This window comes from Triturus cristatus, chromosome 2_2, assembly GCF_964204655.1.
Source record: "Triturus cristatus chromosome 2_2, aTriCri1.1, whole genome shotgun sequence".
NCBI lineage: Eukaryota > Metazoa > Chordata > Amphibia > Caudata > Salamandridae > Triturus > Triturus cristatus.
In genome coordinates this window covers 167567485-167639573 of record NC_140582.1, presented here as the reverse complement: position 1 = coordinate 167639573, position 72089 = coordinate 167567485, and positions in this window count along the sequence as shown.

Below are 72089 nucleotides of genomic sequence, written 5' to 3'. Positions count from 1 at the left end.
TGTGTAAGCGTGGGTGTGGTGCTTTGGCGACTTTTTTGCATATTTTGTGGGAATGCCCGAAGGTGGAGCGATTCTGGCGTGGTGTGCATGAGGTCCTGCGAGTGGTTACGCATGTCGCGCTGCTGCCTGAAGCGAGGAGATGCCTGCTGAATGTGTGGGAACCAACTGACTACTCGGTTCCGCAGACGCGATGGGTGACTCTGGGATATATGATAGCTAAGCGTGACATTGCTCAACTGTGGGGATCCCAGAGGCCCCCGGCGGTGTCGGCCTGGAAAGAACACATGGATTGGTGCATGTTCCGAGAAAAGGTGGTGTATGTGGCGAGGGGTAAGCCTGGGGCATGGGTGAAGGTATGGGGCCCCTGGAACGCCTACCGCGGAGGTATCTGCACGCCACCATTGCTGCCTGCGGCCTCACCAGCCCCGTCCCCTTAGTTGACTCCTTTCCTAGCCCCGAGCACGGAATTCCCCCAGTCCTCGATCTGTTCCCCTTCCCCTCTTTAGACTCCTGTGGATGGCTGGGGTCCCCCATTCGGGGAGCACGTGCTGTTACTGTCGATTGCGGGTTGCCTTGCGGGTGTGGTTTTTGTGTTCTTTGTTTAAAATTAAACCGTATTGTGGGGTCAGAGTGATGTGGCCCACAACGCTGATACCTCCTGATTTTGCTCCTCTGCAATGCCAAGTGTTTTTGTATGTATGTCATATCCTCCTGTCATTCTAGCGGCCGGCCGGAAGGTTGTAGGCCCATACCTGTATATTCTTGAGATTGCAATAAACGGTTTAAAAAAAAAAAAAAAAAAAATATTCTAAAAATCTATTCACAAAACACAACCATGAAGAACTATTATCAAATTAAATGTATACCATGTTGCTAGAGGCAGAACATAGTAAAAACTGAAAAAGATTGATTAAATCAATAATAAAGACAAAGGAAATGAAAGTGAAGCAAAGTCAAAAGGAAGATTTAAAATGGATGAACCCAAACTATAAATTTGATGATGCATACACCCCCAGTAATTAATCCACTGAAAGTAAAACAGGAATGTAATGTGTAACACTGCATACTGACTTTTAATAGATTTCTACTTTTTCCACAACAGTCAGTCAGGGGTTAGATAACGCAAAACAACTAAATGAACCCATTTCAACTTTCCAACTATATGGCTGACTAAAGCCTTGATCTTACACTGTGGACAGATCCTTAAACGTTCTCTCCACAGGATACAAGCACTGACATGCTTGAAAGAAAACCCAAAAACTCAAAAGCGTCTCATTGTACACATTTGTCACTCCTCCATCTAGAGGCAAATTAAGAGGTATGAGGATGTTGACAGAATCAATATGCATGACCGATGTCAGTTCCAGCCATAAACATTGGTTCCAATTCAGTATCAAGCCAGAAATGCCTAATTATGAGGTCCCACCTACCATAACATTAGATTGCAGAGTGATTAGTCAGCCTACAGACAAACAGCATCCAAGTAGAAGTAAATTTCATCCTCATGCATGTACCTCCACTGAACCGTTTGAAAAGTATGAGCACTTTGGGCCTAGTTCCAAAAGAAGGTTCAGATCACCCTTTCCACTGGCTTTGCCATGTTATCACATCTGTTGATCAGATTGCATGGAAGAAGCAAGTGTAAACTTTTTTTTATTTACATATTGATGAATTTATTGAGGAGCTTGGTAGATCATTTCAAGGCACCTTTTGGTTACTTCAGAGTTCCAGTGGGTGTGCAAAAGACTAACACGTAGATGAGATAAAATCTATTTAATAAAGGTGTGACAAGTCTGATATTTTTAATTTTAGTTTTCCAGCACAGTAGGATCAAATGAAAGAAGCTGGAACATTTCAGTTTTCAGGCCCTACCTGAAACACATAGAGCTGGGCTCTGCCCTTGGTGTGTAGTATTTCTCAAAATATGCAAATAAAGGTATTGGGCCCACCGACTTACAATATCTTTGTAAGCCTCACAATATCCACAACAGCATTTGTTCATCAGACAGAGACAAAAGCCAAGTCATAAAAAAAGATTCTCCACTTCCTTTTCTTTTGCTGCTATGAATTTAGCAAAAATGGAAGGACATAGCTGAGAATGATTATCACCCAGCAGTCCTTACAACAATTGCCTGAACTATTAATAATAATCCCAGCTACACTACAATTATAACACTGATATTTCCATGAAAGCTGCGTTACTTATACCCAATATGCCTGTGTACTTACTTACTTACTTATGCCCAATAAACCTCCATAGTACCCCACATAAATAAAATTCCAATCCACTCACATTTCCTGTCAATATAATTCCTAAACCGTACAAAGTTATGATGAAACATAATTACTGTATGCTACATGGACTGTTGGTGTGGGATTAGCCAAATGAATAGATGTACCTGCTCATAAAGGGAAAGAAAGAAAACATATATGCCTTACCAGAGCATTATGTAATGTTATTTTATGTTCCTTAACACTATCCAAAGATGGCCATCACGTGATCCAAAGACCAATCATAATTATCGTCCCTCCTATCATATGCATGGAAATACCTTTATTGATCAATTGAAAGATGAAACAATAAAAACATTGGGGCCGATTCACAAAGGTAATCTGAGACAAAAGTCTAACTTTACAACTTTTAGTATTCACAGATATCATTTACAAGTTGTATCTTTACGACCCCAGTCGGGCCGTATTCTCCACTCCCGGTCCATACACTCTGGCTCGAACCGTACTCTTCGGCTCGAGCCAGATGAAGTATAATCAATGGGCCAGAAAGCAATTTTTACACAGGGGAACATTAGGAACAAGTGGTAAATGGTAGGGGAGGTCATGAAAATCAGTTTGGGGTGGAAAAAGGGTGTGTCAAGACACAACATCATATCCCTAAAAAGGTTGCTCCTTTGCATCAGGGTACACGCAGTGCACTATTTGTGCTCCCCTCAGTGTTGACTGTAGTGTCAACACCACAGTTAACACGAAGAGGAGCGCCCTTAGTACTTTTTTAAAGTGACTTTACACTGCCTTGTAAATAAGGCCCCCTTCTACGCTACATTTAGCATGAAAGGGACGGTCAATGGGTGTTGAGGTGGGAGTTCCACTGCAACACCCATTGATTTTGATGCTGCCCCCTATTTACAAGGGCAGCATAAATAGGAGGCAGCGTCAAAATTAAGCAAGGGAAAACCTGGTCTTAATTGGGCGAAACAAGGAGAAATACTTTATTTCTCCTCATTTTTGCTGTTTCCACACACATAGAAACAGCAAAACACCAATGATTGTTTATGTGCAGGAAGGTCCTCCTTCCTGCACATAAACAATCATTTAAAAGAAAATGTCATTTTGCAACTTCTATGTGTGCTTTATTAAGCATTTAAAGATTGTTTATGTGTAGGAAGTCGGACCTTCCTGCGCAAAAATAATCTTTGTTGCTAGGCAGCTAAATATTGCGCCAGCGTGGGGGAAACGCAGGGCTTCACCATATTCTAGTATATATGGTAATATGGTGCAACCCGCCTTTCTAAAGTGGTGAAGCGTGACGTTAGCCTTCTTGGCTTAATGACATGCTTTGCCACTTTATTGTAAATATGCCTCTTAGTTTCTTTGGTGGGATAAGAGACCTCTAGCACTGACCAAAAGTTCAGAAGCTTGCCAATTGAGCGCTAGGACTGAGTCTTTCACAATGCACTTGCGTAGTCCAGTACAAGTCAAGATACAACTGGCCATCTGGGGTGTTCTCTCTTTGGATTCGCAGATTACCTCTTCAGCTCTTTTGCACCTGTTGCTGCTCAGGGAGTCCATTCATTTATATTTGGAATCTGGCACAATGCTGTCTTAGTGAAGCTTTGTGAGTGCAGCAGGTGCAGTCTTTCAGAGTGCAGTCCTTACTTTGGTGCAGTCTAGGGGTCCAGCAGGGCAGTCCTTCATCTATTCTTCTTTTCCAGACAGAAATCTGAAGAGTTCCTGCAGCTTTCCCATATTTATCCTCCATTCTGGGCTGGTAGGAGGGAAACATACACTAAACAATAAGGGTAAAGCTACCTGCTTCTGCTGTGACGACTTTCTATGAAATATGGCATATTTCTGACCCAAAATGCAATGTTCTTCCAAAAATCTAAATGGAGAAATTAGCAGGCCTTCTCATAATATAATTAGGGGGGTCCTAGCTGGTTAAGGTTCAAGGTAGGAGCGGGTTGGCCTGTGTCCAATGACATCTGTTTATATGCCTTCAAAGTTCAATGTATCTCCAGTCCCCAGCCCCCTTCCTCCACCTGATTTCTGCAGGTAGCAAAGCTCTTCCCACCAAATGGTGGTTTTGTTGGAGTCCCATGCCTTGTTCACACCTATTCAGGCAGTAGCTTGGCTCGGACTGTAAAAGGGTGACCAATCGGAAGTGGCTGATATGTGGCTGCTTTAATTAACTTCAGGATAGTAAGTTCTAAAACCACTTTCTTTTAATAGTTACAATTGAATCGACCTTGGCAAGTTGTAGGATTTATTGTAACCATGTTTTTGATACTTTAAATGATATATCTAGTCAGCTTCAATTAAATATTAGACTTTACTAAGTTTAATAAAGCCTCCCCATGTTGGCCTATGGGTCTATCAGCACTGACACGGTTTTATTTTAAAAACCAGCCTGCAAGGCAGGCCTGGCTATAAAATGATGACAAACATCACAGGACTGCGCACTTGAGTTAATTAATTCCTCTACGTGGCCTACTACATACTAGGGTCTTACAGGTAGTCCATGTTTGCCAATCAGAATTATAGCCATTGCCATATACCTTTGGCGGACGAGCATTGGCAATGGTTGGCAGAGCTGAGGGCCCTTTCAGAGTCAGTTACCACTAGCATCAGTCAAAGAAATGGGGGTCATTAAAGCAAAAAGGGTGACTTTCCTGCAGAGTCAATATAAGGCAGACGAGCTTTCATCAAAACCACTATCTAGTTATATGGAATTCATTTTATCTTCTTGATCCCATTGGTTAAATGCTGTGCTTCATCTTGGTTATTTACCATTTTAAAGCCTTTCTGCATGTTACATTTTGTTGGTCTTGGAGTGACAAAAGAGGTTTTAAAGCAGAGTGAAGCCAGTAAATACAGCAGAATATAAAATACATTTTTCCTTATCTTTTGACAAATCTTGAAAGTATTAACTATGGTCTATTTTAGAATATTTGCTTATCTTTGATGGCTTTCTTGAAGAATTTTTGGGGTTAAATGTCTACAAAAGAAACTTGGGAAATGCACAGATATCTGTCTGGAAAAGGGCAGATTTTTATTCTACTACCAATGTTCTGTATTCTTTCCTTCCCAGAAAGTCACCTAAAACTCAGATTGAGTGATTGTTTTCCAACCATGCACTTTTTTCATAGATTAGTATCAAAAAAGCATTTATTTTATTTTATTCTGTTTGCTTTTCCTTGAGTCATAGCTCATATTTGGTAGATGTCGCCTAAACTTGTACATCATTTGTTTCACTTAATTTAGGCAAATATTATGTTTATTAACTTAGGGTCTCGCCTCCAAAATGTCTAAAATATTTCATCAGAATCTGGTGCCAGCATCAGCCAGGTCAGTTTGTGAACTCATCTCTCCTACGTTTTCCTCCTCCATGATTTGTTTTGTTGATAATAAATTCAGAGTACCTATTTTTTCTTTCACTTATTATGATCAATCTCCTTTTATTACCATAGCTGCTGGTCAACCCCAAGAAATGCTCAAATTAAAAGATACATGGGAGGGGAGTATTTGCAGTGCTGACCATGCCATGATTCTAGAATGTGTTGCAGTCTTATTTGGGTTGTCACCGTGATTAAACAAAACAAGAGTCAAAAGAGCTGATTCAAAATGACGGTTCATGGGTCATGTTTCATCAGCTAAAGCATGTTCATGGTTAAAGAATTGGATGGACAATGTGATTTCTCTCATTCTATTTAGATGCAGTTGCTATGGAGCTCTCCTCTCTGCAGCAGGTCAAAAGGCTAAAGCCAAGCAGGACTTCAAAACCTCAGATACATGTGGTGCAAAATCACATGTGTTCTTCAGGGATGAGGCACAGAAAGATATCAGCAAGGTTGATTCTTCATCAGACTAATGCAGGCACTTCACCTAGGTTGTGTAACGTAGCCTTAGAGACAGACGTAGTGGGCTCTACCGGCCGTTAAAGGCCTGAGGTGAGGGCCTTTTACAAGGGAGCGAGCTTTTAATGGCAGGTAGAGACTGCTTGGAAGGGCTTTAAGGCTAGTAAAATATTCTGTCCCGAGAGAGCAGAATGTTCTAATTTTTTAAAACAAAAAGTCCTCTCAGAGCCCAAGGGCAATTAAATCTGGTCTGGCTTGCAAAGTCTTTTGTTCAATGCAACAGCTGTCTCTGCTTTCTGCTCCTCAATGGAAAATGTCTTGTATGGATTTAGATGCACATATTTCCTAAACACATTAGATTTCCCCCGTGTTATCTGAATACAGGGATTGATAATTCTGTTTAAATACTTCCCCAGTTTTAACTAGATTAGTTACTCATCCTAACACTGGATCATTAATCTCCAGGACTATATTTAGCAAAGCGTGTTATCTAGTTTTTATAGCAAGGTGGTGACTGAAATACTCACTATTTTCACAATATTTCTCCCTCCAAACCACCACTTTATATACAGGTTTTTTCACCAGAATTTCTGTAATGGCAGATTTGGCAAACAGCCACCCTTAATTGACCATCACCCAAATCACCCCCCAGTTGCGGTGCAGTGATCAAACCCTCTTCTGCAGAGGCTAAAATGTCCTGAAGGGTTGCTCAGTGTTTCCCCTTGGAGTTACGCCTTCATAGCATTCCAGACCATATACATTTACGTGCTCCTCAAATAATCCCCCAAGAACATAGGGATCCACTTCATCATATGATTTCAATACTCTTCATTTAGCAAAGGGGCAAGTTCAAAAGTTCAGGACCTCTCCTTTGCTTTAAGGTCAGCTCCTTCTAATTGTACCACTAAAGGATTATGATCTGAAAGAATACGTGGTGATTTTTCTATTATACACTTGTGAGTTAGGGAGCTAGGCACAGCCACATAATCCAATTGGGCATGCAAAGAATGAGAAGCAGAAAGAAAAGTAAACCATGGATCTAAAGGCCTTAAAATATTCCATATATCAACCAAGCCATGATCTTGCCACAAGCCCCTCACTGCATGAAATACTTTGGCTTCCTCTTCCAATGACCAATCACTCAGCAATATTAATGTTAAAATCCCCACATCAAATAATAGGAAGAGGCCAAAGTGCTAATTCCATAGTTACCCATTTGATTACTCCTGAATCATCCACATTGCTCCCATACATTGAGCATATAGAAAATTGTCCCCCAGAACCTGTATGACATTTAGTAATGACCCAGTGACCCGCATCTGGGTGAACTGCAGCCCACCCCCACAAGCCAAAATAGCCACTCCCCGCATCCGTGTTGTCCCACTAATCAGCTTATAACCCAGACATTTTAACAAATGATGTTGTGTTCCTTCAATGTGCACCTCTTGCATACAAATAATATCTGCTGCAAGCATTTGCAGACCATCTGCTACTTTCTGTCTTTCCTTCTAGTCGTTAAGCCCCCAAATATTGATAGTTGCGATACGCAATTTACCCATACCAAATCTGCAGAATTGCCAAAGTACATACATAGCTACCCCAATAGAACATTTTATATAACAACAAGCATATCCTCGAAAACCTAACTAATAAATACTTTGGTCATTTTCTCACCCCACCATCATGTGGTTACCCCCTCCAATACTCCACCCTCAAGACCCCTCACCAAAACAAAGAAAATCAGGCCCCAGCCTGAGCCTGAGTGAGGGCATATGATGCCATCCTATCTTTGCCCTCCCCACTTGCCCCACACAATCCTCCAACAATTATACATCATTGGACATAATAGTGACTAAACTACATTGGCCTCCTCATTTATTTAGTGTTGCTGGACCCCCCACTCGAAATTTCTTTTAGATCTGCCTCTGTATCTGAGGTAAAACTATGACTCTGCCCCTTAAACACAATTTTCAACCGAGCAGGATTCTGTAGATACCCCTCTGCCCCAACTTTCTGAAAAGGAGCGAAGAGCTGTCTAAGTCACCATGTTCTTTCCACTGTGTCATGAGCGAAGTCAGGCTTAGAAAAAAAGATACTCCATCAAAGTCTTTTAGCATTTGGGTGTGCCAAGTCGTACACATATTGCCGTATTAAAAGAATTCCAAAGTACACCTACATTGCATGTGGTCGAACAGACTCACTGGTGGATTTCTTTGTCAACATCGTTGGGAATCAGTGGGTGCACTGGACTTCCTTATCCCAGTCCCATGAATACAATTCAGGGAGGGCACCTGTCAGTAGGGATACTACATATTTTCTAGTATTGTTTCCCTCTACCCTTTTGGGTATCCCCAGCAATCTTAAGTTATTATGGCATTGTCTATTTTCATAATCTTTCATTTTCCACATAACATCTTTCAGGACCAACTCCTGCAAAGAACAATTGGGTCTTCAAAGCAGCTGCTTAGGTTTCAAGGGCTTCTGTCTGATTTTCCACCATACCTATTCTCTCAGCGATGTCAGTGCAAGTTTTACTGATTTTCATAACAGTAACTTGAAGTTTTTTGGTGGCAAGATGTGCTCACCGATTATCACTGTTCACTTCTTCCTGAAAGTGTTTTAATGATTTCAGTATCATTGCCAGTGAGGGTTCCTCACATTTCCCAGTTCCTTGTAAACCCTGATCCGCCTTTTAACCTGGGTCATCTGTCTCTTTCACTCCTCTTTTCTCCACAGGAAACATTAACTCTATAGTCGAGTAGTCCCATCTTAGTTCGCCCAGGCTGCCTTTATCGAGTGCTTCTAAAAGGGGGTTTTCCATCCTCTTGTTTTCACCCCTTTTAGTGAAAGACCTTCTCTGTTGAGTCAAGCAGGTCATATCTTCATGACCAATACTGCTACTTAGCTGCTACTTCCCCACTTGCCACAAAAATGCTTGCATCTGAGGCATCGTACTCATCTGTAAAGGATAAAAACGTCTCCATCATATCCGAGGGCAAACACAATCCCTCAGGGCATTTTCCCTTCTGATCCTCTGGATTTGTATCTCTCAAAGCACTGAGAACATTAGATATTAAATCTCCTCCTTCTCCGATTGCCTTGCCCATCTCTGCAACCCTAGTTATGGACACTACCCCTGATGCCTTGTAAATAAGCCCACCTTTCACGCTACCCATTGATTTTGATGCTGCCCCCAGGTACAAGGGCAGCGTACATAGGAGGCAGCGCCAAAATTAAGACCAGATAAAACCTGGTCTTAAGTTGGTGAAATGAAGACAAATGCATTATTTCTCCTTGTTTTTGCTTGTGCAGCACACATGGAAAAAGCAAAATGCATTGGATTTTTTATATACATGAAGGTCTCCCTTCCTGTACATAACAAACTTGTAAATAAATGCAATTTTGTGATTTTTATGTGTGCTGCATGAAGCAGCAAACATAAAAGTGACAAAATGGCATTTTAGGAATGTTTATGTGCAGGAAGGGACACCTTCCTACACATAAACAATCCTCCCCTGCATGCAGACACCCTTGCACTATGGTGCAAGGGTGCCAGCGCAGGTGGAAACGCACGGCTGCAACCATATCCTTCTAAATATGGTGCAGTCTTGCATTTCAGAAGTGGCACGGTGAGGGGTTAAGGGGCATTTGCCCCTGGGTTTCTACTTGTCCTTTGTCAGTTCTCCGAGCCCTAGCCACAGGTGGCAAAATTAATTAACAATTAGGGGTTGTGACCGCCCCCCCAAAATCCCGGCCATTCTGTTGGGAAAAGTTCTTAGCCAGAACTGCTTTGTCCTTACTGGGTCAAAGGTCCCACTTCCTTCCTCTGGTTTTATTTTCTATAGCTATGTCTCGCTGTGCTGGGAAACCATCAGAGCAGTCACCACCAGAGGCACGGGCATTTCCTACCAACTTTACTGCTACGCGCGGTCATACTTTCAGCCATAGAATCTCTCCGGCCCAGCAGCCCAGACTGAAGCACCTTCCAGTTTACAGCAGCTAAGAAGCACACAGGGTCAATAGCTGCTGCCGCCGCCACTGTAGAAGCCATCCAAGCACTTTCCACTGCCCACAACCAACTACGGCCTTCCACCCTCTGGATTCGACCCGGTGTGCATCTCCCAGGGTCCTAGCGCCGGGACAATCTTCATGCCTTATGTGATTAGACAAACATCCGCAGGACAGTGCACAAGGGAGAAGAGGCAGATAGTGATCTCACTCAGATGCCATCTTGCCTCAGAGAGCTAACAAATGTGAGTTTCATTGCAAAAATGTTGCATCTTGGGAGCAAGGCCTTAAATGCAGAGCAGTAGGCTTCTCATAGTGTAGTCGCCACTCTTGCTACCAGTGCCCCGCGTTTACAATTTTAATAGAGACATATGACTACTGAGACAGGATTGTGGGCTTCAAAACAGTCCCAGAATTAATAGGTTTTTACACAATGCAGTGCCCCAACGGAAGTTGCTGGTCTGTGTTGTGTGAAAAGTAGAGCGCAGAACTGCTGTATATTTACAAAGAAATGGTGCAATTCTGCTCTGTCCTATCACCGGAGCACTAGCGGCTTCCTAGCACCAAAGCAGGCACATTTGAGTCATGTGGCAAGTGTACCTGGATTGTGGTCAGAATAGTTTTTGCGCAGGAAGCAATACCTTCCTTCACTAAAACTATCCTTCAAAGGATTATTTCTCTTTGTATTTGTGCTGCAAAGAGAAAGTAACAATGAGAAGTAAATATATATTTCCTTGTTATCTTAGCCTCTGGATGTCCACCATTTTGTCATAAGCCTAGGTTTACAACTCTTTAAAAATATGGGTTTGTGTCACACTAAATCAGTGAATACATGCAAATGCCCATGCTTTCCCCATGTAATGCCTACCTGACACAAAAAAATGAAATAGCAACACAAAAAGATGAGGGACGGAATGCTGAACATTGTCAAACATTCCCCCCAATCACAGATCTGGGTTAAATCCATTGTTTTTATCTTTGCCATCATTGGCATTGTAAGCATGGACCCATATCTGGGCATATATTTCCCACTTAGGGTGACTATAGCAACTCAAAAAGATGATGAACAGACCCCCAGTTGTGTTGTGTGTGATATGTTCACCCTAAATGCCGAAGGGAATGCCCAGATGACGGTCTCTTGCTTGCTGTGCCACTGGATTCAAGCTAGCCTGGCTGATGAGGAGTGTTACCCCAAAACCGGTCCCAGGATACTTTTTTCCAGTCCAGGGAAGACCTGACCTGGCAGTTCGGGCTGGACTGTTTCCATGAGGAGCAAGGTCAGGAATGATTTGCATAGGGCTAGGTCCAAACTGGGCTGGCATATTGAGAAAAAGAATGATGGATTCAACCAAGATCAATTGACTGGGGTTGAGTAGTTGAAAGGTTTCAGCACTCCGTCCATCATCTTGTTGTATTTGCAAAATAACACAAGGCAGGGCTATGCACTGCCATGATTGACCTTTTTATATAAAACCCCAAAATAGGTTTTTCATCAGGGCTGAGCCAAAAAAGTGATGCAAAATAAAAATAAAATCTGAGTAAATCTGGGCCTCAGTGTAGTCCAAAAAGGAGGGGGGGGGAGGCAACCTTTTTAATAGTTCACAACAAATTCTAAACAATTTTTCAGCCCTTAAGAACGAGATCATTCCCTGGCTCTCATAAACCAATACAATCATTATAGCCACTATATGAGTAGGTAAAGCTCATGTTTGCAGGATTATTTGAACACATTCAAATAATTCAGGAATGGTAAGTGAACACAATCTTCTCAAGTTATCACATCATGTATTTCAAAAGCTATTTCAAAGTTTCAATCTATCTTATGCTAGGGAAAAATGACGGATCCCAGATATTACATAGTAGATATTCATCTACTTACGCACTTTAAATGATATTTTCATAAACAGTCTGGAGGTTGTTCTGTAACATTTGCATGTGTAGCGGTAATAAAAACATCTTGAAGTTAGATAGCTAGTGGACATATCAGTTTCAAATGATAAATTCAGTCTTCTGCCATTTTGAGCTCTGAGAAACACACCATTACTTTCTTCCTGAATAGCCGATTGGAATGGACTTCTATTAACTACCCATAACCCCACAAATAGGGAATGGAAGAAAGATGGTTTACAATTTACAATACTTCTGTTTGCCAGATCTGGATGACAAAGCAACATTATTATCTAGTAAACAAGTAATGTCAAACAAAAGAAATGTGTAATGTCTGAAGAGCAGTTTTATTTCCTACCTTCTTAAAGAGCAGCAGCGTCTAACAATACATATTGTGTGGCACATTATAAGAAAGTCATGCAGCATAGCAAGTCACAGTGCTGTGCTGCATGACAGGGACAGAGCAAGAATGCACTGTATTTAAAAAAATACAGAGCATTTCTGCCTTTATCCCTGCGTTGGCACCATTTTGGAAGCCTAGCACCAATGCAGGCCTCTTGCACCATGGAGAAAGCTTGCCTGGGCTTAAGGAGTAATTTTTTATGCAGGAAGGGGCACCTTCCTTGCATAATAACAATCCCCTGAGGCCAATTCCTCTTAGGAAGTAACAAGGAGAAATAAAGATATTTCTCGTGAATACACCTCACATGGGAAGGAGAAGAATTTTGGCTCATTTTCAGGTCTACCACTTTTGGTAAACCTGGGACAGCGTCAACATACATGGGAGTTGAGTGGGAGCACCTACGCAATGCCCATGGCATGCCTTCCCAGGGAAGATTCACACAATGCAGTGATTTGCGCTGCACTGCATTACTCCTGATTTATGAAGCCAGTCAGGGCCACACAAGGTGGCCTTGCATGGCTTCATAAATCACATTTTGGCCTTGCATCACGCATGCATCATGCTGCGTAGTGCAAAAGAGGCGCAATTCCCCTTATCTGTGTTTAAATTTATAGGCCTTTTTCCGTGCTTACAATTTTTGTAGCTGGCTTTCTTAAACTTTGTTCAAAATTATTCTTTGCATACATGGTTTTATTCGGCTTATTTGTTTTTTAATTATCAAAATCCAAACAGACTTTCAAAAATGTTCCTTGTCTTTTTGGCAAAGTATGTATTTATAGTTTTATGTTTATTAAAATTAAACAGATTATTTGATTCATTTGGAGTATATTGTCCAATGCCTCAAGGCTCAACAGAAAGGGGTGAAAAGCTTCAGGAAGCTAGAAGCAAATCCATTAAACATGATTTCAAATGATGTGCAGTGTTGTGAAAAACTGTACTAAAGATTTTAGGCCAGATGGATAATCCTATTCTTTGGGTCAGATTTATTGAAAAGAGTCAATATTTGACAAACCAAAGCTGCATTTTTCATTTCTCCACAACTTTCACTTAAACTCTGCTCTATTCGTTTTATCGAAAACATTACTTCAGTCTTATAAGAATTCCATTGATCTCTCCTTTTATCAAAGTTCACTTCATATCTAAGTGACCTGTTAAGAAAGCAAGGTTTTTTTGCTGAGCATTCAGCGCTGAAATCGACCAGAAAACAGGGATTACATAGTTATCTAGAAGAACACTTGTGCTGAGTATTGAACTATTTTCCTGTAATAAACAGTAGAAAGCGACGAGTTGATCAATACAATGTTTTACTATCCATAGAAGTAAAAAGTAGTGATGCTCCTTACAAGCAGGTTTGCGCTTTTTTGATTTTAGGACTCAAAAAATAATTTCCCACTACTAAATAATGTCTATGCATGCTGAATGCTAGAAGTCTGTGGGCCCATTTTAGTGTTTGATGGAGAGGGAACTCTGTTGCAATTGCAGAGTGGGAGGAAAAATGGCAAGTTTTCATTATCCGTCAAAGCATTCCAAAACATGTTGATGGACACATCTGTCAAACTTTCAATACGTTTACAGGATACGCCATGAAGGGGTTGCTGTAAATGCAAAAGATGTCCACCTGGGCAGGCGAACATCTCTAAATTTGGCAGGCGGAGTTACCCTCACAATGGCGGGAGTAAAGTACTCAGCCACGGCAATGGTGCATACTCCATCTGCCAAAGTATAAATCAGGCCCTGAGTTTAAATGTAGAATGTACATCCTGCCATTAAACAAAATTGGTGCATATGACTTATGAGGACATAGCTTAAATGGAAAATAAAGAAAAGACTTGAGGAAACTGAAAGCAGAAGAAATTAGCTTCTCATTGACTAATAAAATACTGTACAGCAGGGGCTCCTGAGATCCCCAGTGACACAATATTGTAAATCTGTGAAGCAGAGAACTCCCTAAGCACCCAATGAGCAGCAGACAACAGACAATGGGAGTTAATCATAAATACATACAAAAATAAAAGGGTTTAACTTTTTGTATTTAAGAATATTGTTAAAACATGATTCTGAATCCTTAGAGTAGTGGAGCTTCTTTCATAAAACTTTACAATTACTTGCCATGGCTGTGGTTTACAAAAGCAAGTGTGAATTTTTACAAAGGATCAGCAGCGGTCGGTGCAGGCAATCACGGTGGGGTGAGGCAGGAAAGGGGGTGGATGTCGACAGATGACAGAATAGGATTTATTTATTTAATTAATTTTACCTATGGTGTCTTCTATCAACATCCCCCCACCTCACCCCGCTAACCTGCACTAACCGCCGCTGCAAAGGATGGGAATCTATTGTTACTGAGGTTATAGTCGAACAAGATAATTGTGATCAGGTACAGAAGATGCAATCATAAGAGTGGGAATTATTAAAAATGCATTCCACAGAATTGACTAGAAGCCTATATAAGAGGAATTGAACCTGTGTACCTTGGTGAAATTTACAGCAAGGTTTTCGCTACACTGTATTTTGAGGGTGCTATGATAGTTAGTCTAACATGTGTTACTGTCTGGAACAATAAAATTAGCAAAAGCAAGTAAGTTCAAAATCCATTCTTACAGATTCTGTGTGTCATGCATGAAAACTCCTAACACCAGCAATAAACTAAGATACGTGTATTTCAGGCATACAGTTGATAATTTAGAAATGAAGCGTCTCCCACATTCAGATTATGTGATTGATATACCCACTGACAAAGACACATCACTATCAGCATTTTGTGAATTTATGAACTCATTTAAACACCGTGTAAGTAACTACATCATTTTTTTTTTATGAGAATCTGTTGATTTCAAGATATAGCTTTAGAACTCTATATGACAATATTAAAGTGATATGGAAAGAAGATCATGTAATGTGCCTGAGAATAACTTTTCCAACAGACCACAGTTTTTACTTAGCTTGGATCTATAGAAATTCAAATCGAAATTTTATGTGGACAAATGGGAATTGCAAACCTTGTGAGTGTTAAACCAACTTAACTTGATAAAGATAATGGCAATACCTACATTTTGGTGCATGTCTGAATGGGTAACTGATCTCACTAAAGTGATGTAGAACGCTTTATAAACTATCAATGTCTTCTCTCAAGGGTGATAACATGAATGTGAAAGAAATGCTTTTAAGGTCATCCAGCACATAGGGGATTTTGCTTCTGAGAAACAGAAAACTATCACAAACCCTCAAAATAAAGGCACTTAAGAGCTTCATTGCACCTCCACTCTTAAACAAACATCACTTGGTGACTATTGTGAAAAAAGAAATGAAAGAATAGAGCTTGAGATGTTTAAGCCCTGCCACCAGGTATATGTATGATAAATCACATCAGTAAGGATGCAAACATGTTTTAGAGGAATGCAGTTTGAAAACAATTCAGGAAGAGATATGTTAAACTGGGATGACATGCTCGCCTGGAAAACAGTTTTGAAGTTTCCTTCAAAGACTACTGCGGCTCTGATGGTCCCCTTTCAATTTTGTTTATGGAGACAAAAAGTAATGAAATGCTCACAAACACCTGTTAAAGATTAGAATCTTCTGTTGAGAAATACTCATTTCATGGGAAACAATGGAATAAAATGAATCCTGGTTACCTAATTGTATACAAATTAGATCTGAATATCAACCTTTGTTGCAACACAAAATCTTAGCCAAACACACTTTTCTCCATTTAGGAAGTTCACATTGAATCTCCCATTGAAAATCTCCCTTTTATATTAAAAAATACAAAGAAAAATAATTAACTAATTATTGGAAAATGTTCTGGATGTTTATTTCAATTCAGTATTGCCTTGATGTTTTTTGATGCAAGCATCATTATTCTCATTCCCTCATTTCCCTAAGTCTATATATTTTTTTGTTTGAAATTTCTTTATAATTTTTTAGACCATGATGGTTGTCTGTGAAGGATTAAATATTAGGTGTTTAAACTATATATCTAATTGGTAGCTCAGTGTTTTAGATTTAGGTATATTATCGTTGGATGTTGATCTGAGTACTGATGAACACTTCTCATGCCAGGTGGAATTGTTCTCTTAACCAGCTAGGAGGATGTCTTTGTGGATGCCTGGTGTCAGACGCTGAGATGTTCAGAGAGCCCGGATAGTGAACAGTGAGCGGTGAGTGGTGGTAAGGGAGAGGCAGTGAGTGACTGGGATCATTGGTGTTGGATTCTCGCTTTCTCACCCCTCTAACCCCCCTCACCAGAGCCACCTGGCTAGCTGCACCTGCTGCTCAGCCACACATTTGGAAGCCTGCATGCTCGCTTTGAGTGCTTGAAGGTTGAAACCGGGCCCATAAGAGGTGCATGGGCTGCCAATTATTGCAGATAACTGGGGCGATTGAAAAAAAGCCAAATTGAGGTCACTTAACTGTGCCCCTTTCATTATTGATTTGGCATTCTCATAGTTGGATAGCCTTAGCTGGCCCACTAGCTCGCCAACCTACTGACCAGCTGAGATCAACATCAATTAGAGACAGCATCAGAGGAGAGCAGCGAGAGCACTGAATTAGACAACACAGCAGAGGGAGGACCCACCAGTTTGGTCGCCTCTCTGGCGAGGCCCAGGTACAGCTTGTGGTTGTGGTAGGTCCTCCCGCTTGCATACACCCACCTGAGGAAATTACTGAACGACAACAAAAAGGGAAACATAAGACAACAAGAGGTCAAAACGCACCATTAGCCGCCTGTTTGACTGTTGCCCCTGCCACCAGTAACATCCGCCAGTACAGTCTTTGGTGCAATCTCCAACTTCTTCTCTTTGATCCCACTGCACCAGATCATACTAGATTCTATAATGATCTTGGGAAAACTAGAAGGATTACAGAAGATGTTGGTTAGACCTTAACTTAAGTAGAAAAACAAGCAAGAGTAAGTGTTAAAGTGTATAGTTTTTTTACAGTAGCTGGGAGAGTGATGAGCCGAGGTAGGATTGCCACCCAGCTTTCAAATTGGCTACAGCAGGTAGCCCTTTATATAGTGTATTTTTTCTGAGTCATACACACTAATCATGTGACCAAAAATTGACACTTATAGCATATTTGAGCAACATTACACAACTAAACCCAAGTCTCCCAGCTTCCTACATTCATTGTTGTAATTACCTGACTACATGTTCTTTGGGCCATCTGACTACATGTTATTTGCTTTGTGCAATCTGACCATGTTTCCTATTTCTACAACATCAGCACAAGCAGAACGAGTGATTTGACTATGTGTTATTTGATTTGTGCAATATGACTATGTGTCCTATTTCTAAAACCTCAGCACAAGCGGAACGCATGATCTGACTACATGTTTTGATCATCCCAGTGTCTTATCACTCCCGACTAAATTGACCTCAAAGCTGTTTGGCTGTGTGCATCCCTCCTCTGTGTTCCTCCTGTCACATGATCATTCTCCAGAGGAACTGTCAATACTTGTTTGTTTATTTGTTGTACTAGAGAAAACATTTTTGTTTTATTGATTACTGGCAATGGTCAGTATGTAGCAAAGGTTGCAGCTGTTCTCTCTCTGAGCACGTCTACTGTAATTCATTAACTTGAAGCATAGGGCACATACTGCTGTATAATCGCATACATTTCTGTGTGGGTGCAGGTGAGGTTTTTTAGTAGCACATTCTTGGGGTCCCTCTCCTTACTGTCTATACTAAAACATTCTATATTTACAAAGACTACAGGCCTCACAGTCAATATAATCTACACAGCATAATAAACAACAAGCACAACAAAGCATAATGTCCAAAGTCCAAGCACGGGCCCCCAAGGCATAGACACAGCTAGCATGGCTTTTTTAGCAAGGACATCAAGAAATGTCTCTAACAGTGCAGCTGCCTGACACAGAGCTCCAACTCTCCCAAAGGAGAAAGAAAAACAAAAGCAAGCCACCCAATTAATTCTTTCTCAGGTGATAACTCACCCACAGACTTTTTATCAGTAACACACATGTTCAATGGCATAATGGCGGGGGTTGAAGAGAAACACCCATTTGGCTGGTCAGGTATCAGCACCACCTAAAAGGCTGTCCATGCCAACAGTAGCTCAGTTTGAAAGCAAAACTATCACTCATGAGGACCTACTTGGACCAAAAGCCAAAAGGCTAAAACCTATACACTATCAAAATAGGTAAGAAACAGCATAACAGTATTTCAGCAATTCAACCAGTGGAAATAAGTACACCTCCACTGTTCAAGCCCTCTGAACATGGAACAAATAATAATAGTGTAACAAAATAGGTAGAGTTCTTTTTTAAGAAAAAAGCACCTCAAGAGAACAGTTGAGAGCGAGAATCTGCAAGTAACATAAACATGCAAGCAATCAAGCCCATGTAGCAGACGCATCTCATCCTGACCCAAGCTGAGGGGGGGATACCTCACTAATCGAACTGTTGACAGAAAATATTCTAATGGAACAAGAATCTGTAACAAGGTGTACCCTCCACAACACACCAAAAAAAGAGGGGCTGGTTCTATTAGCACTAGCTGGCCTTCAGAATTCATCCCAGACCATGGGCCGCAAACGCAGATTGTCACCCCTCCTCTTCCTTCACAACACTGGCGCTGGTGCAGAATCACATCCCAGGGCCCACAAGACTAACACCTACCCATTCAGCAACATAGAGTACACATTAGATTAAGGGGGGCTCACATCAGAGTCCACCGGAATCCCCGATTTAGACAATCCAATGTGTTATGGCACACAAGAGAGCATTGACTGAATGAGAAATACCAGCAGCAGAAGTGACAATATCCCTCCACAGCAAAAACAATGAGTATTAACACCTACACCTCAGAATACTCATCACACTGGGGGACAGACTGATCATATAACATGCGACCAGACTGCCTCCCAGGCACACATTGAGCAGAGAAACTTTCTGGGTTCAATCAAGTCCACCTTGGTTGTAACCATGAATGCCTTGAATTGGCAGTCATACAAAATAGAACTACAACTGGAACTGATTTATGCCCTAGCCACATCAATCACCAAGATGGAGGGTACACTTGATGCACTAGAACAAAGGGAGCAAATCACCTGTTTATTTGATGAGGGAAAATTCAAATGAACCTGCTACCCAATAGCTGAAAAGCTGCGCACTCTACCTGGGGTCCTAAAATCAATGACTACGGACTGGAAGCTTGCCCTTGAATGTCCGATAAAGTTAAGCATTCAATCAAAAAAATTTAAACTGATTTACACTATAACTGAGACAACTTACTCAGCAGTTTACATGGAATCATCAGAGGAACAATGTGTCAAAGCCCTTCCCACACCTTGGAAGAACCCACCTAGAGCTTAGTCCAAAGATCAAGAATCAGCAAATAACAAAGACATTCCAACATGCGGTATAACAAATAAAACACCAATACCTGCACAAATAAGCCAAGACAAAGCTAAAAGTGAGAAGAACTAATTATCCACAGTACTCTCCAAATGATCAAAAAGGAGACAAAAAAGGCTAAAAACAAAGGCAGGAAACTAAAGCTGCAAACCTCATGCAATAGCAAGCATCAAACTTTTTTAAAGTCTACAGACATCAATTCAGTTTGTATGTTCCCAGCTTTCAAGGGAAAGTCGGCACTCAAGCAAACAATCAAGCACCTGAAATTAACACAATATCTTGGACCCATATTGCCATGCCAAACCGCTCCAATCCTCTCCATAAGATCCACTCAGGATGTATCACACGCATCAGAATTACACATTTTGTCCCAAGCCCTGCCAGAGGTCACACAATCTGCAAACCCTCACCTCAGTTAGGGCTCCGTTAGCCTCGGAACAACCACAATGGTTGTGAAAAAATCACAAGAATTAGCTAACTTGGCAACACCAAATGACAGCAGCTCCAATTTGGTTCATGCCTGAAATACTTCTGGCAGGCAACACTGAAGGCAATTTTACCATTGAAAAGACTATACATGAATCTACGCTGGTAAATTGATCTTCACTCCACAATATGTAACTGAAGGTCAACATGATATCCAAAATAGACCAAATGTGCAGCATCTCTTTTAAAATATTCCACACCTATCAAGCACAACTACGGAAGACATCCTGGGGGTAGAATACAAAATCCTGCCAAATAGTAAGAACGGAAGAGAAACCACTGTATTAACGCAAAATCTACCTTCCTGGCAACTGAACTTTTGAGAAAAGATCAACGCTTGAGGAGTGGGGCATTGAGGTCATCAAACGCGAGGCACCCAAATACCCACCTTTATTGAAGTAACAGGGTGAGCCATTAAGAATACAAGACCTAAGAGGGGCATGATACTCACAATGAAACTCGCCCTATAACAAGTTGTGAATCTCACAATTCTACATCAACAGACTTGGCCCTATCAAGAGAATTGCCCTGAACCCTTCAGAGGAAAAACAAGAAGAAGACTGGCACTGAATATCGCCCACCCTTTTGAGTGATATCTGAAATTATTCCTAGCATGAGTAGACATCTTCAGAGAGGTCCAGAGAGAATGAAAATATAAACATAATATGAAATGGGGCCGGGCTTTCTAAACTTCTTAAATCTCCATCTGCAAATGAGTCATAAGGAATGGAGACCTATCATGTTTTCAGGAGACCTAGTCAACAAGTCCTACAACTATCTCTGGATTCCACGAAGTTCATCAAGCCACAAGAAAAAAAAACATCTTTGGTTGACAATCAAGTGGCCTCTCAATATATTTTAACATGGGCCTGAACCTTAAACTAACAAAGATCAACAAATGTGATGAAATGATCTAACTAACAACCCCGGAAGGCCTTAACATAATCGATCAGCAGACAAAAATACTGATGACCAACATCTATTTCAAACGTTTCAGATCAGGACAAATCAACAGATTAACTGAATTGTTAAAATCCCTAAAATTCGTGCTTTGCAAATATACCAACTACAAAGTCATAATATGCGGTGACTTTAGTCTGCGACGTTTAAGGAGGGCATCAACAGTCGTTACTGTCGGACTGCGGTATAAACCTGTTACGCCCTCTTTTTACAAACTATAGCCTTAAATCTCTCCAGCACAGCCTGGAAAACAAACCTGTGGCTCAAAAATTCAACATTTTTTATTAAGGGTACAGGTACCCTGGACTATGTGTTCATCTCTGACAAAATCTTAAAGGCCCTAGAGAACTTTGAAATTCCCACATGCAATGAGAGTGACCAGACATCGCAGACTTCATCAGCCCGCACGCCCTCCCCTCCGCTGACTACATCCTCCTAGGGGACCTCAACTTCCACCTGGAGAACAACAATGACAACAACACCACCAAACTGCTGGACAACCTCGCCAACCTCGGACTCAAGCAACTGATGAACACCCCAACCCACTACGCCAGCCACACGCTTGACCCCGCCTTCTCATCCAGCAAGCACATCTCCTTCAGCCACTCAACCGGAATTCATTGGACTGACCACAGCTGCGTCCACTTCAGATTCAGAAGAACCACGACCCACCACCACCCGCAACGAGTCCCTCGCCGGAGCTGGAGCAAGATCACCGCCGAGCAGCTCACCGCCTCTCTCAACCAGAACCCTCCCACCAGCACAACAGACCCCAACAAAGCGGCCAGCAACCTCACACAGTGGCTGACCGCCTGCGTCGATGACCTCGCACCACTTAAGAACCCTACCAGCAGACCCGGCTGCAAGAAAACCCCCTGGTTCACCGACAAACTCAAGGACTCCAAGAAGAACTGCCGCACCCTCGAGAAAGCCTGGCGCCACGACCAGGCCACAGACAACAGGACCGCCCGCAAGCACCCCACCCGCAAGCACCACCAGCTGATCCGCACCACCAAGAAGACAGCACTCAAAGAACGACTGGACAACAACGCCCACGACAGCAAGGAACTCTTCAGCATCGTCAAAGAGTTCTCCAACCCCAGCGCCGGAAACAACGACATCACTCCCTCGCAAGACCTCTGCGACTCACTCGCCTCCTTTTTCCACCGCAAGATCGCCGACATACACAACAGCTTCGGCGCACAGACCACGCACCCAACCACCAAACCAATGCCCGCCACCTCCACCCTCTGCAACTGGACCCCGGTGAGCACCGAAGACACCACCCGCATGATGAACACCATCCACTCTGGATCCCCCACCGACCCCTGCTCCCACCACGTCTTCAACAAGGCCGACGCCATCATCGCACCCCATCTCCAAGACATCATCAACGCCTCCTTCCACACCGCCACCTTCCCGGAGAGCTGGAAGCACGCCGAGCTCAGCGCCCTCCTGAAGAAACCAACAGCGGACCCCACCGACCTCAAGAACTTCCGCCCCATCTCGCTCCTCCCTTTTCCGGCCAAAGTCATCGAGAAGACCGTCAACAGACAGCTCGCCGCCTTCCTCGAGACGAATGGATCCCTCGACCCCTCACAGTCTGGTTTCCGAGCCAACCACAGCACCGAGACGGCCCTGATCGCAGCCACCGATGACATCAGATCCCTGCTCGACAATGGGGAAACAGCGGCCTTCATCCTCCTGGACCTCTCTGCAGCGTTCGACACTGTCTGCCACCGCACCCTAGTGCAGCGCCTCAGCAACATCAGAATCCAAGAGAAGGCTCTGGAGTGGATCATCTCGTTCCTCGCCGGAAGAACCCAGAGAGTCCGCCTCCCCCCATTCAGATCCGAAGCCACCAAAGTCATCTGCGGCGTACCACAAGGATCATCACTCAGCCCAACCCTCTTCAACGTCTACATGAGCCCCCTCGCAGCCATCAGACGCCAACACAACCTCAACATCATCTCCTATGCTGACGATACCCAGCTGATCCTCTCCCTCACCAACGACCCCGCCACCGCCAGAGCTAGTCTACACGATGGGATGAAAGACGTCGCCGAGTGGATGAAGAACAGCCGCCTGAAACTGAACTCAGACAAGATGGAAGACCTCATCCTGGGATCATCGCCCTCCACCTGGGGCGATTCCTGGTGGCCCCCTGCCCTGGGCACCACTCCCAAACCAACGGACCATGCACGCAACCTCGGATTCATCCTGGACTCCTCCCTCTCGATGACCAGACAAGTCAACGCCGTCTCCTCATCATGCTTTCACACCCTGCGCATGCTCCGCAAGATCTTCCGATGGATCCCCATCGAAACCAGGAAGACCGTCACCCAGGCACTCATCACCAGCCGACTGGATGACGGGAACACCCTCTACGCCGGAACCACAGCCAAACTTCAAAAAAGACTCCAACGCATCCAGAACACCTCCGCACAACTCATCCTGGACATCCCACGACACAACCACATCTCCGGCCACCTGAGAGACCTGCACTGGCTCCCCATCAGCCGTTCAGGCTCCTCACCCACGCACACAAGGCTCTCCACGACCTGGGCCCAAAGTACCTCAATGACCACCTGACCTTCTACACGTCCACCCGCCAGCTACGATCGACCAGCCACGCCCTCGCATCCGTACCACGCATCCGCCGAGCCACCGCCGGAGGAAGATCCTTCTCTTACCTGGCAGCCAAGACTTGGAACTCCCTCCCCATCCACCTTCGGCTGACCCAGGACCACCTCTCCTTCAGGAAGCAGCTCAAGACCTGGCTGTTCGAGCAGTGACGTATCCCTCTCCCCCAGCGCCTTGAGACCCTCCCAGGTGAGTAGCGCGCTATACAAATGCCGTGATTGATTGATTGATTGATCTTCCTCTCTGTACTACTATAAAAGGCAGCCCCAGCAAGCGGAAAGAGTTCTTAGTAGTGGGCGATTCATTCGGAGTCGAACTCCAGCAGATGCTGAGGAGAGTCAAAGGAGATCTAGTCTGCATACAGAAACTATCATCTTGGAAATGCAATAGAGGCCTGCATCTTAAAAACCAAAGCAGTAAATATCTATTGGATAACTGGGACAAAATATCCGTGACGGCCTCAACGGATGCCCATTAAGCCCCATCCAAGAAAAGTCCCATCATTTCAATCATGAAATAATGGAAAGTCAAAAGAATCTACAAAAACTTCAAAAACTGTACCACAAAACAAGTAAGGTGGAACTAAAGATAAAGTTATAGTCCTTAAACAAAGATCACAAATGACTGGTTTGGACCACAAAAGGTGAGAAGGGGGACAAAGAGTGGCCACATGTGTATACCCTAATAGTTAAATGGAATCAAGTGGATCTATGGAGGTATATTCAAGCTAAAATATTCCCAGTCATCCAAAATAAATATCATTGATGATCATCAGTGGATTCTACATGTAAAAAAATGACATGTAGTCCCAATGAACCAATAGACTATGGCAATGCCCTGTACACAGGAACCACCACTGAACTCATAAAGACGATAGAGAACTCAGCAGCCAGGCTCATCCTCAACTGCCAAATTGACCCACATCACCCCATCCCTTAGGAACCTCCACTGGCTCCCTGTCCAGAAAGATGGCAATTTAAGAGACTGACACACACCCACAAAGCCCTCCACAAACTAGGGCTAGCATACAGTAACCGATGTCTGAACTTTCACAACTGTCCAGAGAAATTTGCTCTCCCACCCTCGCGCTTGCACAGACCCTGTGCATCTGCTGAAGCCACAGCGAAGGCAGTTCCTTCTCCTACCCTGCCTCCATTGCCTGTAAAGGTCAACCCCCCCCAACTCTGGACATCACCCTCACTGGAGGAGTTCAGGAAGACACGCAAGACCTGGCTTTTAGACTGAGCCCTGCAACCCAGCACCTGGATATACCCGAGGCACAAGAAAACAGAAGAAAAATCACACAGAACGCAAAAAGGGGGCAGGGTAGAAACACCCTGACCCCCTAGGCCTGCTCAGGGGGTCCCAAAAGGACCTCCAAGGCCCCAAAAATATATATATATATATATTTTTAAATCGTCAAAATTCGCGCTGGGTGTGCGGATCCTGCTGATAAAAAAAAGAAACAAAGCGTGGGCTCCCGGGGGGGGCCAAATCCCGGGGGCATGTTGAAAATAAAGTGTGGGGGGCCCAATCCCCCCACACAGCCCAAGGGACTGCCACCCCGGGGCTTTTTGTTAAAGAAAAAATATCCTGTGTGGGGGACTGTAGCCCCCCCACATACCCCAGGGACCGCCACCTCCCCGGGGCACTAAATATGTAAATTGGGGGGTCTGTGATGGACCCTCCAGCTCCGGGGACCACCACCCCCCGGGGCTTTGGAAATTGGTGGGAGGGGGCCCCCTGGAGCCAATGATGGCCCTGGGGACCACCAACCCCCAAGGCCAGCTCCTGCAGTGTCCCTGGGTGCCCACCCCCAGGACACTGCTGTTTGCTATGGCAAGGCAGGAGCCTCGTGGCTCCCGCCCTGCCATAGCAAACTTGGTTTGAATTTTGAAAGAAAGAGCAGGAAACCTGCTCTCTCTTTCAAAATTCAAGCCAAATTGATTTTCCACACGGAGAGCTGCATGTTAGCAGCTCCCCATGTGGAAAAGCAATGCCGGCTCCCGCAGGAGGCGGGGAGCCGACGGGACCGTGGGGGGATTGGGGACCCCCCACGCCCCCTCCTTTCAGCAGTCTGCAAACACGCCCCCTGGCGCATGGCTAGCCCACCAGGAACCTCCAGTATGAGCCAGAAGGCTGCGTTGCAGAGAGGTGTTCTGAGGCCACGCCCCTTTTTACACCTCTCTGCAACGCAGCTCTGTGGCACTTAATGGAGGTAGCTGGTGGGCTAGTTGCACCCCAGGGACCCTCAGGATTCAAGGGGGGTAATCCCCCAACTTAAAACTCGCCACGGGGCGCATTTGCACAGTGGTGAAGGGAGGGGCCTGAGGTGATATGTGTGCAAACACGCCCTGTGCGCGCGTTTTAAGTTCAGGAATTCATTCCTCTTCAATCCAGAGGGTCCCTGGGGGCCAACTAGCCATGAGTGATGTCACTGACCATGTCATGAGTGATGTAATATGTGACGTCATCAGCATTGCATTGCGGGTCTGCGAGTTATAGTTAGCTGAACTAACTATAACGGTGGAATTTCAATGGTTTTGTACGAGTGAAATGTCCAGCTAACTATAACAACCCTGAAAGCTATGGTTTTTTCTGTGAATTTCTAAAAATTTTTAAATGCTAATTCCTAACTATAACGTGCCTGAAACCTCTGTTTTTGTATTTGAATATATATATAGACACCAACTACAGTTCCCATCCAGTTCCTGGACACCAACACAGGGACTCCGGTTTGTAATTAAAAAGAGATTTTCTTTATTCTCATTCTTTTTGTAACGCATTTCAGCTGTGTCCACAGCCTTGCTCACACCAACAACGCTGTTGCCATTTCCTTATTTTTAAAACCACAGGTTCCCGATCACGTGGGTTGCTGTCTCCATAGCCATGGAAAACAGACTGCATCCCCACATCGTGTTCAATACCAATTCAAAATACATTTGCCGTGTATAACTTTATAAAACATTTCAAATTCATGTTTTTATATTTAACAATGTATACCCGAGATTTGATAAAAAAATGTATGCATTTGCATGACAATGTTATTTGCAATGATTTTTGCATTATTTGTATTACATTTTAGTCCAGTGGATTTTAGACAAGTGTCTACTTCATCCTATATCAAATCGACATTGTTCAAAAATTGATAAAAATTTGCAAAACTTCGCCTAAATAATCATGTGTCATCTACATTATTTTAAAACACCATATTAAAATTCATAGGTATTATAAAATATTTACACTATTAAAAAATCTAAAAAATCCATTCTTTTAAAGAGATTCCATATATATTTTTTCAGCAGCTTATTCAATTAGGGTTAATTAATAATACACCATGCACTAAAAGTCCAAACCTCTCTTAATTCCTCCGGGCCAGCACATAACAAAATTTAAACCAATAAATGACCACATTTTAGAGTGCTTGTGCACTGTGCAAAAATACAAAGTGCAAATATGCAATGTGCAAAATATAGTGTGCAAATATAAGCAGTTCAGTACATTTGATAACAACACAGTGCTAATATTTGAAGTGAAAGTGCTTTGACCATTAATTGCTCTTGAAATATTATTGGTTCCATTTTGTTTTGACCAATTGGTATCTATATAAAGTGCTAATGCATGTTAAACATTAAAAACCTAAAAAAACCTAATACTGAATTGCGTCTTGTCAGTATAGCTGCATGCTGAGTTCTGAACATCAGGTAATACTGTTTTTTTTTCTTTTTTATCTTAACAACGGCAAATCTGTGTATCTAAAATGTAGTTATGTATTCACAGGACTCTATTAAAATAAACCATTGTGTTTGGATACTGCTAATGGCTATGGTGCACATGTAAATCCTCATTTGTATTCATTCCAGACGGAATTCTGGTGTTGAAAAGCATTATGTATTTTGACTCAAGTTGCCGCAATTTTCTTTCTCTATTTCCACCCCTTCTCTTTTTGGGCACCTGATCTATCGCAAAATAAGATAGTTCTTCCAATTTGCCTTTATGAGTCTCTTTAATATGGCGTGCCACCGGATAAGTTTTGTCATTGTTTTTTATTGCACGCATATGTTGTAAAATGCGAACATGGACCATGTGGATAGTGCTTCCCACATATAGCTTAGGGCAGGAGCACTTCAAAATGTAAACCACATGGTCACTTCGACAATTTACGAAGCATCTTATTTTCCATGGGTTCACCATTAGCGGAGACAATACTTGTTTGGTATTCTCGGCGATCGTGCAGGCTTTGCACTTTCGACATTTATAAAAGCCCGGATTCGCCTTCAACCAGTTTCCAGACTTGAATTAATTCTCCACTGATGTCCACTAATTCTTGCCTCATGGACTTCGCTCTTTTAAAAGTAACCTAGGGCCTCCGTTTTACTACCGCACCCATCATTGGATCACTTCTTATTAGATGCCAGTGCCTACTCACACAATCTCTCACATTTGTGTGGTAGGCACTGTATCTGGTGATTAATTTTATTTCCTCCTTGTCCTGTTTTTTGATTTCCTCTTTTCCTTAGGATTTAACAAGACAATTCTTTTCATACCGCTGACTCTTTGTAACGCTTGGTTCAGGACCTGCTCCTTAAAACCCCTTTCTCTAAATATTTTTGTCAAACTAGTCTGGGCCTCCTCTAATGCCTGCCTCTCGCTACAATTTCTCTTCATCCTGAGATGCTCGGCATAGGGGATGCTCATTTTTAATTTGGTGGGGGAGAAGCTGTTCGCATGCAGAATGGAATTTCCTGCTGTTGTTTTTCTATATGTGCGTTTTTTCAGTAAGTTGTCTCCTATATAGATTTCCAGGTCTAAAAATGTTACTGACGTCCTATCTATTGTGTCTGTGAATCTTAGATTAAGTGTGTTGTCGTTCAATTGCATCACAAAGTCATTTGCATATATTTATATACTACATCAACCTATCTTAACAATGCAAGTGGTAAGTATACAATTACTGCTCTTTACTCTTCCTAAAGTTAGTAAAAAATAATACTTCTCAAGGTTAATAAAAGAACATAAATTATATACTTAGTTTGTGATGTAGGTGAATTAGTTGATGTGATAATATTTCAGGTCAATATGGTGAGATTTAACGGTTTCGCAGCATCTTTATTGAAATAAATACCTGTAATTAAACTGTAATTAAAATAGTTGTTTTATTTCACAGTATGAGCTGAACATTTGCATGCGAAATCGGGCATGAACAATAGGTTCCCTAGTTTTTAATATTCAATTGTTTGTTTGCTACTTCCCTTCATAGCAGAGCTTAATCCAATCAATCAATTAATCAGCAGATTTGTATCAAGGCACTGGCTGGGTATTGTTGATGAGCCGAATATACAGGTCTTTAGGGACTTTCTGAACTCTGAAAGAGACATGGAGGCCATGTAGATTAAAGGGTACCGCGCTCCATGTGTTTGTTACATAGGAGATGAAGGGACTTCTGCATCTGCTATGTCGGATGTATGATGTTAAAACGCATGCTTTTACAACGCATGCTGTTACAACAAAATTTTTACAACGCAAATGCAGTGACAATGCAAGTCTTTACAACGCAAGTCTTTACATCGACTTGCACTAGATGGCGTGCTAACATTAAAAAAGTGTAATTTACTATTCTAACTCCAGTCCACGTAACAGTAGGGAAGGTGTTTGGATAGTAAACTACACTATTTTTAATGTTAGCACGCCATCTAGTGCAAGTCGATGTAAAGACTTGCGTTGTAATGGCATGCGTTGTCAATGCATTTGCGTTGTAACAGTTTCGTTGTAATGGCAGTGCGTTGTAAAAGTTGCGTTGTAAAGGTTGTTCCCCGCTATGTCATATGTGGGGGAAGAGGAGTAGAGAATTGGATGCAAATGCATATAGGTGTCTTGTTGCTGATGGAAGTTCAGACAGTGGTTCAAGTAGGCTAGATCACAGTTGTTTAGGGCCTTGTATGCATGGGTCAGGAGCCTGAACTGGCATCTGTTCTGCACAGGGAGCCAGCAGAGATCCCTGAGGTATGGGGAAATGTGGGTTTACCTAGCGAGATGCAGGATAGGTCTGGCTGCGGAATTCTGTATGGTCTGTAGTTGTAAGAGAAGGTGGGCGTGATCCCTGCGTAGAGGGTGTTGCCATAGTCCAGTTGGTTGGGGATGTGGGCCTGGGAGATGGTGCATCTTAAGCTTTGGGGTAGCCAATTGAATATCTTAGGAAGCATGTTAAATTTGAAGAAGAAGAAAGGAGGAGATGGAGTTCACCTGGATTGTCATGGATTAGCTTGTCCGGAATGATGCCTAGGTTCCTAGCATAGTCAATGCGGGTAGGAGTAGGTCCGGGTCTGAGGGCCACCTGGAGGCGTCCCATTGTGAGCTTTTGTTTCAGAAAATCAGTAGCTCCGTCTTATCTGACAAAAGGTAAATGAAAGCAAAGGGTAACGGCAAAATTGAGGGTAACGGGTTAATACTCATTAATTGTTGATGTGGAGGATAGCCAGTTCTAGTATATGACTACATTTAGAAAAGATTTGACCCAGCAGTCGGTGTTTTCAGAAAATGCATGTAAAAATCCCAGAGCTGTTTCTTAGCTACGGGTAATGACATGAAAGCAATGAAATGATTCATCGCGGCAGCTGGTTACCTAACTTCATTCCTACTAGAGCAGATCACTTTGACATTGGTGTACATGGCATGCTGTTCTCATATTAGCAAATCTCTGCACTAGAAGCCTTTCAAAACGTTCCTAAAAAGTTAATTTGATGACAATTCTGACTGTGAAAGCCATGCAACATTTTACAGGATGTTCTATATAAATGCAAAGGGATAATGGGAGTACAAGACAAATATATTCACTGTTACCTCCTATGGTGGCCACCTGCTGTCATTCTTTTAAATACATCTGACCTACACTCTCACTTTAGGATTTTACGGTTTTTATAAATGCATTGCTTTTTTCACCCGTTGTGTATGATATTTGCAATCTTAGCTGTTGATGCTGTCATCATCATAACAAGAACACTTCAAGGGATATAATATCTGTTCAAACAAGCAGTAGCAAAGCTAATACTCTTGGCCTTCATGTAGTAAACATGCAAGCCCTGGCATGCACAAATGCCGTTGTGGTGTTGTTTCGGTGATAATAGCCCTTGTGGTAATGGTCGTCGTAATAGTGTTTTAAGGGTGGATCTGGTGAGCATGGAGTTTATGGTGCTGGTACTAAAGGTGCTGGTGGTACTGGCCCACACTCGAGTCGTGACAAAAACAAAGTCTATTGCAATAGAAAAATGCCAAGAAGGATTGCTTTCTGTTTGAAACTGCAAGTAAGGGAGAAATAATTGAACGTGTTCCTTTCCTAAATAATTGTTGACTTGCCACATTTGACTCGTAATCCATCATCTTCTGCATAATTTGCAGATTCTCACAATATTTGTTTCAAGCTTAAACTGATCAACGGTTACTAAAGACGTTGCCTCTTGTGTCGCCACATAGTTACAAGGAGGCCTTTGCAAAGGTTAACTGGTACCTTTTCATTTGCTTCTTTGCTGAATTTAGGTCTTACACTGATATTAATGAGGTGAAACCTTTTCCCAGACAGTGTTAACCTCTGTAAAAATGACAACATAATGAAGTAATATTGCCGCAAAACGTGCTGCTTTAAACTGCTTTATGTGCCTTTTCGTGCTGCACAATTTAGTCAAAACTGGCACATAATTCTGTCTTCCCCTGAAGCATAATTCCAGTAGGTCTACTTATTGGCAATAAACACAAAAGCCCCACTCTATTAATTTTGCATGGTACAATAAAGCAACTACAACATGCAACTCTGTTACCCAGAATTCATTGCGAACCAACGACTATAAATGGGCAGGAAAACAGATAAAAATATGGTCAGTATCTACTCCTGGCATTTTTATATTTTAGAAAGGTAAAATATATAGGCAAGTCACTTATGACATGAACTATATAATAAGATTATTGGACAACAGCCTTGATATGGCTCCAGTTTATCCACCAAATGGGAGTAGCCTTTCCATGGGTACAGTTCTACAGTGGCAATGCACATAGGTACCAGGGGAAACATCTTGTAGATTTGGCACTATAAAAACAACCGGTGCGCACCGCGCCGACTGAGCTGCAGCCCTAATTCGAGGGTAGCTTTAAAATTAGAGAGGAAACGGGAGATATTATTTGGACCCGGTGGACCTGTCATGAAGCAGGCAATGTTTCTCATGTGGGGCTGACATTTATCTTCAAACTTGACACTGACCTGTGGTCAGCAATACTACTCTCACTATACCAATCCTACTTATTGACCCAGCAGGTGCCGGAGGGTTGGAGGCGCTCCATCTGCCACCCTATATTTTAAGGAGGGCGACAGGCAGGACACAGTAAACTACTGCCTTATGGTGCTCTTAGACATCAACGCAAAGGCCTTCACCTTTGTCCTACTTGAAGAGCTGGAGCATTAGGCGAAGGCAAAAGAGTTGTACCTGTTCTGCCAAACTGGCTTCGGGGCAAACACCTGACCATTGTCAATATAGTGGCACTTTCCGATTTATTCCATCAGGCAACCAGTCAGAAGCAGCTCCCGCTCTATGTGTGCTTTGTAGACTACTCCCCTGCATTCAAAATGGTAGACATGAATATCCTATGGAGGAAACTCAAAGATGGGGCATCCCAAATAACTTGCTCCAAGCAATTTTATGTTTATGCACTTCAACCTGGTTCAAGGTCAAGGTCAAGTTATCACCGACGGTGGCTACAAAGAAAAATTCTCATGGATAACGGTTTAAAGCAAGGTTGCGTGCTCGCGCAACTACTATTAAACTTGTATACAACTGACATTGGATCGACTCTGAAACAGGCCAACTTAATTCCCCCAACAATTGGAGTCACCAAAGTCATGATATTAAAATATGCAAATGATATTGTACTTCTGGACCATCCCAGAATAGGGATTCAGAAAGCACTCAATGCTCTTCATACATATAATTTGACCTACAAAATTGTAGCGCGTCGCTGTTTTCAATGGAAGCTGCTCAGGAAGTGCTGCTGCCATGAAGAGGAGAAGTGTCGGAAGTGATCCAAGCCCGGATCGAGGATGGAAGGAACGTGAAAGCAGAGGGGACAGAGTCTGGGTCATTTACCAGTGACCAAGGGCACGATAGTCCAATGCCCACAGATGTCGGGTGCTTCAGGTGAGTTGACGGGTGTCTTGATTCTTGAGCCACGAAGTTCAGGAGGCGTCGACGATGACCAGGAGCTGGATTCGAGCTGTCCCACAAACTCTGTCGAGTGTTGCGGTGTCAGCGACCAGATTGGACCCAGCAAGCCTTGGCAACGGCAAGTCACTTGGAAATAGAAAAAGGACGTCGGTGTAGACTAGCAAGGACTGGGGGACTCACCCCACAAGGGTAAGTTGGGGCATGTCTGGACAACCAGGAAAGCTCAATCAGAAGAGGAGTTGCCTTTATGGGGACCTACTAGCCAACGGGCTAGCGAGCGCGTAGGAGCCTCAAGCGGTCGCACCCGAAACTGGCCCACGGGTCACTTGTGGACTGGAGGCCACAAATCTTCGGTGCAGGAGGTGCTCAAGGCTGGGGCTACTCAGAGCCCAAAGCACAACTTCGAGGAAGACCAGGAAGATGATGGATCAGCAAAAGATCACGGTGTCCAGTGGTCACGGTTCCACGTCACCCACGATAGCCACGGGCCTCAGCTTTGCTGTGGACTCAGGGTATCCTCGGGGAAGTCTGGAAATCCATCTCTGGGGATGCAGAGACTTCGGCGTCCGGCGGGAGTTTCAGAATTGCACCAAAAACAAGTAGAGAGTTTCCCAGGCTTAACCAGAAGGGACCGGGTACGTAACAACGTTAAAAACTGTCTTGCGAGTAAATCCATGAGGGAAATTTGACAGTTTTTAACGTTTCAGAATTGCAGACAGGACTGTTGCTTCTTTGGTGCCTGCCAAGCAGGGGAGTCACTCCGTGACCCCAAGGGATATTTCTTCAGTCTTCTAGTTAAAGTAGAATGTCGAAGGTCCAGGATATATGTTGCAGAGTTTCGTCCAGGGTAATATAAAGTCCCAAGGACTGGGTTCCCATACTGATACTAAGTTTGGGGGTTGGACATACTCTAGGGACCCACCTATGGGAGGGTTTGGAAAGAGGGGTGGTTACACTCATTTCCTTTGGCCAGTTTCATGCCAGAGCAGGAACAGGTAGCCTCTGCAACTGGTTTGAACTGGACTATGCACCGGGACACCAAGTGTGCCCCCAGTGCAGGACTTCGAGGCACCAGAGAGTGCTCCCGCCCAGCCCCAATACACATCTGCCTGTCTGGGGAGATGGTTACACCTCCCTGGGACCGGAAACCTATTGTCCAGGCCTCTCCTGCCGGAGTTTCGGTCAGCAGCAGGAGGCCAGACCCATGTCTGTGGCAGTGGCATCCATTTTGTGATGCCAGGGCTGTAGAAAGTCTTTACCGGGTTAGACCAGTGTGAACATGTCTCTCCCTCTAGAAGGGTGAAATGCTACCCCCGCAGCCAGAACTGGCGGGGGGGGGGTAGTATTCCAAAGCGTTTGACAACAAACACGACATGTTTCCATGCAGTCAGTCCAAACTTAGCATTTACCATGAGGTTATAATGCACTTAAGTGTATATGGTCAGGCTGCACCACAAACAGCATCAGAGGAGGTACTCCGAACTCTGCAGAGGGGCTCTGCTCATGCAGGGGCACCCTCTCACATAAACACAAAGCACTCTGCCTTCAGGATTGTTAAGGCCTGCCATAGGAGTGACTTATAGGTTTTATATGTGTGTGCAATGGTAGTGATATAGGTAGCCTATACCACAGTAAGAGGTGCAGGCACCACCTTACCCAGGCTGCAGTAGCAGACCTGTGGTGTCATTTTGGAGTGCTTCCCAGGAGTCGCATAACACATACTTCAGCACCTGGTAGGCCTCTGAGGTACCTATGCCCTAGGTACATAGTATACCATATACTAGGGGCTTATAAGGCACTCCAGAATCCAATTAGAAATGTACCTAATGTACATGGAAACCATTTTAGAGAGGAAGCAGCTAGGCTGGGGTCCTGATTAGCAGGGCCACAGCCAGACTAAGGTCGAAAAAAAGTGAAAAACCAGCAAAAAGTGGGGGTACCCATGTGAAGCAGATTCTACTTTCCTACACCCCCCCCCCCCCCCCCAAACGCAGGGACATTAAACTAACCTTGACCAGTTGAGTCTTCATGTTCTAAGTGGAAATACCTAGAGAGTCCATCTGCATTGGCATGGTTACTCCCACGTCTATGTTCCACTGTAAAGTCCATCCCCTGTAGGGAAATGGACCACCTAAGCAGTTTGAGGCTTTCACCCTTCATTTGTTTTAGCCATAAGAGGGGCTTTTGGTCTGTCTGAACAAGGAAGTGAGTACCAAACAAGTATGGCCTCAACTTCTTCAGAGCCCAAACCACAGCAAATGCCTCCCTCTCAATGACTGACCAACGTTTCTCTCTAGGGGTCAGCCTTCTGCTTATGAAAGCTACTGGCTGATTCTGACCTTCATCATTCAATTGTGACAGTACAGCCCCTACCCCCACTTCAGATGCATCTATTTGGACAATGAACTTCTTGGAGTAATCAGGACTCTGTAGAATGGGAGCAGTGCACATGGCCTGCTGCAGGTCATCAAATGCCTTTTGACAGCTAGCTGTCCACTGAACCTTTTTGGGGATTTTCTTAGAAGTTAAGTCATTCAGGGGTGCCACTATTGATCCATACCCCTTGACAAATCTCCTATAGTACCCAGTCAGGCCTAAGAAGGCTCTCACCTGAGCCTGGGTAGTTGGAGCAACCCAGTCCATGATGGTCTGGATTTTGCTCTGTAGTGGTTGAACCTGGCCTCCACCTACAAGGTGGCCCAGGTACACAATCGGACTCTGCCCTATCTGGCACTTGGTGACCTTGATAGTGAGGCCTGCCTTTTGCAGGGCCTCCAAAACATTCCTTAGGTGGACAAGGTGATCCTTCCAGGTGGGCTAAAGGCAGCAATATCATCTGGATAAGCTGCACTGTAGGCTTCCAGACCTGTGAGAACTGTATTCACCAACCTTTGGAAAGTGGCAGGTGCATTCTTCAAACCAAAGGGCATCACCACAAATTGGTAGTGCCCACTGGTGGTCGAAAATGTAGTTTTTGGCTTTGCATCATCAGCTAGTTTGATCTGCCAGTAGCCAGCTGTCAAGTCAAATGTGCTAAGGTACTTGGCTGAGGCCAAAGTATCTATAAGCCCATCTGCCCTTGGAATTGGATGGGAATCAGTCCTAGTGACTGCATTGAGACCCCTGTAGTCCACACACAACCTCATCTCTCTTTTCCCACCACTGGTGTGAGGTTTTGGTACAAGGACCATTGGACTAGCCCAAGGGCTATCTGAGGGTTCAATAACTCCCAAATCCAACATGTTCTGGACTTCTGTCCTGATACAGTCCATGACATGGTCAGGTTGCCTATAAATCTTATTTTTAATAGGCAGACTGTCCCCAGTGTCCACTTCATGAGTGCACCAGGTAGTCTGACTTGGAGTCAGAGAAAACATGTTTCTGAACTGATTGAGCACCTGTCTGCAATCAGTTTGCTGCTGGACAGTGAGGCTGCCTGCCAAGGCCACACCATCAACTGAACCATCATCAGGGTTCTGTGAGAGGAAATCAGAGAGTGGGTCACTCTCTCCCTCCTGTCCCTCATCAGTAGCCATGAGCAAGCCCATGTCAGCCCTGTCTACATATGGCTTTAGCCTGTTGACATGCAGAACCCTGTGGGGACTCCTGGGAGTTCCTAGGTCTACTAAGTAAGTAACCTCTCCCTTCTGTTCAACAATAGTGTGGGGTCCACTCCACTTCTCTTGGAGAGCTGCTGGAGCCACAGGCTCCAACACCCACACTTTCTGTCCTGGCTGGTAGTCAGTACAACCTTTTGGTCATGCCAGGCTGTTTGCAGTTCCTGGCTAGCCTCAAGGTTTTTCGTTTCCTTTTTCATGCACTCAGCCATCCTGGAGTGGAAACCAAGTACATAGTCCACTATGTCTTGCTTTGGGGTCTTGAGAGGTAACTCCCATCCTTCCTTTACCAAACACAATGGACCCCTGACAGGGTGACCAAACAAAAGTTCAAAGGGGTGGTAGACAACCCCCTTTTGTGGCACCTCCCTGTATGCAAACAAAAGCCAGAGCAAGAGAATGTCCCATCTTCGCCTAAGCTTTTCTGGGAGCCCTTTTATCATACCCTTTAAGGTTTTGTTGAACCTTTCAACTAAACCATTGCATTGTGGCTGATAGGGTGTGGTGAGGTTGTAAGTCACAGCACACTTCTTCCACATTGCCCTTAAGTATCCAGACATGAAGTTGGTGCCCAGATGCTGTTTGGGGTTCAATGGGACCAACAATGTCAATCCCTACCCTTTCAATACGCACCCCCACCACAGGTAGTGGTATCAGGGGGGCATTTGTAGTGCCACCTGCTTTGCCACTGGCTTGGCAGGTTACACAGGAGCGACAAAACTCCTTTGTGTTTTCAGACATGTGGGGCCAGTGAAAGTGAGGGCCCAGTCTGTCCCAAGTCTTGTTCTGGCCCAGGTGACCTGCTAAAGGGATATTATGGGCTAGGGTCAATAGGAAGCCCCTGAACTTCAGAGGTATAACCAACCTCCTTGTGGCACCAGGCTTGGGGTCTCTACACTCTGAGTACAGGAGTCTATCATCCCAATATACCTTATGGGTACCACTAGCACTCCCAGCAGCCTCAGTAGCAGATTGCTGTCTGAGGGGTTCAAGAGAGGGGCAGCTCTGCTGCTCCTGGCTCAGTTCTGCCCTGGATGGTCCCCCTGTCCCCAATAACTCAACTTGATCAGGCTCAAGCTCCTCTGGGACAGTTCCTTCTTCAGGACTGTGATCATCTCCCTCAAGAGACTGATCCTCCTTCTGAGTCAGGGGGGAAGGCTCTGTCTTAACCCTTCTGCTCCTCCTCTTGGATGGCACTTGGTCCATTTTTCCAGAATCCAAGGCCTGTTCAGTGTAAGGCATTTTGGCCTGTGGCCTGGTCACAGCACACACACATGCAGGGATCCCCAGCATTTCTGCATGAGTCCTGAGCTCTACTTCTGCCCAAGCGGAAGTCTCTAGATCATTGCCAAGCAAGCATTCGACTGGTAGGTCTGCACTCACCACAACCTTCTTAAGGCCAGTTACCCCTCCCCAGGAGAAGTTAACAACTGCCAGAGAATGGTCTGTTCTGACATTGCTAGCATTAGTCACTTGGTACATTTCACCAAGTATAATTTGCCCAGGATCCACAAGATCTTTTGTCACCATAGTGACACTTGCTCCTGTTTCCCTGAATGCCAAAGCCTGTACTCCATTGATTAAAGGCTGTTACCTGTACTTGCCCAAGTTACTGGGACTCACAGAGGGGGTCATATCCATGCCCCCATCACAGACAAAAACAGCCTGAGTGGTTTCTCTGACTAGGCCAGAGCCCAACTCAGTACCCAGGGTCAACCCTACTAAACCCTTTGGCTGTGTATTCCCACCACCAATTGTAACTGCATTAGGGGTAGCAGGTGCCTTAGGGGCATTGGTGGAGGCTGGAGTAGTCTCTTTGGACTTGGTGCAATCACTGGTCCAGTGTGTCTTTTGCTTACAGACTTTGCACCATGGTTTCTTTTGGCCTTTCCCTTTGTTAGCCTGTGAATCCCCACCTGAAGAAGATGTTTGGGGCACTTGAGAAGACTTCTGGTCTTTACCTTTGTCCCCACCCTTATCAGAGTTCTTGGAATCTTGCTTCTTAGGGTCACCAACTTGGTTCTGTACCTTCTGCCTCACCCTGGTTCTGACCCATTTGTCTGCCTTCTTTCCCAATTCTTGGGGAGAGGTCAGATCTGAGTCTACCAGGTACTGGTGCAACAGCTGATTTTGACAGTTATTAAGAATCTGCTCCCTCATTATCAGATTGTACAATCCTATGAAGTCACAAACTTTACTGTCCAATAACCTACCTTCCAGAGCCTAAGCAGCACAGTCAACAAAGTCCACCCAGTCTTGATTTTGTGCCTTTTGGGTATCCCTGAACTTTAACCTGAATTGTTCAGTGGTTAGGCCAAACCCATCTATCAGTGCACATTTCAAGACCTGGTAATCATCAGCATCCTCTTCTCGTACAGTGAGGAGCTTATCTCTACCTTTGTCTGCAAAGGAGAGCCATAAGGTTGCTGCCCACTGCCCTTGGGGCACCATCTGTACTTTACAGGCCCTCTCCAAGGCAGTTATCCATTTGTGGATGTCATCCCCACTCTGACAGGGAGGGACAATCTTACTTAGGTTTCAATGGTCATAAGACCTCTCCCTATCTCTAGGGAAATTGCTGCCACCAAGGGACTCCAGTCCCTCCTTTTTGCTAGCTCTGTAGAGCTCTAGGACTTCCCTATCTAGGGCCATCTGCTGCTTTCTGAGGTTGAACTTATCTTGCTCATACTTCAGCAGTCTCTCTCTAATCTTCTGGGAGGTTTCCCTCCCTCTGTGAAAAGAAACAGAGGTCCCTACAGATGAGGTCGACTGGAGAGACTTCCTTGAGAGAGATCTATCCCTTCTAACCCCGTTTTCAACTCTTCCTGGAGGGACAAAGAGGGGAGCATTGTTTTCATCCTCCTCATCCTCATCCAGGGGAGCTGGGTTCACCAGATCCTGATCATTGTCATCAGTCTGATCAGCAGTAGAGGTGGGGTCAGGGGAGTTTTTACCCCTAGGAAAACTCTCAACTGCTGCCCCACCCACTCTGCCTACCCCTTCAGGCCCACTAGGCCCCGAGAGATCATCCAGCCTGAGTATCTTTAAGTGATGCTGGGTGGTTGGGCTTTTGCCTGTCTTCAGCTTCCTAATGGAACATAAGGCCCTAAGCTGTGCAAAGGAGAGATCCCATAGGGGAGAAGCCCACCCGCTTCTGGAAGGGACCCACTGGTTCCTGGCTGATTAGACATTACTAGTGTGGTGTGGTGTATTGCACTACCTACAGTAGTGTGGCCTACTAAACTCTCTTGAGTTGTAGAAAGGGTGTGCTATCCCTTAACACACAACTCTAAGTTCAGTAGAACTTACCGTATACTAAACTTGATATTATATGTACCTAAGGTACCTTTAGTGGTTTTCAGTTGATCAATTCAATTGAGATTATCTGGTAAAACAATGGCAAGCTGGAATCCCACCGCTCCCACCAATGTGAGAAGTTGGCCAGATATATGCAGTCCACTAGTTTATAGCGGGCACCTTGTATCAGTCCAAACCAACCCTTATGGTGATAGGTTAAAGACAACCTTTATTGAAAGCTAACCTAGTGGTAGCTATGGAGAGCAGCCTGCAGGCTAAGTCTTGAAGGAATGTAAAGCAGCTTGTTTTACCAGTCTATAATCTCTTGAATGACCAAATGAAAGGACAACCACACCAGGTATGTATTTAAAATATATGTATTTAAGATAAAACACACCCCTCTTGTCTCTTTATGAGGTGGAGTTTGAAATACTTAAGTTACAAGTCAGTATTCAACAGTAAAAGCACAAATACACGTTTGGGCCCTAGGGGCGTACAAAACCATATACCAATAAAGTGGTGTAAGAACCATGACTGAACTAGACACAAGGCCTAGAGCCTGTAGAAGTGCTTGGACCACAAGGAACCACCCAAGGTAGTGACACAGGGGACCCACGGGACGCGTGCAGTGTGAGAACACAGCCGTGAATATCCGTTAACTTCTATGGGGAAAGTTGCGGTTGGAAATTTAGAGTTTAAGGACACTTAGAGAATGACTACGAGTGAACCCTTTTGGACTGAAAGGTGTCTAGGGCCAACACCCATGGGAGCACCAGAGTACTCAAGGTATCTCACCCAGGAAAGCCGGGTGCATAGGTGTCAAATGGTGTCGGGTCATGTCGCTGTTTTCAATGGAAGCTGCTCAGGAAGTGCTGCTGACGTGAAGAGGAGAAGTGTCCGAAGCGATCCAAGCCCGGATCGAGGATGTAAGGAACCTGAAAGCAGAGGGGCCAGAGTCTGGGTCACTTACCAGTGACCAAGGGCACAATAGTCCAATGCCCACAGATGTCAGGTGCTTCAGATGAGTTGACGGGTGTTTTGATTCTTCAGCCACGAGGTCCGGGAGGCATGGACAACAACCAGGGGCTGGATTCGAGCTGTCCCACCAAGTTTGTTGAGTGCTGCGGTGTTGGCGACGAGATTGGACCCAACAAGCCTTGGCAATGGCAAGTCACTTGGAAATAGAAAAAGGGTGTCGGTGCAGATCAGCAAGGTCTGGGGGATTCACCCCACAACGGTAAGTTGGGGCACAACTGGAGCAACCAGAAAAGCCCAATCAGAAGAGGAGTTGCATTCGTGAGGACCTACAAGCCAACGGGCTAGCGTGTTCGAAGGAGCCTCGAGCGGTCGCACTGGAAACTGGCCCACGGGTCACTCGTGGAGTGGAGGCCAGAAATCTTCAGTGCAGGAGGGGCTAGTCAGAGCCCAAAGCACAACTTCGAGGAAGACCAGGAAGATGATGGATCAGAAAAAGATCACGATGTCCAGGGGTCACGGTTCTACGTCACCCACGATAGCCACAGGCCTCAGCTTTGCTGTGGACTCAGGGTAGCCTCGGTGAAGTTTGGAAATCCACCTCTGGGGATGCAGAGACATCGGCGTCCAGCGGGAGCTTCAGAATTGAAGACCGAACTGTTGCTTCTTTGGTGCCTGCCAAGCAGGGGAGTCACTCCTTGACCCCAAGGGAGATTTCTTCAGTCTTCTAGTTAAAGTAGAACGTCGAAGGTCCAGGATATATGTTGCAGAGTTTCGTCCAGGATAATCCAAAGTCACAAGGACTGGGTTCCCATACTTATACTAAGTTTGGTGGTTGGACATACTCTAGGGACCCACCTATGGGAGGGTTTGGAAAGAGGGGTGGTTATACCCAATTCCTTTGTCCAGTTTCATGCCAGAGCAGGGGTAGGTAGCCCCTGCAACCGGTTTGAACTGGACTATGCACCGGGATACCAAGTGTGCCCCCAGTGCAGGACTTCAAAGCACCAGAGAGTGCTCCCGCCCAGCCCCAATACACATCTGCCTGTCTGGGGAGGTGGTTACACCTCACTGGGACAGAAAACCTATTGTCCAGGCCTCCCCTGCTGGAGTTTCGGTCAGCAGCAGGAGGCCAGACCCGTGTCTGTGGCAGAGGCCTCCATTTTGTGATGCCAGGGCTGTAGAAAGTCTTTACTGGGTTAAACCAGTGTGAACATGTCTCTCCCTCTAGAAGGGTGGAATGCTACCCCCGCTGCCAGAACTGGCAGGGGGGTAGTATTCTAAAGTGTTTGACACCAAACACGACATGTTTCCGTGCAGCCAGTCCAAAGGTAGCATTTACCGCGAGGTTATAATGCACTTATGAGTATATGGGCAGGTTGCACCACAAACAGCATCAGAGGACGTACTGCGAACGCTGCAGAGGGGCTCTGCTCATGCAGGGGCACCCTCTCACATAAATACCAAACACTCTGCCTTCAGGATTGTTAAGACCTGCCATAGGAGTGACTTATAGGTTTTATATGTGTGTGTAATGGTAGTGATATAGGTAGCCTATACCACAGTAAGGGATGCAAGCACCACCTTACCCAGGCTGCAGTAGCAGACCTGTGGTGTCATTTCGCAGTGCTTCCCAGGGGTGGCATAATATATGCTTCAGCCCCTGGTAGGCCTCTGAGGTACCTATGCCGTAGGTACATAGTATACCATATACTAGGGGCTTATAAGGCACTCCAGAATCCAATTAGAAATATACCTAATGTACATGGAAACCATTTTAGAGAGGAAGCAGCTAGGCTGGGGTCCTGATTAACAGGGCCACAGCCAGACTAAGGTCGAAAAACAGTGAAACACCAGAAAAAAGTGGGGTGACCCATGTGATGCAGATCCTACTCTCCTACAGCCTGAGAAACCAAAACATGCTTGGAGCCTGGGTCCACTACAAATCTTAACCTCTGATTCAAAAAATTACCTAGGAGTCTGGCTATCATCAGGGAGAAGTGAAAACACTCTTGTGGCATTTAGAAGTAAAGGCAGAATCATCTGAACATGTCAATTGAATAACTCTCTCGAAAGATCCTCCATGAATCCAATACGATCAGTAGTAGTGGAAACACATCTCCAAACAATTAAATATGGCCATGAAGCCTTCCCAGGTCAACTCATCAATGTCATGGAAAAATTCCAACTTAAAACCTACAAAAGGGTTTACAGATCACAACCATACATACATGGTGCCTGGTTAGGCTGGAAATTGGATTGGAGGGCCAACTGTGGGCCAGTATGGCTACCTTCTTAAAGTTCTACTTTAGGATTATAATAGTGCTGCCTGAGATCCAGAAAGCAATCCATTAGAATATCTTCAAATCAGAGAGGAATTTCGAATCTCACTAGTACCAAATATCAATTGCCACCCTTACAATAGGCCAGTCAGAATTAAACACGCTAAAGCTCTCGCACGCAGCACTTAAAACAATACTGAAAAAGCAAACAAGGACAATTTTGAAAACAAGCCACATTGTCAAACCTATGAATGTATTGCTATCATGAACTGTGGCAACATTTTACGCCAACACACAGCTAGATTGCCTGAGCCCACAGCCATATCTTGATTGTCTACTCTGAAAAAGATGCTTTAGGCAATAATGGTTGCAAGGCTAATGGACCTAGAGTCCAAGGAGCTAAATCCCAAATGGATCTCTCTCTCAAAGACTGCCAACTGTAGACTCTGCACTTATAAGTTTGAATCCTTAATCTATTTACTATGTTGGTGCACAGCGCTTTTGCATGACCAACGCATCTTGCTAAAACCACTCTTTGTCGCACACTATGCTGCCTATGATGCAAAAATACTTGCTGAATGATTTGATAGGATATTGTTTACAGTTATCAAGAATTGGAGGTCATGCGCAAAGGTGCAACTCTCCGTATACATTAGATTTAGCACATTCTGGGGATAATTTACAAAGGCTTTCTTAAGTAAATGAATTAGCAATCCAATAGTACTAATTGATGTACTGTTGCTTCAACATGAAAATACCTTGAAGCATAAGACAAGAGGCATTAGGCAAAACAGGAACAGTTTTTTTAATTAAAAAATTTAGCCAGGAGCACAGTCACAGACATAGGGTCTGAGGACGGTCTCAAATTCCAATCGGTCTAACGCAGACTTTTATACAGTTCATTAAATGTAATGAGATGATACTTTTTCGGTAAGAAATGCATACCTCTGCCTATTTTTGCTTTTTTTAACAGGCCGTTGAGTCTCTCTATGATGTTGTTGCTTTGGGGGTGGTATGCTGAGGTTAATTTATGTGTTATTGCTAGCAGGGAACAGATGCGGTTGAATATAGAATTGACAAAATGCTTTCCATTGTCTGACTAAATGATATCTGGTCCCCTCTCTGGGGTATTACTTACCTGACATGAAACATTGCCGCTTCCTTGGCGTTGCAGTGCACTCAAGGGCCGGCTTGGATCCACTTGGCAATCCTACAATCAGCTATCGGTAGCTTATGTCGAATAAATTGGTGTGTATCGGCCTGAAAGGCCTAGTTACTATTGGGATTACTGACGATTTAACCTTGAGTGTAGGCTGGGTGACTATAACAGGCAAATGGTGCATTCATTAAAATACATTGTCATGGTTTTAGGAATAAACCGGTTATTCTGAAGTTCTGCTATCATGTTTTCTTTTGCTGTGTGTGCTAGTAGGTGTATTTTGGGCAATGGTATGTTGACCAGGCTTCATCATGAGTGTATGCCGGAATATGAGGTTGTGTGTGGTCTGTGTGCAGACCCTGGCTTACCAATGCTCTTTCTTGTCAGGTAACGACATTTCCTGCAACTCCCTCAGATACAGCCCTGTTGTTTCTGTGTAAGGCATGTCCTGAGGATGTTTTGTCTCCAATGAATATTGTAAGGTGAGTGCGTGTGTCTTTCCCACCAATCCATAAGTTGCCCTCTTTGCAAACTTCTCTGCTAATGCATTCCCCCGGGATACAATGTCGTTGCCCCCAGTGTGAACGGTCCACCTCACTACGGCCATGTGTTTAGGTAGGGTCAATGTGTTGATTAATAACTCCAGGAAGTCCCTGTGTACGATGGGTTTGCCTTCTGATTTTGGGAACCCTCACCTCCTCCACCTGCCTATTCTACAATGCACTGTGGTGGTGACATAGGCTGAGTCTGAGCAAATCTTTATTGTTTTCTCTGTGCTTTGGGTGAAGGCTTCAGTCAGTGCTGTCAGCTCCATCACCTGGGCTGACAGACAGTGGAGGAGAGTTAGCTGCATGGTGACTTGCAGCATTTCTGAGTGCATGTGGCTTCGAGCCACATAACTACTGCAACCCATGTGTGTCTCATCTCTATCTCCTGGTCTATCATGGAGGACCCAATGATGAAAAGTACCTCACTGTGTAGGATGAGATCTTCTTTTGCATGGCTGATCTGAGGGTGTATGTTGCATAGTCATGGATCCCCTCCCTCTCCTGAACTCTATGTGCTAGTAAGGTGTCCAGGTTCACTAGATATCACCACACTATCTTTATGGGTGGTCCAGAGAGCATCAGTTCATAGCTTGAGACCCGTTGTGTAGTAAGCATGCTCTTGCTCATTTGTATTACCGCAAAAACTGAAAGTTTGACACACTGTTGAAGGCCCGCTATTACAATGGGGGTGCTTTTGTCAATGGTAAAAGATACCGCCACCTGGAACTGTTCACATGGAAAGTAGCCCCGCTTGACTGATTCTAAGAGCCCGCTATAGAACGTAAGGTGTTTGTGCCCCAAGTGAAACTTTTATATCAAGACTGCTGACATGACTCGCCCATCGCTGAATAAGAAGAACTCCTTTTTATAAACAGGTGTTCCTAACACAGGGGAGAGCTTAATCTCTGTTTTGAGTTTTCTGAATGTATCTTGCATCCCAGGCATCTACACCTGTTTCTCTTTGCTAGCTTTTGCCTTTTTCATAACCTCGAGCGGGGGGCAATGAGTATGCTATAGTGAAAAGACTCAATGCTGCACATAATTAAACATTCATAAAAACATTTGCATATCCCTTTTCCTTTACGATGGTGGCAAAGCCCTGATGGAGTCAGTGTTCTCCAGTGTGACCCATTGACCTTTCCCTGAAATTAGTTGACCCAGATAGTTAACCTGCTGCTGCACATACTGCATATTTCCTTACTCTACTTTGTAGCTCCTCTTGGCAAGTGCAGTGAGGAGGGCTATTGTGTCCCAGCGACATAGGTTTTCTGAGGGGCTGCTTTTTCACGTAGTGTATCGGGGTGCTGCTTGACTGTAAGTTATCAAGATTCTTCCTCAGTATTTGATTGCAGATAATGGGGAACTTATAATACCCTTGCGGTAGCCACTGGTATAGCAGCTAACCCCCTTGAAACATGAATGCAGCCAGGTACTGACGGTTGGGGTGCAGCAGAACGCTAAAGTATGATTTCTTGATGTCTATCATGGAGAAGTGGCTTGTATCCATGGGTATATTAACTAGAATGATGGAAGGGTCTGGTACTACTGGGAGTTCCGGGACCACAATGTCTTTGAGGGGGCATAGTTTCTGTACCAGTTGCCAGGTCTGCCCTTACTCATTTTGACCAGGAAGAGCGGTGTCTTGCAGGGAGATACTCCCATGTGGAGAACCCTCTGATCAATTAGTGCCTAGATCATGGGTGCTATACCCTCATCAGCTTCCTTGAATAGCAGATACTTCCATACCCAAAGTAGGATGGCCCTTTCCTGCAGCGTTATCCCTACGGGTTCAGTGGTATTGATGAGGCCCATTTCATGCTAATAGATTTTGCGGCACTGCCAGCAGATCTTGTTCCTGCCATGTAGTCAGTACTGCCATGGGCAGCTGGGTCCCATTTTGCAGCTCTACCCGACCTTGATTGGATCAGCAAACACAACCTCTGTGGCCCTCGGGCATTCACCGAACAGCTGATCCTCAGTTACATCCCATACATGGAGTCCGGTTGTAATGAGGATGATAGATGCCCACAACATGTTCACTTGGTCAGTGGCCAGCAAGACATCATAATTAGGCTACAATTTGACAGCCTCCAAGCAGAATAGCATGGCTGCTTGTGTTTCCTAGTCATGATGTCCCTGAGAGCGGATCACACATTCATTGGACAACGTTAACTTTTAGCTTAAGAGTTTTGAGGAAACTCGATTTTCGATCTTGATCGTATCGAGCCGCCATTTTGTGTTCCGCCACCATTTTGTGTTGCCCTCACTCAGGCAGCACGGTGAACGAGTCTTTTCTGCTTTTCCTGCAGCATCGTGTCGAAATAGCCTTCTGCCTCTGTTTACGAACTGGTGTCAGGGACTGGCTGATTCCACTAATCCCTGTCTGGTCTGACTAATCCCTGTCTCAACTATCTGTTGGTTCGCACCATTCTTTCCTGACTTTATCTTATCCTCTGGCCTTCGCTGTCTTCTGCTCGTATTCTCTCGTTACACAACTGTCCTCCAAAGCACACAAACGTATCTCGCCACCTGCAAGTCAGTTGCGGACACGTTAATGAATTAACCTGTGGGGAGGGATGACAAACACAGTTGGAGGAGAGGCTTCTTCGGGTTAACTCGATACTTTATTTCTCAAGTTCTTTTCATTGGTAAAGCTTTTTTTTTGTACTTTTCTTATTGGTTCTTTTTATATATGTTGGGAGTGTTCTTGGTTAATCTGTATGCCATCCATGTAAAATAAGAGATTGTGCGCAACGGAGTGAAGTGGCAGTCTCCTGAGAACATACCGAGTGTACTTCTGGGACAACTGTACTTAGCTGCAGCTAATAAATCTGATCTTCTGTGCTCAACAGAGTGTCCTGTGTCTCTGTTAGATAAAGCAAGTGGACCCAGGAGATTAAGGTGTTCCCCGCGCCGCCAGACCCATAAGGTTTCTGATTCTTCAAATGGCACCCAATGTGGGGCGGCTTCAGAGGTAGTAGTCCTGCCTGAATGTCGTGAGGAGCCCCACAAGAAAATTCCGGAGGAATCGCGAGCCACATCAAGCGACCCCTGTATGTCGAAGTGGTCCGAAGGTCTTTTTCAGTGCGGTTTCTCCTTCCTGACGGCTGCTGACGACTGCTGCCCTGACTGCTGCCTTGCTTTGGCCCTTCTTTGGTGATGTATGGTAAGGCGAGACGTTAGACGGGTCTCTGTTGGCGTAAGAGGACACTTAGTTAAGTATTGGTGGTGGGTAGCTCCCACTATCTTGTTTGGTCCTTTGGGTCTTTGATTCGGCTATTGCAAAAGCCGAAGCCGAGGGGTGAGTACATTTGTGCTGTGTTAATTGATTTAACCCCCTTGATGTTTGTGAAAAGTCCAGTGAAATAACGTTGCCTGGTCTGAGTAAGTTTAGGAAGTTTTGTTGCTTTGGTTGTGATAGGGACTCCCGGCTGGAGGACTCTTGTCCAATTCCTTCGGTTGGAACTCCCACTTATGAGCTCTATTCTAAACATGGTGTTGGCCCCATTGCCTTTAATGAGACATGGATCCGATACACAAAGAACAATGCTGTTTTACAGTGGCCACAGAACGGTAGCTTTGAGCCTGACATATTAGATAATTTGGAAGCAGTTTTGTTTAAAAGAAAAGCCCGGCCGGGAATGTTTGACTCTTTCCGCCTTTGGCGTAAGGAAGCCAAACAGAGAGAAATAAAGCAGGCAAAACAAGATAAGAAATCACAAAGTATGACGATTATACAGGCTGCCCAGCAGTTTAAAGATAATGAGATCGATCATGAAATGGAAATTTCAGAAAGACAGCATCGTATGGCGATAGATAAATTCTATCCGGTGTTGCCTACTTTCCCTCCTGATAAAAGTAGGGAACTGGAGGAAGACCCTTTGATGTCTCACCTATTGAGATTGCCTCCTCCCTATGTACAAGGCGCTAATGCACCCCCAATATTACAATCGGTTCAGCCATTAGTTGCGCCTCCGCCTGCTCCGGTTCTTCCGCATTTGCCCCTTCAAGCATTGCCGCCCCCACGTCCTTTGCCACTGGTTGCTTTACCTCCATCCCTAGAGCCGCAATCTCCTTTGCCTTAGGCTCCTCTTATAACTGTTAATTCTTCTCCCATTAGTTCGCCCAATACTTTGTCCCCTGTCCTTATGTCCAATTCTCCTACTGTCCGTAAACGGATCACAGATACTGTCTCTGGGTTTCTGTCTCCTTTCTTTGAGACTCTTAATATGTCTCCGGCTTTCTCTCGAAGACAGTCTCGTAGTCAGCTTCCAGATTCCGATGAACGGGTGGTATTGGACTCTCTTGCTCGTAAATGGATCGAGAAAGGTCCCTTATATAGTGCGAACGATATTTTGGCTACCCTTCATCAGTGGGAAGCGCCCACGCAGAGATATGTTTTTAATGTTATGTGTGATACTCTTGTTAAAGGTTGGGAGGATATGGATTTGGGTTCAGTTCCTCAGGGCCTGTTGGATGTTCAGGCTAATTTCGATAAGGGACTCATCGTGGGTCCTAAAATTGAGGACGCTGTAAAGGCACTTGTCTCTTTTAGATCCTTATTATTCTCGCAAACTTTCTTTGATTCTGATCCTGCTGTTAGGCTGACATCCAAACATTATCCAATGAGAGAGGTTCCTCCAGTATGGAGAGAAGCGGTTCCAGCAGCAGGTGCAAATCTAGCTATTCCCGCACACTTCCAGCGTATATGGGTACATGTCCCCTGGAAAAGATCTGAAGTTTTGGCTCTTAAACAGTCACTACCAGATCCCCGTAAAAACCCTGCTGGTTATTATAAAGAATTGTCTCAGACTGTTGACACCTGCATTATGAACTTAGCTAATATCGATATGTTAATGGGGAATGTAGTCCCACAAGCATTATGGGCTCGATTTCGGAGAGAGAATCAGGCACAAGAATTAGGTGGTGATTGGAATGCTATAATTGCCACAGATACAGCCCAAGTGGGTGGTGCTAAGCCTGATGCTTTGATTTCAGAATCTACCTGGTAGGATTATTGCCTTAATGAAAACGATGATGCCTCCCTTGCGAGTTAATTGGGATAAACTAGCTGCGTGTAAACAGAAGAAAGATGAGAATGTCTCTGATTTCTTCACTCGTTTTGAAGAAACATTTATTGATCACAGTGGTCAGGATATGACTACGGAAGGTGGAGAGCGATTATTTGTAGATAAATTCGTATTTAATTTGCTTACCGAGCTGTCACATAAGTTGAAAGACTCTGAAAGTTCATGGGCTGTTTCTTCCTCTGCGCAAATATTGGCTACTGCTCAATATTATGAGAACAGGGATAACGAAGAGAAAGATAAGCAAGAGAAAAAGACTAAAGAATTAAAACTGAAGGTTCTTCTGCAACAGGCTTATCCTCCCCGTCTTGCTCAGCGCCAGTTTCAACAGCCTCCACAGTTTCAGAGGGTGTATCAAAAGCCCGAGCCTTTTTTTCTGCTACCTTTATTAGGTCCTAATCAATGTGCCTATTGTAGAGAGGAAGGTCATTTTTAAGAATAGTTGCCTGGTTTTATTACAGCGTAGTGAGGGATCATCTGCTCCACGAGGTCGAGGTATTCATCAGTTAGCGCCCAGGGGTAGAGGTCGAGGTGTGTTGACCCAAGAACAGCGTTCCCTTCCTCCTCCGAATTCTATGAATTACTTCGATCAGCAGAATAATCAGTCTACACAGTATTACAATGATGATTATCATGATGAAGATGAAAATGAAAGCCTGCACGTTAACTAGGACAGCCATAGACAAAGTGAGGGAGTTGTATCGATTCCAGTAGATCAGAGTGGACCTTATGTTAATGTCACTACAATGGGTGTTTCAGAGCCACTCCTTTTAGATACTGGTGCGATGAGAAGTTCTATCATTCACTCTAAACTCCCTGGGGCACCTTTGTCTGGCTCAATGAATGTATCAGTAGGAATTTCTGGCGCCCCAGTTTGTAACCCAGTCTCTAGCCCTTTGCCTATTTCAATTGGCCCCTATGACTTAGAAGCTCCTTTTCTTTTAACAACGGGTTGCGGCGAGAATCTGTAGGGTTTGGATATATTGAGAAGATTGCATGCAATGATATATTGTTCTCCTTTTGGTGTACATCTTACTTTGGGGCAGAAATTTACTTCTGCAATGTATTTGTCTAAAGATCAATTCCCACCTGAATTGCTCTCTCTTCCTGCAACGCTTTGGGCTACGGGTCCAAATGATGTTGGTTGTCTTGAGATCCCGCCTTATGTTGTTACTCTCAAGCCCAATGTTAAATTGCCTCGCATTCCTCAATACAGAATTTCCAATGAAGGTGAAAGAGCGCTTTTGGATATCATTTATGATTTAGTTCAGAAGGGTGTGATTGAGGAAACGAGAGGAAATTTATGTAATAGTCCTATTCTTCCTGTTCTTAAATGCACCGACCCTTCTCAGCCTCCTGTTTATCTTTTTATGATTGATCTTCGGGAGGATAACAAAATTGTTGTACCGCAGTATCCTGTTGTCCCAGATATTACTGCCTTGTTAACTATGATACCTGCCTCAGCGGCTTGGTTTTCTGTCATTGATTTGAAGAATGCTTTCTTCAGCATTCCCATTGCCGAAGAGAGTAGGGATATTTTTGGTTTCTCTCTAGGAGGCCGAAGTTTCCGGTTCAAGCGCGCACCCCAAGGCTATTGTGAAAGCCCCTCCATTTATAGTCAAGCTCTGAAATGTCAACTTGATGCTTTTCCTTTGCCCTCAGGTGCTACTCTTATTCAATATATGGATGATTTGCTAATTGCTGCTGATTCAGAGGATGTCTGCAAGAATGTGACTGTTGCATTATTACGTCACTTGTCTGATCTTAATCATAAGGTTTCGCCTTCTAAACTACAGTATGTCCGTCGAGAGGTTACATATTTGGGTCATCTCTTAACAAAGGAGGGAAGGCGATTAACCCCAGAACGAATTCAGGCAATAGCGCAAATGTCTGTGTCATCCACACAAAGAGAGGTGCGTGCCTTTCTGGGTATTACCTCTCATTGTAGGCAATGGATCCCGAACTTTTCCTTGCTGGCCAAACTTCTGTTAGCACTCACTTTGAAAGACACGCCCCAACCCCTTCCTTGGACTGACGAATGTCAGAAGAGTTTTACAGATTTACGTACTACTCTGTGTTCTGCTCCTGCATTGGGTACTCCAGATTAGAGTAAGCCCTTCACGCTCTATGTCCATGAAAGAGAAGGTTGTGCGTTGTCAGTCCTGACACAACGATTTGGAGATAAACAGCAGCCATGTGCCTATTTTTCAGCTACGTTAGATCCAGTAGCCAAGGCACTGCCTAGTTGTCTTAAAGCTACAGCAGCAGTAGCGGTTTCCATTCGTCAGTCTGCTGGAGTGGTGCTAGATAATACTCTCATTGTTATGGTACCACATGCAGTGGATACCTTGCTAAACAGGACGAAAACGCAACATCTTACGAGTGCTCGATTGTCTGGATATGAGCTGACGCTCTGGGCTAGTCATGTGCACATCAAACGATGTAACACTTTAAATCCAGCCACTTTATTACCCCTTCCGAAAGAGGAAGATATTCAAGAACGACATTACTGTTTTCTCCGTACTGAGGAGGAGACAAAAGGTAGAATTGATTTGAAAGATACGCCGCTAGCAGATCCAGATGGGATCCTATGGGTGGATGGGTCTTGTTTCAAACTGCCGAATGGTGAGACAACTTCAGCTTATGCTGTTACTACCTTGCATACAATTGTGGAGGCAGCACACATCAGACATAATTCAGCTCGGGCAGCCGAACTGATAGCTTTGACGAGAGCGTGTGTATTATCTGTGGGAAAGAGAGTGAATGTGTATACCAACAGCCAGTGCGCGTTCGGTGTGGCACATAGTTTCGGACGTTTGTGGAAGGAAAGAGGATTCCTTACCTCCCATGGTACTAAAATACAACATGGTCAATTGGTGACTGATCTTCTTGAGTCACTTGTCTTGCCTACCCAGATAGCAATTGTGAAATGTAGTGCGCATAAGAAGATCACTGATGATGTTGGTCGTGGAAATGCTTTTGCGGACGAGGTAGCGAAAAAGACAGCCAAAGATGCAACAAGTCGCATGTATGTTGCGGGCCCTGCAAATTGGGTTAGGGAAAGAGGGATATGTGAGGACACAATAGAAAGTGTGAGATCGATTCAGGAAGATGCTACAGAGAAAGAGTTGAGAAAGTGGAAAGAAAGTACAGGAATGTTGGATGAGATGGGATGTTGGGTAGAGTTGTCAGAGCACCAACGTTGGCTGTTACCAGACGCCTATGTACTGCCTGTAGTTACTATGGCGCACGGTCCAGCCCACATCAGTGCGAAAGGATTATGTAAACTTCTGGCTCCAGTATGGCAGAATGAAGGGATTCTAAAATGTGCAAACAATGTGGTGAAGCATTGTGTCATTTGCTTGATGTACAATCCGGGAAAGGGAACCCCAACTCCGGCAGGTCATTTTTCTCCCCCGACATATCCTTTTGAGGTGTTGCAAATCGACTATATTCATATGGAGTGATGCAACAATCTCAAATATATCCTAGTGGTGGTATGTGCCTTTTCCAGATGGATAGAGGCCTACCCTCTGAAAGACAACACTGCTTTGTCTACTGCCAAAGTCCTTTTGAAGGAGTTCTTTCCTAGGTTTGGTTTGCCGCGCATTGTCTGGAGTGACAATGGAAGTGAATTTGTGGGCCAAGTCATGCAAAAAGTTTGTGCAGGTCTTGGTATAAGGCAAAAGTTCCATGCGGCAAACCATCCACAGTCAGCGGGTTTAGTAGAATGTTATAATGGCACACTTAAGCTCAAGCTCGCAAAGATACAAGCCAGCACAGGTCTTGTCTGGCCCGATGCTTTACCTTTGGCTCTTCTGTCCACCAGAACAGCTATGCATTCTTGTTTGGAACTTAGCCCATACGAGGTGTTTTTCGGATGCCTAGCTAATGTATGGGGAGTCCCTCGCCCTAAAAAGTATTCTGATATACCATACCCAATGCTGATTGATTATCTACACGACCTTACAACTAAATTGCATATTCTCCATCACCAGGTTTAGAACGCTTTGCCAGAGGCCTCCACTGACCCAGGTCATTCCATCCAACCAGGTGACTGGGTTTGCGTGAAGAATTTCCAAAGGACAAAGAATTTGGAACATCGTTGGAGGGAACCTCGACAGGTCCTCCTGGCGACGCGAACAGCAATAAAGGTCGAAGGAAAGAAAAACTGGATACACGGCGTGCATTGCAAGAAGGTGCCTTTGCCTTTGCCCTTTGATCAGTGGGTCCGTAAGGGTATAAGTGACTCTGAAAGCGAAAAGGTTCCTAGGTTCCTACCTTTTAGCGATGTACGCCTGAGTGGAACTCGGTCGGAGAGAGAAGACGATGATATTCTTCAGGAAGCTGTACCACCACATCTCCGCTTGAACACCACAAACCCACAAACATTGTTTCGAGATCAGACTGTACCTGACAATGTCCGTTATAATCTTAGGCCAAGACTAATTAAGAAAACTTGAGATTCTCTCTTCCATGTAGTTTCTATCCCGGTTGCAGGGTCACGGTAGGAGTCTTGATTGTGTCCTGAGTAGTGGGAATAGGCCTGCAGGACGTGCAGTGTCATAGGACGGCAGATAATCATAACCAAGTGATTGAGGAAGATTGCCGTGAGCATCCACTTAGAAGATGGAGACTACATTAGGAGAAAGAGGGAAGAAAAATAAAATGAGAGAAATGTATTTTAAATTGATGTACAGTCGTTTTGGTGTAACGTTATGTGTTTTTATATTATTGTGTATTTTATTGGCGTGTATAGGTTGGATTGTTTATGCTATGCAGCAAAAAGTTGACCCTACTTCTGTCTCTTTGCCTTCTTATTCTACTGTCTCTCCACATCTATTCCATACACTTCCTCAGCATGAATTCATAAGAAGAACCGAATACTACAATAATTCATTTGTTCAGTTATTGCACCAGCACCAATTAGTAATTAATACAACTGACTGTTGGGTGTGTGGACTTATGCCTCATACCACCGAAAAAGGGATGCCATACTTGGTCCTTCCGTTCTCCTATGAATGTTCCGCTTGGGCTTATTTTGTAATATTCTCTAACGCATATCAGAGCCGATTTAAATGACCTGTCAGTTCATATATTGGTGGTCCAGATTTGAGTCATAGTTCATTGATAAAGGGAATGGTAGCTATGGCTAAAATCATGGAAAATAGTAAAATTTCTGTTGACGAGAGAAAAGCATATACTAATTGGAACGTCACACATTACATCACTAGCCTTAATGATAAGGTTAAACAAAGAGAATCTCCACCAATTTGGACTGTGCCTCATCACGGTAATTTCTGCTTACAGATAAATGGTCAGACTGCTAACGCTGGACAAGAGAAGAGCTTTTGTTCCCACACATACATCTACACTTCTCAGAATTCGCCGCAGCTAGTACCATCACATTTTGACGTATTTTATCTGCCAAGATAGGGCTTATACATGGTTGCCGACTGGTTTCTCCGGAACATGCTATAAAGCTTTCCTTCTTCCCCCTACATATACTGTCTCTTCATCTCACCATAGAAACAGATATGGCAGAGGAATTATTGATTCCAAGGACACAGCAGGACGAGAGAGAGGAGATTTCCTCAAAGGACTTCTTCCTTTTTGGGGTCCAATGGCCAATAGCAGAAACATGAGACAACTGGTTCGTGTTGTAGAGACTACTATAGACATCACTGTAGGAGCCTTAAGTAATATTACAGCTGAACTACAGGCGGATCGTCTTATGACATTACAGAACCGAGTTGCCTTAGATGTTATTCTTGCGGACCGTGGTGGAGTCTGTACATTGATCGGATCTAGTTGCTGTATTTATATACCTGACGATGCTCCGACGGTATACCAAGCCATCTCTAAATTACATGTAATCTCTGAGTCGATTCATCAGGACGAAGGAGATTGGTCGGTATTGGGATGGTTTTGAGGACTACTGTCAAAATGGGGATGGAAGGTATTAACATTCCTTGGAATGGTTCTGGCCATCATTTTCTCTTGTTGTCTCTGTCTGCACTGTGGCCCTGCCATCTGCAGCCTTTGTGCTTCCCAAAACCTAAATCACAGAGAACAGAGAACATTAAAATGATGATCCAGCAACAGCTTGATGACCTCATGGCCATCGACTCAGAGTCTGTGTATTTTGCCTGAGTTCTGGCAAAAGGAGGGTCTGAGGAAACTCGATTTTCGATCTCGATCGTATCGAGCCGCCATTTTGTGTTCCGCCACCATTTTGTGTTGCCCTCACTCAGGCAGCACGGCGAACGAGTCTTTTCTGCTTTTCCTGCAGCATCGTGTCGAAATAGCCTTCTGCCTCTGTTTACGAACTGGTGTCAGGGACTGGCCGATTCCACTAATCCCTGTCTGGTCTGACTAATCCCTGTCTCAACTATCTGTTGGTTCGCACCATTCTTTCCTGACTTTATCTTATCCTCTGGCCTTCGCTGTCTTCTGCTCATATTCTCTCGTTTCACAACTGTCCTCCAAAGCACACAAATGTATCTCGCCACCTGCAAGTCAGTTGCGGACACGTTAATGAATTAACCTGTGGGGAGGGATGACAAACACAGTTGGAGGAGAGGCTTCTTCGGGTTACTCGATACTTTATTTCTCAAGTTCTTTTCATTGGTAAAGCTTTGTTTTTGTACTTTTCTTATTGGTTCTTTTTATATATGTTGGGAGTGTTCTTGGTTAATCTGTATGCCATCCATGTACTATAAGAGATTGTGCGCAACGGAGTGAAGTGGCAGTCTCCTGAGAACATACCGAGTGTACTTCTGGGACAACTGTACTTAGCTGCAGCTAATAAATTTGATCTTCTGCGCTCAACAGAGTGTCCTGTGTCTCTGTTAGATAAAGCAAGTGGACCCAGGAGATTAAGGCGTTCCCCGCGCCGCCAGACCCATAAGGTTTCTGGTTCTTCAGTTCCAGTGTGTTAGCAATAATTGTTATTACAGCACTGGTGAAGGATATCAGGTTGGTGCACCATACCTTCATCGCCCCCTTGGTGTGTTAAGGGCGGGCTAGGGACATGAGGCTTAATGGAGAATCCCCAGGGGTCAAGCAGGTCACTGTCCCTTCTTTTGAGAAATTAGTGGTCATGTTAAGTTTGGCCATTAAGTCTCTTCCTAGGAGATCAGTCGGGATGAGGGGTGATATAAAAATCGTCCCTTTACGTGGCTGCCTCCCACATGCACATCCATGAGTTTTTTGAGGGGGACCCTCATAACTGTACGTGAGAACCCCTGAGTGTCCATAGAGTCTATGGATAGAGGGCAATCCCTTCTTTTAGGCAGCACTTTGTTGCTGCTGTGTCAATTAGGAAGCTATAGGGCATGTTGTTTACTAGCACTGTTACAGTGGTTTCTTCCTCGGACTGACAAGTTACTGACAGCACAGGAGATGTGAGGGTGGGGAGTGTCTGTCATCCACCAGACACAAAACCAACCACTGTTGACCCCATGGCCTTTCTACTCTTGGGAGAAGAGGAAGGATTTTAACCAGGTCCCACCTTTGGGAGTTCTCCGTACTACTTCCTTGCATCCTGCTGCTATATGCTTTTTCTTTTCTGACCCTCTCAGGCAGTACCCCCATCGATGCTGCTGCCTACTGTGCCATGGTGGCTACAGCTTTTCTAAACAGGGCTGCCTTCTACTGGCTCAAGGATTTTGCCTCAATCTACTTGTTCTGTCCCAACTTCTTTCTGTTCTCTCTCTCTTTTTATTTATTTGGTTTACCTTTTCTACCAACCTGTGAAGCATTGCTGAATGTAGGGGAAGTTCCATTTGGAATTTCCTTTTCCATACCTAATGCAATCCTCTTCTATAGCCATTTCCTTCGGCTCAAATTACCCTCTCCTAGGCCAGGACTAGTCAAATTGGTTACCCACCTCAGTCCAGTCTGCCTGCAAGTCACAGAATGGATGTACAGAGATCTCACCTTCCTCTCTTACTACTGTCTCCCTCGGGTCAACTTATGACTGTCACATGCTTGGGTGCAAAAGTGCTTTCCCTCGCCATAGGTTCCCGGGGCACTTGGTCCACCTTCCTCACACCCTGTCTAGAACCATCACAAATCTCCTGGTGAGGGTATGTGCTCTCCATGTCGCTGGTGTTCTATGAGTCGGGCACCATGGACCGGGAGTTGAACTTTTGGAAGCCTTGCACTGGACTGGGGTTGCTCCATGAATGGTTGTTCCTGCTGGTCTGTTGGTCTCTCATGTCTGGGCCTAACCCCTCATTGTTCAGTGGGGGACCTGCCAACTTCTTCAACTGGGGAATTAGAGTAACCTAACACAGGAAGAACGGGTGAGACACCTCTATACCTGCATACAGTGGGGTAGGGGCTGACGCCTTGTGTGCTGAGACTGTTGACCTGGACCTCCTTGAAGATGGCTCACAGTTCTAATAATGTCTCTCTCTTTTCATTCCTTTGAGCTGTGCATTTGAATTGTATGTATGTTTTCATGTGTTCAATTATGTTAGTGACTAAAGTTCCCTCCTTTGGCCAGGTAAATGTATGTGCCTTCATGTGTGAATGCCATTCTTGGCAAAACTTATTAACTTTTTAGCCTGTGTGGGGAACCTGGTTTGCATGTGTTTTAATGATGTTTCTATGATGAGTTTTGGTAGTTTTAGAGGATATCAAACCTTAGCTTTTTGTTTTAGAGACTCTCTGGCTTTGATCTGTATCACAGTAAAAATATACAAGGGGGTTTACTACTTCTGCTTCTAATCATGTAACTACTAGCTCAGCACTATGTACACATGCATCAGCAATTCAACTTGAACATTTCATAAACACAAACAACTGCATATGAATAGTTGCAACCTAGAAAAACTGCATTTTATCAATAAAAACAGTATCTGAATAATTTTGACCTCAGGCATCAAATACGGTTTGGTGAGAAATAGCTGCATCTTCATATGAAACATTGGGTCATCAACAAAAATACAAATACTTAGGACAAAACATAGTTTGCAGTAATTTAACATCACAAATATACCTCACATCAACAATCGCACCCTGTATCAAACTCAGAGGCTAGGTGAAACACGTATATCATGCCCAGCGGTCCCAGCTACCAACACCAAAAAATTGACAGAGAAAATATTATAACTTTGTCAACAGAAATCCTTAGCCTGCTCCTAGCACATACTGGTCTGTGACCAAGGGAAGCTTGGTGCAGTACATGGGACTAAAGCCCGATAGTCTGTCAATATCGGCTCTGGGACAAAGATGATTACAAAAGCTCACGGAACAAAAGGAACAACTCGAGAACCACAGACCCCTCTTGGCCAGACACAAGATACATCTAATCTTCCAGGTCCAAATCTTTTTCCCTAAATGTGTGAATCGCACCCTGTATCACACTCAGGGGCTAGGTGTACAAGCTGTGTCACGCTCAGCTGTCCAAGCATACCGACTGTGTCACAACCAGAGGAAGAATCATACCATCTGTGTTCTGCCCATCGGTACAAGCAACCAACACCTCTCACTTCTTTCAGATACCAACGGCATTGGAAAACCGGTGACACTGAGAAACCCTTTTAGACTAAAAAATAAGATTGAGGTGTCAACCCTGAAAATAAATACTATAAATATTCACCTTTCCTAGTACGCTGAATATCGTAAAAATTTGACTTCTGTGGGATCGCCTCTGATGCCACCTTGTGACTACTGAGTCAGGACATATGAAATAGGTCATATGCCAGATTTTTGTCAGTGGCAGGATGCTCAGGCTACCTTTTTACAGATCTCCCTAGTTTGTCATATGCTTTACTAAGATTCTTTCTGGGTGGGGTCACCTTCAGATTGGCTGAAGTCGGGTTTGAGGTACCAATCAGCCCCCATGGCTGCTCGACAAAATGTTGCTTGAACATGAAATACCTTGAAAAAAACAAGAGACAAGAGACGTTTGGCAAAACAGGAACAGTTTGTTTAATTAAGCAATGCAGCCTAGAGGCAGTTCTCAGACCCTATGCCTGTGACTGTGCTCCGAGATGCATTGTTTAATTAAAAGAACTGTGTCTGTTTTGCCAAATGCCTTTTGTCACTTGTTTTTTCAAGGCATTTCATTTTCAAGAAACAATACCTTTGAATCTATTTGTGAAATGACCTCAAAAATCTAAAATCAGAAGAAAACAGGATTATGCAATGAATTACTACAAATAGAAAAGACTGTGCCCTATTTCTTCTCTTACTAATATGGAATTTTACATTTTGGGACCAATTCACAAATGCATGTATGAGTCCATGAAGTAATACACTTTCTTAAATGCTTTTTCGAATTGGTGGAATGAGAACAGCAATTGGCCAAAAGGCCACACTGACATAATACCCAGTTGCAAATATAATATTCAAATATTTACCTTTTCAGATATGCATCAACCTAGCTCATAATCCCTTAAAACCTAGTTATGTACAGATTTACAAATATGAAAAATGAATTTGCCACAGAGAAAGATGCTAAGCTGATTCCATTCACGTGTGGGTTACGTTGATGAAACATATAAAGCCAAGACCATTTCAAATTGGGGTAGCTCTTTTATTATTTCTTAACCAAAAGTTTACAGTGTACAACATTTCCACTAGAACAGCCAACTAGTGTTTTTACTTTTAACTGCATGTTAGCTCTTGGAACTAGGGGTTTTCATGGATGTAATTATGTCAATTCAATAATACTATTCACATTCAGAAAAAAAAATTATTCAAAAGAAGCAAAACTAAATTATGTTTTTTAGGAGAACATGTAAACATAATGCAGAACAAAAAAAAATACAGTGCGTTAATGATATGATGTAGTCATCTGTATCAAAAATTGGTTTAGTGATGACACTGTGAGAAAAACAACACGTGAAATTGTCAAAAAATGTTGGGCAGTGTGCTCATGTGATACAACTTGTGATGGGGTAGGTGGGAGAGGGATCAAGCAAGAAGGTGTTAATGAAGTAACTGTAGAGTCCATGTATTCCTGATAATTGCAAATTTTAAGAATCACAGGTGAGATTAGTAGTAGCCAATTCATGAAAAATTGTGGCCAAAATAAGCAGTATCTAAAGATAATGAGATGATCAAGAATAGAGCTCAAATTAGCTATAGTTCACTACATGTATTTCCTCCAAATATCATTGATGCAAAAAAAGGAAGCATATATTGTATTGGGAGAGTCACCTGCTTGATGATATGTTTGTCAACTCGACCAATAAAGAGAAAAATAGACTTCAATACTAGAGTTGAAGAACTAAGCAACTCATAAGCTACTTACCGAGTTCTAATTAAAGGACAATGTCATAAGAAGGGTAATTTGTAATTTGAGACAGTTTTGTAGTACCAACAGTACAGTATGTGTTGTGTATTGTAAGATGCGTGATGAAACGAGTTTCATTACATTTTATTACCAATTCACATATTTGCAGTTTTCTATGCATATGCATCCATTATGTTTAGGTTGTTATAGTGTGATTTGTAAAGGTGCCCACTCTGTTTACAGATATTTGACTATTTTTGAATTTTTTTATTACTTTATTTTAAATTTAACTGTGCTTAAAGTTGTATGTTGTGGTACATAGTGTATGCAATGTCTTTAGTTTTGTATTATTATTTGAAAATTTCTTGCAATATGTTGTATTTGGGTGTCAGCAATGTACAATATCGTTTATCAGTTTTTAGGTGTTGGGCATTGCGCTGCTGGTGTCATTCCCTCACTCTATTGATTTGTGGTTCGTTAACATTCACAAAAAAAGGAAACTTCTCAGCACACTTGAGGACAAACAAACAAATAAAACTCAAATCTCAAATTAAAGATTAATAAGCACAAATGCAGAGACCTCCTAAGTGACAGCCTCTGTAAAACATATACAAAAAGGAGAGTTGCAAAATTACCTTTGGTGACCTAAAAATGTATCCATGAGAACAAAAAGGTGTAGAAAAGTACAATTAACATTTTAAGAGCACTAAACAGTCACATAATCCCTATGACAAATAAGTACAGAATTTTTTGAACCTGGACAAAAATATTTACATTATATCTTTTTTATTGAAATGTTTTCATTCCATATTTTGGGAGGCAAGATGGCGGCCGTCTAGACGGTCGAGTGAGCTGACCGCTTACTCTCTCCTGCTAAGACCTTTTCCTACCGCGATTTTGAACACCGATTTGTGAGGAGGCAACCTGACTCATGAAGAAATAAATACAGCTTACCGTTTACTTCTTTCACCAGCCCTGTGTCCGTATGGATGATCTGGAGATCGTGGCTCTGGCTGTGGGGAGTCCCACTCCCTTGTCGTCTGGCGTCACAGAGTTTCTTTAGCCCAGCAATTATATTACCCTCCTCGGCTACATTTACAGAGGACATTGTAGCAATGCTGCCGAAGACAAGCAGCAGGGGGCTCAAGGGGCGCGGCATGCCAGCCGGCATGGATAACGCTGGAAAATCAGCCCCTGTCTGTAATGTCGGTGCCGCTGATGGAGGAAGCTCTGAAGCCGCGAATCTTCGATCCGTGGGTGAGAGGTCGGGCTCCGGTGAGCAGCAAAAGTTGGCCAAGAACGGAACTGCTACTCGCGGTAAGCAAACCGTGCAAACTGTCCCGGCGTCGTTTTAAGCACAATCTGGCAGAATTAAAGCGGTTGGCAATGCGGCTGGTGGTGCCGGTTTATCTCCCTCAGGAATTACAAATGTCTTAGCTTTCTCGGCACAAGGGGAAACGGTTGCGCAGGCAGCCCTGTAGGGGGGTACCGGGGGGGTGAGGGGACGAAGGGGGGGATACACAAGCATTTTTTCATATGTACAGTTATGACAAACATAGCAACTTTGGCAATAATCAACATCTAGATAAGTTTTCTTTTTTTTGTAATTCCCTTAAGAAAATTGGTGGCAAAATGCCAGTTAGCAGTGGTTTTTAGGTATGACGGATAGGAACAAATGTATTCGAGTCTGCTCTCTAAATTGCTGTGGCCTTAACAATAGGAAAAAGAGGGGTATATTAGCGAAACTTATTAGATATATGCGGATTGACGTATTATTCCTTCAGGAAACTCACATTTCCTGGAATAATCGTGGCTGGTTTAAAGATCTGGGTCTCGATCTCCTCACATGTACTCAGTAAGCTACTAACACCCGTGGAGTAGATATAATGGCAAGTCACGGTATTCTAATGAGCAAGCATGTTAAGGAAGACAACATAGGTAGATGGGCAATTCTAGAAGCAATTATCAGGGGTACATCATATACTATATGTTCTCTCTACGGTTCAAACTTAGATGCTCCTACTAGCCTAGGTTTTTTGAATATCGAACTTGCTTTATGGCCTTCTCCGATAGTTCTTTGCGGGGATTTTAATATCCACCTGAATAGCAATTTCAATCTTCATAGTAATTCTCCTTACATAGGTAGGAAGGTTAAGACTTTTAAGGCTTTACAGGGGCTATGTCAGGATCACGGGCGGGTTGATATTTGGCAAAGACAGCGACAGGCTGAGTTAGGGTATACATACTTCTCTGCCCCTCACAAAAAATGTGTACGATTAGACGATTTTTTTGTTTCTAATTTAATAGCAGAAAGGATTAATTGTGAGCTCTTCCCTAGATTGATATCGGATCACAATCCGCTAGTAATTCAACTTCCAACTGGTAACTCGATACAACCTGTGGCAACCTGGACATTTGACAGAAAGTTATTACTTGATCAGGAATATTGCATATATATGGCTAAGTGGATGGTTGAGTTTTTTGGCAGGGATAAGGGCACTGCATCCGAGTTGAAAGTCTGGAACGCCTTTAAGGCTGCGGTGAGGGGGGAAACCCTTAGTTTCTCTTTACATTGACAAAGGATGATAAAAGAGAAGATCAATGACTGGGTATGTCAGCTTCCGGAGGCTGAGGAAGAGCTCATCCAGGTAATTGGAGATCTGCAGAAAAGAGAGGAATGTCAACGCCAGATTGCAGCTGTAAGAACTAACATACACCAACATTATGGGGAGAAATAAGCTATTATATTCATGCAGCATCGGGCCGATATATATGAATTTGGTGAGAATGCTGGCAGATTGTTAGCCAAGCGTATACAGCAAAGAGCGGTTTCTAATAGAATTTGCCAAATAACAGATCAAAGGGGACAGATTCAGGATCTCCCAGCTAGGGTCCTGGAGGTTTTTCAGGAATTTTACCAGGTGCTCTATTCCACTGAGAAGGATGTTCCAGCAATGTTGGGTGAAGACTTTCTACGCGACTATGAAACCTCTCAGGTTACCTTAGAACAGAGAGATATGCTCTCTGCCCCGATTTCAGTGGAGGAAATTGAATCTGCCATAACCTCGCTGGCTGCTGGTAAGGCAGCAGGCCCTGACGCATTACCTCTGGAATTCTTTCGCACATTTAGACAAACTCTCTATGGCGAGCTTGAATCTCTATTTTTATGAGCTCAAAAGGTCAGACTCCTGAATCATGGCACAAAACAACTATTGCAGTCTTCAAAAAAAAGGATAAGCCAGAACTTAGTCCCTCATCCTATCGACCTATTTCTTTAATATGTGCTGATAGTAAGATTTATTCCAAAATAATTGCGTTAAGGCTCGGAAAGGTTATTACTCCCCTTGTGTCCATCCGCCAGCACGGTTTCATTCCTGGTCGTGATACATCAGACCATGTCAGGCAGGCAATAGCTTTGTTTGACTGGGCCTAGCCCTCAAAGTCACCCCTGGGGATGATCCTGTTGGATGCAGAGAAGGCATTTGACAGGGTCTCCTGGGGGTTTCTTTGGCTGATGCTGAAGACCAAAGGGCTCCCGCAGGAATTTATCACAGCTATACAGGCTTTGTACGTCTCACCTGAGGCCCGTGTTCGGATCTCTGGACAAGAATCCAATTCATTTTCTATTAGAAGAGGAACCCGTCAAGGGTGTCCCTGCTACTCGTTAATATTTTCAATTTCTATTGACCCTTTTCTTAGTAAATTAGACGCCAATCCACGGATTAAAGCAGCTATGGTAAATGGGGTTTTGTATAAAACATTATCTTATGCTGACGACGTCGTCATTTTTACGACCAACATAAGATCTGCTCTTCCTGTAGTGTATGACCTCGAGAAACAGTTTGGCTCTGTCTCTGGCTACAAATTAAATGCCGACAAAACCCAGGTCATACGCTCCGATACCTCAATACCGCAAGATATTTCAACTGTATCGGCAGCAACATATTTGGGTGCAAAGATCACAGCCGCGGTCAAGCAGATTCCGGAGATGAACTTACAGCCGATCATAAAAAATATTTGTTCAGACACTCGCAAGATTAGATCACTTGCATCTTTCATTGTACGGACGGTGCAACATTATTAAAATGCTTATTTTCCCCAAATTGTTATATTTGTTTCAGACAATACCCCTAGAATTCCCGGCTTCTTGTATTTCTAGAGCAGAAAGAGTTTGTACTAGATTTCTATGGGGATATAAGCTAGAAGAGCAGCTAAATGGCTAACTCTTCCTAGACTTAGGGGGGACTGGGGACTACCTTCTTTAGGGCTATATCACTGGGCAGCGCTACTACAACAAATGGGGATATTGTTGGTCGGGGGTAAGGCAGTAGTCCCTGAACTGGTCAGACCTACAATATATGAAGTCTTACTTGGGGAGGATGCTCGATATTGCTTAACCAAAGTCATTGAACCTAGTTATTACAAGAAAACAAAATTTAAAATCATTCAATCTATATTTTCCATTTGGAAAACAATGCGGCATTGGCTTGGAATTTCGAACATAAATGCTTATACCCCTCTGTTCTCATATTGGCTTTTACCGCCAATTTTTCAGGACCAGATAACTACTATTTGGGGGGCTCTTGGAATTAATGTTTTGTGGGATTTCTTTTGTGATGGTCAAATTACCTTGTTTCTTAAATTACAAGAAAAATGTGGGCTCCCCACTAGACACTTCTTTAAGTTCTTACAGATGAGAAGCTTTTTGGTTAAAACTTTGTCACAGGGAGGGTCAAGTTTGGGAAGATAGCCCTGGTGGGCATTATAGCGACTAGGTCCCGGATTGGGAACATTTATCAAATGCTGTTATCTGCTCTTCCTGATGATTTAGCTACTCAGAATAATAGATGGGATGGGAAATTTGGACAGGAAGGTACTGATCTGGAAGCATCTCTGGAATTGGCAAATCAGATTTTAATAATTGGCAGTTTGAGAGCTCAACACTATATGTCTGTCTTCAACTTATATACTCCGGGGAAAATATCTAAGTGGTCTGGATCACGTGGGAACTCATGCAGCAGGTGTGGGGCACTGGCTGCTGACACGATCCACATGTTCTTTGCATGCCCTAAGCTTGTTAAATACCTACAAGATATTGAATTATTTTCGAGCCAGACCCTTGGCAAGGTGGTCTCAATAACCTCTGGCCTAGTGATACTGGGGATAGATCGGACTCAGAAAATGGCGGGTTGGACCAGATCAGAAATAGGCCTTGTTTTTATTGCAATGGCCACCCTAAGAGAAAATATTACATCTCAATGGATTAGTTCCGATCTCCCCACGTTCATAAACTGGAGGGCCAGGTTACTTGCTATATATAGTATGGAGTTAGCAGTATATAGGGTAAAAGGTCGTAGGAGACATGAAATGGCCAAGATATTATGGGCGCCAGTAACTAGGTGGATAGGGTGAACAATGTTTTTTTTCGTTTTATCTGCCACAATGTATTTTTATTTTGTTTAGTGAATACGAAATGCCTGTTTTTTTTATAGTTTCTGTTTTTCTTCTAGTATTGGTCTGTCAATTATTGATTCTGATGTATGTTGTGTCATAACTATTGTCATTGGTAATGTAAAAATAATAATAAATATATATTTTTTTTAAATGAAATATTTTCATTCCATCTTTTATCATGTGCTAAGGCCAACCAATTTTTCGATTTTAATTTAAATTAGAAATATAGGTGTGCAACCAAACATTTTTATGAACAACCTGTAAAGAGATAATGCTATGCAGATAGTGAGGCATAATATGGGAGGTACAAATTGTTCCAATAAGGTTCATAAAGAAAAAAACAACTTTATGTCATTCATATGTTTCATATATTTATTTGTTTATTCTGTCAGTAGTTGTAAGAAAGTGGCTTAATGTTTGAGGTGGGCAACTGCCCACCTCAAGGAATAATAACACGTCTTGTCAGAGTGAACCTTCCAAAGCTATGGCACATATCAGACAGGCTTAATTTAGGGCAATGTGCAAAGTATGTATGCAGTACTAAAACAGCAATGGAGTAAAAACATCAAACAATAAAATCCCCATATTCAATGAAGGGAACAGAAGATATCAATTTTCAAAGTTTTAAGTAGAAATAACACTAAAAAGCACATATATGTCAATGATAGTCTATGGAAGTGGTAGACTGGAACCCAGGTACAATTTGTGACGAACTGCGATGAAGTCCTGGTCAGATACTACACGTGAAGTGGTCTCTGAGAAAAGTATGGAAGTCAAAAAGTTAAAAAATGATTCTAGGTCCCATTTCAGAAAGGGGCTTTGCTGTTTTAATTAGGAAAAGTTCTAAAAAGTCTTCTAAGTCCCAATGCTGAAACAGACCTTGACAATTTTAGAGAAGAAAAATCCTTTGAGTGTGCTGCCACAGAACTTGAAGCAGCTTGGTCCTGCTGGAGCTCTGAATTTTTGGAGATTTTGCTCTGAATTTTTTAATTATGAATGCAGAATGGGACCTAGTCATGTTTTCGTAGGTTTTATGAACCTTGACCAGGGTGAGGCTGAAATTTCATCTGACACTGAAACTGTCAGCTGGATACTTTTTATTGCCAGTTTAACCCCAACCAACCACAGATTTCATGTTTAATGTCCCCAGGACCTCAGGGATGGCATTTAGAAACTGACAATATGTCAGACAGAGGCCAACAGCAAAGTCCAGTCCATGTCAAGTTGCCATAGGCCAGCTTGGTACTGCAGGAAAAGGCCTCTTGTAGCTGTAGTAACACAAGAGTTCAGCCAACTGACTCTTAGATTCCACTTCTTTGTTCAGGGAACAACGGGGAGCAGGTGTCTGATTGTGACTGCCACCTTTTCTGTCTCCATCTGCCACCTATTGTCTTGCCACAGAGAGCAAGTTATGTGCTCTACTCTGTACTCTTAAACAGTCTGGCAATTATCAGTCATTCAAATATAATTTGGCACATGGTTTAATTAGCAGCAGAGTAATAGAGAGCATAGAGGCATGATTTTTTGATCGCACATTCTAATCAAATTGTCTAGGGCCCTATTCCTAACATCCATGTAAATATGAGAGAAAATTCTGTGCAGGTGCCAATTCCGTCACACTTAAAAGTTACTGGAAGAAAATAAGTTCTTTACATCAGTACATTTAGCTACATTAGGCAGCAGAAAAGTAACCACAAGTGTGAGATACCACTGTCACACTTCGTGATATACGGACATTTTTGCAAATCTTTGAGGATGAAATGATATCTAGGAACCAGGGGGCTGATTTCCTAATATTCGATGCAGTGCATCATGCTGTGCTGCCTCAAATGGGGAGGGCAGGAATGCACCATATCTGCTAAGATACTGTACATTCCTGCTTTCTTTGTGTGCCGGCGCACTAGTGGCTGCCAAGTGCCAATGCAGGCACCCTTGCATCATGGTGTAAGGGTGTCTGCATTGCAGGCAGGATTATTTGGGGGGAGGAAGGGATATCTTCCCACACAAAAACAACCCAGTGAGGCTTTTTTCTCTTCCTTTTTGTGTGGCAAAATGCAGCAAAAATAGAAAACGGATAATATAGGAGAAATAGAAAATGTTCTCATCATGCCTCCCTTGGGAAGGCATAGCATATTTATGCATTCACAGGTTTTATATTGTTAGAAAATATGGGATTGCGCCAAAAACTATGGGTCAAAGCATGGGAATACCCATGCTCCACGCATGGAACAACTTTCTAACGCAGAGTAACGCAAGGCAGCAACTTGCACTGCCTTGCGTTACTCCAGATTTACTATGCCAAGGTGACTCTGGGTGCCATGGCAGATCATACTTAAGGGCTTGTATTGCCCTTGCAGCACCTTGTGTGATACAAGGGCAACGCAAGCCCATAGTAAATCTGGGCCCTGAATACCATACAATTTTTCTTTCCAGAGGATTACATCTAGGTTTAAACTGAATTTTAATAAGTTAACATTGTCAAATTGACTCAATTGCTTGATATTTTTGGTTAACAGCTGCAAAAAGCTAACTTATTTAATGGTGGATGGGTCTAAATATAAAGGCGCATATTATCTAGGAAGTAGCGGTCAGAGGCGTTAGCCTCCTTGGCTTAACGCCTCTCATCGCCACTTCGGAAACGCCAGGCTGCACCATATTACCAAGGATATGGTGCAGCCTGGCATATCCCCCTGCGATGGCGCTAAGTCTCACGACTTAATGCCAACGCAGGCACCCTTGCACCAGAGTGCAAGGGTGTCTGCGAGCAGGGAGGTTTGTTTATGTACAGGAAGGTGTCCCTTCCTGTACATAAACAAACCTAAAATGCCATTTTGTAACTTACATGTGCGCTGCTTCATGCAGAACACATGTAAGTTATAAAATGGCATTTCAAAAAAAGGTTTGTTTATGTACAGGAAGGGACACCTTCCTGTACATAAACAATCCTTGGCATTTTGCTTTTTCCATGTGTGCTGCACAAGGCAGCACATATGGAAAAAGCAAAAATGAGGAGAAATTAAGCATTTCTCCTTGTTTTGCCACCTTAAGAGCGGGATTTTCCTGGTCTTAAGTTCGGCCCTGCCACCTATTATTGCCTCTCTTGATAATAGGTGGCAGCGTCGAAGTGAATGGGTGCTGAGGTGGAACGCCCTCCACAACACCCACTGCACACCCTTTTCACGCTAAGTTTAGCGTGAAAGGGGTCCTATTACCAAGGCAGCATTAAGCCACTTAACGTGGCTTTTAGCCACGTTATGTGGTTTAACCCCTTGTGTGCCACGCCCTTTCCCCGCCCTGTGCCGGGCGTTCCATTAGCGGGCGGGGTTCATGACGAGCTGGACTCGTCATGGGCACAGCGCAACCGCGGCCCATGACGAGTCCAGCTCGGCATGGGCACAGAAGGGGTTAATGCTGCCTTGGTAATAGGGCGCTGACCCTATCGCCACCACAATGTCAAAAAAGTGACGTTGTGGTGGCGATAGGGGCTTGGTAATATGCCCCAAAGTGTTTTCAACACATGAACTGCACTGAAACACTACAAAGTGACATACCACTTGAATGAGTTCTACAAAATGAATATTATGTGCATTTGCTCTATACTAATTTCCATTTGTGTTGGCTGCATCAGAACACTTGCAGGAGTACAGGGCTGAGCACTCAAGAAGAAGGCAGAATACAGTGAGCATTAAAAATGTAGGCCATTAAGATGATGATAGATCTGATATTTGTTAAAAGAGAAAGGGTGTGAGAAATGTCCAGAAATTCCTGCTGATGCTATAATGTTTTTTCTTGAATAATTTCAGTTCAACCTGCAACTTACAATAGGGGTCTCCAACTCTGCACCAAAATCTTCTTCGCTGCAATGGATCTTTGCCACAGTTTTAGAATGGAGTATCAATAAAAAACATCTCAACAGATGTCAGCAACTTAGTCATTTATTTCAGTTAATGATGAGAGTTTTGGATCTGTTCAATAACCTTTTTTTATGGATAAGAGTTTAGTATTTGCTTTGTCTTTTTATTCAAATTAATAAATCTGATACATCTGTTTACAGAAATATTGAGCAAAAGTCAAAGTAAGAATTAATCAGATAAATTACAGCGAGTTCCATAAAGGAAATTGATCCCTATTCTTCTATTAAGGGAATTCTAACCTACCAGAACCCATGAAGAGTCTTTTTGGATAAGAGCAAGATTTATTGGAGCATTCAAATAGAATCAGATTGCAGCCAAACTCCTCATGAAGAGTAATTCCAGAAACCCATCCGAGTCTCTTCTCTCAAATCAGCATCAGCAAACAGTTGCAGTAACAACTGTTTAAAGTTAACAAAATGGTCACAGCAGTAGCCATACCCATTAAAGGAAATAGACATCTACAAAGTAGTAGGTGACTGAGACAGCAGTAGCTCAAATCGATAACGGAAAAAAGGGCTAAGGGAGAAAGGGATGGTCGCAGAAAGAATGGCTTGGGCTGGACTGCCTTAATTCTAACTACACTTTACTTAGCTTCACTCTGATTTCCCACTGGAAACCTGCAGTCTACACTATTAGCTATTCAGTATTCCACTGTGTAACAATGAACCATTCTTAAGACAGAAACCTTCTAGTTGCAACCTATGATATTAAGTTATGAGAGACACACCATATTGTAAGCATTATTGTTTTAATAGAAAATTCAGCATTGTGAATATGTGTCACATAGAAAACACATTGAGGGGCTGATTCTGATCCGGGTCGGAAGGCCACCGAACGCGATCCGGCCGGAAAAACTAGGAGCCGTACGCGTGTTTTCCGGCCGACTCGTACACCTGTACGAGCGACCCACTACAATGCGAGCTACATGAAATTCACCGACCGAGTCGTTTCCGGGTCCGACAGCTCCGTACGTCTTGGTCGTGAGCTAACCATGGCGTGCAATGGATGCGATTCACGACCGAGCCAGTACGATGCACGCGTTTGACAGCCTGTGCGAGCCGGAGTGTTCGGCTCGCAAAAGCTCCTGGAGTCGGACTTCGGGGGTCCGCGTCGGACCCCCCCGACACCCACAGCTGTACAACTCGCACACAGGGGGAGAACAATGGGTCTCCCCAACACAGGCATGTACGGTGCGGATGGCACTGACGTGTACCCACTGTAGGGGGCGCACTTGTTCGAGACGTGACCATTCAGTCAATGGGAGCGCATGTACGCGTCTTACAACTGGCTCCCATTGACTTCTTTGGGAGTCCGACCGAACCGAGTCCGACAGCATACGTGCGCATCGTACTTGCTCGGTCGGACTTTAGGGGTCCGGCTAGGTCGGAAAACACTCTGGATCCGACTCGGTCGGACTGCTTTCCGACCCGGATCGGAATCAGCCCCTA